A 72089-nucleotide genomic window follows, 5' to 3' on the forward strand; every position below is an offset into this window, starting at 1 on the left:
AAAATTGGGCGTGCAAAATTATTCAGCCCCTTTACTTTCAATGCAGCAAACTCTCTCCAGAAGTTCAGTGAGGATCTCTGAATGATCCAATGTTGACCTAAATGACTAATGAGGATAAATTAAATCCACCTGTGTGTAATCAAGTCTCCGTATAAATGCATCCGCACTGTGATAGTCTCAGAGGTCCGTTTAAAGCGCAGAGAGCATCATGAAGAACAAGGAACACACCAGGCAGGTCCGAGATACTGTTGTGGAGAAGTTCAAAGCCAGATTTGGATACAAAAAGATTTTCCAAGCTTTAAACATCCCAAGGAGCACTGTGCAAGTGATAATATTGAAATGGAAGGAGTATCAGACCATTGCAAATCTACCAAGACCTGGCCGTCTCTCTAAACTTTCAGCTCATACAAGGAGAAGACTGATCAGAGATGCAGCCAAGAGGCCCATGATCGCTCTGGATGAACTGCAGAGATCTACAGCTGAGGTGGGAGACTCGGTCCATAGGACAACAATCAGTCGTACACTGCACAAATCTGGCCTTTATGGAAAAGTGGCAAGAAGAAAGCCATTTCTTAAAGATATTCATAAAAAGTGTTGTTTAAAGTTTGCCACAAGCCACCTGGGAGACACACTGTTAGAAAGGATTCCTATTTAGTTGTAATTCCATGCAGATATACAGTTTACCAAGCAATGACAAGCTATCTGTGACATCACAGTACACCACCAAGAGTATAAAAGACCAAAACTCGGAGCTGCTGCATGCATTCTGCATCACGCAACCTACTGAACAGCAGCCAGCAGAAGATAGCAAGAATCACCTCATATACAATTAATTCTATACCCAGTAAAGTAGAGTGTTCTGAATCCTGTATCGTGTTTTTACTGACGCCCTGGGGCGAGTACAATCCACTGATCAGTGTATACCAGATAGTGAGAATCCTTATATGGTCCTTCGAGCTAGAGAGAAAACTTCTCAATATTGGTCCTTCGAGCCGGATAGGAAAAACTTCTTAACAATTGGTCCTTCGAGCCAGATAAGTGTGCTTACCACAGAAGAAGGATGTCAGAACAACCCTCCAGCGAGTTTTCGCGCCCACGACGCAGAACTCAGCCCCCATCCCACCTTAAAGACTATGAGGTGCAATACTCTACACAGCATTTACGTGAACAAGAGGAGGAAACGCAGCAAAACACAACGAGAGATGAATCTCCTGTTTTAACCCCAGATGATAGTGATTCTCCTCCCTCTAGTTCATATGCTAATGACATTGACACAATTACGGGAGCTACTAGCGCTCACCATTCAGATGTTAACACACAGCCTTTTGAAAGTGATGAAGAGGAGAAGCCTTTGTTACAACCAGACGAGGCTGCACCCTCATCCGTCAGGCATAATCCAAAGTTTCAAGACCTGGAGAAGATAGTTAGGCAACTGTATGAAAATCAAGTGGCCTTTCAGGGGGAACTCCGAGAACTTAAGGTCCTTGTCAAGGACATACGAAATCTATCCATGAATCCGCAGTCGGCTCAGCTGGTTCCCCGACCACAGCCATGGAGACTCCAGTCCCTTTGCCCAGAACTATCTTTAAATCACCCGAGGCAGCGGTGCCAGAGCCTTATATTCCACAACCTAGTCCCCGCATATCCCAAGTGCCCCCTAGTAAGAGACCCTTAAAGTCAGAAGTAATAACATATGCCCATCTACCTAATTCACAATATCCTCCCTTGATGGAGCGGCTTCAGAGCGCCACATCTCTGGACATGTCTTATAGGGGCCCACATCCAACAATTCCAGATTTCACCAGTCCAGACCCCAGAGAATTCACTCATATAAAGTTAGCCCTTGATAATATCCTCCCTCCAGATGCAAATGAACTCTTTAAGTATCAGATTCTCTTAGGACACCTCAAATTTAAAGAGGCTCGCCTAATAGCAGACTCATTCCTAAATTCCCCTCAGCCAAACACAGACACTATGACTATGCTTAATAGCCAATACGGACTACCTTTCCAGTTAGCCCTAGCTAAGATAGCAGAAGTCATGGATGCCCCTAATGTACAGACAGGAGATACGACTAGTTTCAAACTGTTTGCCCTCGAAATTCAGGCCCTTGTGGGTCTCCTGAACTCATTAGGTCCAAAGGGAGAAAGCGAACTAAGTTGCGCCTCACATGCAGCCCGCTTACTCACTAAGTTACCCCCGAATTTGCGTGCCACATTCAAACGACACCTGCCCCATCAAGATTCCTAAACTCTACCGGATCTGGCAGAGTGGCTCAGGATTGAATCCCGGTGTCAAGACTCTGCGCAATCGAATCAGGGAAAAGATCAGATAAGTAGAATGTCGCGGTAAAAACCAGGCCCAGTGGTGAAGCATAAACATGCTTCTGTCCTGCATGGAGCTGACCGACCCCCAGAAACGACCACTCGAGTGCCGACGCCCTCGCATCAGTCCAAGCAAGCACGGGGATCTGAACAGAGCAGACCTCTGTGCCCATATTGAAACAGTACCGAACATTATTTAAGCCAGTGTACCACTGTTACGTTCCCACCTTGGCTAGGCCTAGGGGAGTGTGGAACAATAACCAGTTAGATGTTACGGGCCGTTTGAACAAAAAGCAGGACCAGAGTTTAGAGTAGTCAGTGTTTAATGGTCACGTGCAGTAAGGTAAGAATCAAATCCCAAGCGTGCTTTACAGAGTCAAGAAGACTAGACTCACACTGGCAAAAGAACATGGACAGTGCCAAAGAAATGAACTCAACAAAAGGGTCTACTCTAGGCTGTATTTTTGGAAGCTTAACCTAACTATTAGACAGGAACAGACTAGCTGACTACTCTAGGCTAAGCTACAAAAAGAATACAGTGGGTGGCACCTGCCCTCTAACTAGAGTGTCTAAACAATAGAAAAACCTACGTGGTGGAATGTAGGTGCGCGCACATTCTTACCTGTTCCCAAACCAGGTGAGCTAGGATAACCAAAACAACTAGCAAACAACTAGCAAACAACTAGCAAACAACTAGCAAACAACAGGCTCTCTCCTTCTTTCCTCCCCCACTCGGGGACTTCCGGAGCTGCTTTTAAATGGAGGGCTCCGCCTCCTCTGGTCAGCTCTGGCTCATCATTGGTCCTTTTTCTCCTCCATTCCAATTACCCGGTAGCTCCACCTATAGCCGGTAAAGTGCTGAAGAAAAAGGGGGGAGGGCGAGAGCAGTAGAAAAAAAAATAGCAGACACGTAACACGCCCACCCTAAAGAGCAAACTTGTTTGCGAAAATAACAAACAGTATACAATACAATGTTTAAACTTGTGACAGAGCATCAGCAACAACATTTTCCGAACCCTTTTGTGTTTAATCTCAATGTTGTAGTTCTGGGCTAACAATGACCATCTCATGAGCCTTTGATTCTGATTGTACATACGGGACAAAAAGACTAGAGGGCTGTGATTGGTATATACAATAATTGGTAGAGGTGCAGAACCAACATATACCTCAAAAAACTGTAAAGCGAGTAACAATGCTAGAGCTTCTTGTTCTATTGTAGAGTATTTTGCCTGATGTTTGTTAAATTTACGTGAAAAGTAACATACAGGATGCTCAATTCCACAGGCATTCCACAGTCAATTCCACAGGCATCCTCCTGTAACAGCACAGCTCCGGCCCCTATGACACTTGCATCCACTTCAAGCTTAAAAGGTTTAGAAAAATCTGGAGCTGCAAGTACATGTGAATCACATAACATAGCCTTTACACTGTCAAAAGCATGTTGGCAATCTGTAGTCCAAACAAAGGGTTTGGAGGCACTAAGCAAGGATGTAAGGGATGCAACAACAGTAGAAACATTTTTACAAAAACTACGATAGTATCCTGCCATACCAAGAAATCTCCATAACTCTTGACGCGTTGAAGGCGCAGGAAAATTTAATATGGCAGTCACTTTAGCATCTACTGGATGGACCTGTCCATGGCCTACTTGCTTGCCAAGGTATGTAACAGTTGCTTGGGCAAACTCACATTTGGCCAAGTTTAATGTTAATGATGCTTGTTCCAGTCTTTTGAAAACCATTTCCAGAACATCTAAGTGTGTGGCCCAGTCCCTGGTATATATAACAAGGTCATCTAGATAAGCTGAGCAGTGAGGAACACAATATTAAAAAGACGCTGGAACGTAGCTGGAGCATTTGAAGTCCAAAGGGCATAACTGTATACTGCAGAAAACTGTCAGGGGTGACAAAAGCAGAAATTTCTGAGGCACGGGGAGTCAGTGGTACTTGCCAATAACCCTTAAGCAAGTCCAATTTTGACACAAAATGAGCTGAACCTACATTGTCAATACAGTCATCTATCCTTGGCAAGGGATAAGAATCGGGACTGTAACAGCACGTCTATAATCGGTACACAGCCAGTATAAATGATCAGGTTTGAATTAATAAGCAAGGTGAACTCCAAGGGCTACAACTCTGTTTGGCCAACTTATGTTCCAATAAGTACTTAACTTCCCCTTTCATAACTTCTCTTAGTTGCATTGATTCGATAGGCATGTTGTTTAATGGGTGCAGTGGTGGTAACTTGTATATCATGTTGTAAGACTGTTGTTTGAGAAGGAACATCTTGAAAAATTCTTGGAAACAAACTAATGAGGTTTTCAATATTGGCTTTTTGGGGGTCAGGCAAATGACCTAGGAAGGAAGAGAGGGTGGATAAAATACCGGAATTTAAAAGTCGACAAATGGTTTGTGGTGCATGTACAACCAACCCATCTGAATCTGAATCAGCAGTAGGCTCCTCACTACTATGTGTTACATTTACCAAGCCAGCGGAAACTGCCTTATCACCACACAAGTCCTCAGAACTAGAGACACCTTCACGGGCGTGATACTCTTTCAGCATGTTAATATGACAAACCCGTGTCTTGCATTTTCGGTCAGGGGTGCAGAGAACATAGTCAGTGTCACTGAGTTTTTCCTTAACCGAGTATGGACCAGAAAACTTGGCAGACAAGGATGAACCAGGAATAGGAAGTAAAACCATTACTTTGTCACCAGGTTGAAACTTCCGGAGACTGCCTTCTTGTCATACCACTGCTTCATACGACCTTGCGACAACCCTAGGGTTTCACGGGCTAGGGTACAAGCTTTGTGCAGACGCTCACGAAATTTGCTTACATAGTCTAAAATATTGTGTTTTCTACCACTATCTACTAGAAACTTCTCCTTAAGGGTTTTCAGAGGACCTCTAACTGAATGACCAAAAACAAGGTCTGCAGGACTAAATCCAAGAGATTCTTGAACAGCTTCTCTTACTGCAAACAGCAGAAGAGGCACTCCTTCATCCCAGTCTTTCTCAGTGTCTAAACAGTATTTCCTTAACATAGATTTCAAGGTCTGGTGAAACCTTTCTAATGCACCTTGGGACTCAGGGTGATAAGGACTGGACACGTGATGAGTTATGTTTAGTGTTTTCATAACCTGTGAAAACAGCTTGGACAAGAAGTTAGTTCCTTGATCCGTTTGAACTACCTTGGGCAGCCCAAAAGTGGTGAAAAATTTTACAAGGGTTTTGACCACCACTGAAGAGGTAATTCTACGTAAGGGAATCGCTTCTGGAAACCGAGTAGCAGCACACAATATTGTTAACAAATACTGATTCTCAGACTTAGTTCTAGGCAGAGGACCAACGCAGTCAACAAGAACATGGTCAAATGGCTCCCCAAGTACTGGTATAGGGTAAAGAGGAGCTGGTGGAATAACCTGATTTGGCTTCCCAGTACACTGACAAATATGACAAGACCGACAAAACTGCACAACAGCTTTCCTGAGTGCAGGCCAAAAGAAATGTTTGAGAACGCAAATACGTTTTGTAATGCCTAAGTGTCCTGACCAAGGATGATCATGGGCTACCTGAAGTACACCTTGCCTATAAACTGAAGGTACCACAATCTGAAAGACACTGTCAAAAGGCGAATCAACACGAGACCATTTCCACATTTAGAGATTGTTCTCTACAAAATATGCTACTTGTCGTTTTGCCAACTCTTCCTGACTACACACAGTTGAAAAATACTTCTCTAGGCTAGGATCAGCCTTTTGAGCCTCAAGAAGTTGTAAATCGACTGATAGGTAACTCACCAAGCTGAACATCTGTGCTCTGAATTTTCATTGAAGTCACTGGGTCTAAAGAACAAGTCATGGAGGAGTCAACACAGCAGACTCTGCATCATCTTTAGCGAGAAACGAGTCTGATAAGTCAACCACATCTTCTAACAAACGAGCTTTAGCACGAGTCACAGCACATACAGGGAACACTGTGGGGTGTTCATGTGACAGTTCATCTGGTAAGAGATCGTCAGCAGGACTCTCCAGAACTTCTAGGACCGGAAGGACTTTACCTCCAGCTATGTCATTCCCTAAAATGAAAGTAACACCTTCCACAGGTAAAGACTGACATACTGCCACTTTATAGATCCCTGTAGCTAGACTTGAGCTCAAGTGCACATAGTGAAGAGGAACTTTAATGTACTGCATAGTAATCCCCTTACAAAAGGCATGTGTTCCACAGAAGGACTTGTCTGAAAAAGATAACACATCAGCTAATATAAAGGACTGAGTTGCGCCAGTATCCCGAAGAATTTTAACAGGTACTGGGGGTTGATCTTTCCCAACTAAAGAACATCTACCATCTGTTACAAATGGCTGATAACATAAATTAACAGATTCTTTAACATTCGGTCCGACAAAATCTGAAGCAGGACTAACGGTTTTTGCTAGTGCAATTCATTTGGGTAGGACTAGGAGTTTGTTTCGGCCTGTCTTGCCTTGCTTTAAACTTGCAGTCTGCAATTACATGGCCGGGCTTATGACAGTAAAAGCATCTAGTAGAGCTAGGAGGAGAATTCGACTGACTAGACCGAGTCGTCTTTAACTGCTGATTAGTGGTTACTGACGGTTCTACCTTAGTCTGCTTGAAGACGTTCTTATGAGTCAGCACAAACTCATCTGCGAGGACAGCAGCATCTGAAACAGAGGAAACCTTCCTCTCATTTAGGTAGACCACAACACGGTCAGGTAGACAATTCTTAAATTCCTCAAGCAACACAAGCTCCCCAAGGAGTCAAAATCATTTACTTTGCTAGAAGCACACCACTTATCCAACAAGGTTTCTTTCTCTCGGCCAAACTCAACAAAGGTCTGTAAGGGAAGTTTTCTAAGATTCCTGAACCTTTGCCTGTAGGCTTCAGGGACCAACTCATAGGCACGGAGTATAGTCGTTTTAACTACCTCATACTGTAAACTATCCTACAGGGACAACGAAGAACACACTTCCTGAGCTTTTCCAATAAGCTTACACTGGAGCAAGAAAGACCACACATCTTTAGGCCAGTTTAAGGCTATAGCGATACGCTCAAAAACACCGAAATAAGTATCTACCTCACTTTCTCTGAACGTAGGAACCAACACAATGTTTTTGCTAACATCAAAAGCAGGGGTGGCTGGGACAGAGTAAGCAGACCGAGGCATAGGGACAGGCCTTACAGGAGGTGCAGGCGGAGAGGACAGTGGCGGAGGAGGGGAAGACAGGTTATCCGAGTGGGCCGTAGACATTGAAGAGATCTTCATCGCTTCTAACTCCACTTGCCTTAATCGAACTTCTCAATCTACTTCGAGTTCCATCTTACGCACAGCTATCCTAAACTCCATCTCTGCTTTACGTGCCTCTGCTTTCTCTTGAGCCTCCAATTGGAGACGTGCAATGCGCACTTTGGCACGGGCCTCATCCCTTGATCCTGCAGACAAAGTAGGAGAAAATGGGTCGAAGCGGGGTAAGGTAGCTCTGGCTTCAACCATCGGCTCAACCATCTCTGCACCTAAAGTCCCAGAATCAACACCAGTGGATTCCACACCACTAGCCTCAGTTGTATCAACATGTGGTGAGAGTTTAAGAACCCTAATTCACAAAGCTTAGCAAGAACCTTACTCTTGATCTCTTTCTTCACCAGACTCCGAGAAACTGGTACACTATAGTAAGCAGCGAGTTCTAATAGGTCATCCTTCCGACACCTTTCAAAAATATCCGGACTTGGAGAAGCAACAAACAGCTGGAGATCAAAGGTTGCCATGACTATAGACCAGTCATCCAGTACACACGATAAACCATAAAATCAATACCCAACTCGTCTATCCCTATTGAAACAGATCCCGGACGAGCCCTCACTTGTTACTTTCCCACCTTGGCTAGGCCTAGGGGAGTGTGGAACAATAACCAGTTAGATGTTATGGGCCGTTTGAACAAAAAGCAGGACCAGAGTTTAGAGTAGTCAGTGTTTAATGGTCACGTGCAGTAAAGTAAGAAACAAATCCCAAGCGTGTTTCACAGAGTCAAGAAGACTAGACTCACACTGGCAAAAGAACATGGACAGTGCCAAAGAAATGAACTCAACAAAATGGTCTACTCTAGGCTGTATTTTGGGAAGCTTAACCTAACTGACAGGAACAGACTAGCTGACTACTCTAGGCTAAGCTACAAAAAAATACAGTGGGTGGCACCTGCCCTCTAACTAGGGTGTCTAAACAATAGAAAAACCTACGTGGTGGAATGTAGGTGCGCGCACATTCTTACCTGTTCCTAAACCAGGTGAGCTAGGATAACCAAAACAACTAGCAAACAACTAGCAAACAACTAGCAAACAACTAGCAAACAACTAGCAAACAACAGGCTCTCTCCTTCTTTCCTTCTTTCCGGGGACTTCCGGAGCTGATTTAAAATGGAGGGCTCCGCCTCCTCTGGTCAGCTCTGGCTCATCATTGGTCCTTTTTCTCCTCCATTCCAATTACCTGGTAGCTCCACCTATAACCGGTAAAGTGCTGAAGAAAAAGGGGGGAGGGGGAGAGCAGTAGAAAAAAAAAATAGCAGACACGTAACAACCACTTTCCAGGCTTTTAGTACAGAGCAGATGATCAAATGTATCAAAGACAAAAAGCGTTGTTGGAAATGTGGACGATCACACTTGGCCAAAGACTGTACCCTAAAGAAGCCCTGTCGTTTATGCAGTGGGAAACATCTTCAAATCCTTCATGAGGTTAATAGCCAACCTCAAAAGGAGAGTACTTGTTTAGTGAGTTCCACGAACAAAACTCTGTATCTAGACAGGCCACAAGGTTCCATGCGCATCCTGCTGAAAGTGATTCCCGTTGTATTACAACACAACAAACGAGCCCTGAACACTTATGCAGTACTCAATGACAAATCCGAAAGGACTGTTACTTCCAGCTGCAGTAAAGAAACTAGGGTTACAAGTACAGAAGGAAAATTTAACATTAAGAACTATTCGACAAGATATCAAGAAACTAAATGGGGAGGCAGTTTCCTTTAGAATACGTTCTATATCACAGCCCCAACAGAGTTATTGGATCCAGAATGCCTTTACCTCTGAGCACTTAGGTTTAGCTGAACACTCGTATCCCATTGCAACACTCCAGCAGAGATACCAACATCTAAAGGACATTCCTTTACAGCCCATAGATAAAATACAACCCCTTCTTTTAATAGGAGCAGACCATCCCCACCTTATAACACCCGTTGAGCCTATACGCCTAGGGCCCCCAGGAGGTCCAGCAGCTATTAGAACTAGATTAGGCTGAACACTTCATGGTCCAACGCACTTTCTACAGCAGCAGATACAGCCTCAACAATGCTTACATATCTCTATCACTCCCCAAATGGAAGAACTTTCCCGAAACGTAGAGAGACTCTGGCAAAGTGATACTATTCCACACAGAAATGAGAAATTAGTCACGCGATCAAAGCAGGATCAAGTGGCAATAGATTTATTACAAACTAGAACAACTAGAGTAATGGTAGATGGAGTGAAATGTTATGCAACCCCCCTTTTAAGGAAAGCTAATATGCCGCTACTATGTACAACAAAGGACTCAGTCCAGCAAGGAGGTAATTATTCAGATTCTGGCCTACGTGATCGAAAGAACAGTTGAACACTACTCTATTCTTTCCATTATGTTGTACCATATGATGTGGAATGAACCATGACTCTTCTCCGGTGTTTACAGAGTCAGTGGTGAGTTTGACTACATAGCCGCACTTCTCTAGTTTCTTAATCTCTTCATTATATGCTACTGCCTTTTAGGGATCCTTTGCCAACCGCTGCTCTATACTTCTTAAGTTGGGCAGCGGTTGGCAAAGGATCCTGAAAAGGATACCCCAAGCGACTTACAGCTGTAATCGCAGCAAAAGGCGGCGCTACAAAGTATTAACTTAAGGGGGCTGAATAATTTTGCACGCCCAATTTTTCAGTTTTTCATTTGTTAAAAAAGTTTAAAATATCCAATAAATTTCGTTCCACTTAATGATTGTGTCCCACTTGTTGTTGATTCTTCACAAAAAAATACAGTTTATATCTTTATGTTTGAAGCGTGAAATGTGGCAAAAGGTCGCAAAGTTCCAGGGGGCCGAATACATTCGCAAGGCACTACTTGAGCCGAAAAAACAAGATGGTTCAAAACACTGACTTTGATGCCATTAGAATCTTCTCCAGGCTTACACAATCTAGGATTGTTGTTGATTTTAACTTTAACAAGAGTATGGGGGATCTGAAGATGTTCAAGGCTGTGTGGTATTGTGGAGAAGCTCTTTGTTTCTTAAAAGAAAAAGAATTATAATTTGCTTTACCAGAGCCCGGCTAAACGATTACACCAACCCCTATCTTTCAACTGTCATTGTATTGTGTTATTGATGTCTATTTAATGTTATTTATTTATTTATTTTATATTAGACTATTCATCTATTTATTTTACTTTTTATTACCTGATGCCATCCAGAACATAACGTAACTTATGCTGAGTCTCTCTCTCTCTCTCTCTCTCTCTCTCTCTCTCTCTCTCTCTCTCTGACTCTTTCTAGTGGAAAGAACACACACAGGATGTGTAATGTGAAAAACTAAGAGAGTGAAGAGTGTGTCATTGTGTATCTGCAGGTTGTTGTGTTGTGGAGTATCAGATGAAGGCTGTGCTGCTCTCGCTTCAGCTCTGAGATCAAACCCCTCACACCTGAGAGATCTGCATCTGTCTGGGAATAAAGTAGGAGACTCAGGAGTGAAGTTTCTCACTGATCTGAAGGATAATAAATATTACAAACTTCAAAAACTAAAGTGAGTAATAATCTGTTTTATATAACTACTGAAACTGATGTAATAATTAGTCTTATTTACAACATTCGTGTTATTTACTACATTAGTGTTATTTACTACATTAGTGTTATTCACTACATCAGTGTTATTTACTACATCAGTGTTATTTACTACATTAGCGTTTTTTACTACATTAGAGTTATTTACTACATTAGTGTTATTTACTACATTAGTGTTATTTACTACATCAGCATTATTTACTACATCAGTGTTATTTACTAACTTAGTGTTATTTACTACATTAGTGTTATTTACTACATCAGTGTTATTTACTACATTAGTGTTATTTACTACATCAGCGATATTTACTACATTAGTGTTATTTACTACATTAGTGTTATTTACTACATTAGAGTTATTTACTACATCAGTGTTATTTACTTCATTAGTGTTATTTACTACATCAGCGTTATTTACTACATCAGCGTTATTTACTACATTAGCGTTATTTACTACATCAGCGATATTTACTATATTAGTGTTATTTACTACATCAGCGATATTTACTACATTAGCGTTATTTACTACATTAGAGTTATTTACTACATCACCTTCTATTTTTCTGTTACTGATTCACTTCTTTCTTTTCTAGATTTTAATGGTGATGAACAATTGTGTGTGAAGACTCCAGTGTTCCTGCATTTCCGTGTCTGCAAACCAAGAACACACTTATCTACAGGATCTGAGGAGTTGATGTAAAAAAGCCCAGAGCAGAAGGAGTCCAAATCACATATATTACTTTGTCCTTTTTTGGAATTTTTGATGGACATCATAACAGTCAGCATACACTTAAAAGTAGATATTAGTCAGTATTTTTTAGTAATCAATGTTGAATCACCTTCAGAGTATAAGACTTAAATAACTTACCTGCTTACCAGGTCAAGACCTTAAACCTAGCTTAAACTAGCTTATTTAGCTTGCTTAAAAATAATCACAACAAGAGACCATTTAGGAAAAGACCACCATGTTTATTCATTGGGCCCAGAGTAACCCATGTGAGTACAGGCACTCAAGGGGAAACAATTGCAGATGGGGAGATAAGAGCCAGAGGACTCAAGAAACCTGTAGGGGAAAGGAGTTTCAAAGGGAGTGATATCAACAGAAGGTGCTCGGTCAGGCTCAATCGTGATGATGCTGGCAGGAGAGGAAGGCCCAGGGGAAGGATGGCGAGGGGTACGTGGAGAAGTAGAGGAATAGGATGGAGAGGCATTCTGGGGGGTGAAGGATGCAGTATCAGTTTCAGAATCTTCATGAGCAGAACCAGCAGAAAAGATCACCACAGGGTCAGTCTGAGTGCCCACATTCATGGAAGAAGGAGAGGCGTGAGAAGAAGAGGAAGGGTCAGAAAGGACAGGGTCATCAATAGGATTGACCAAATAGTTGTCCAAATCATTGAGCAGGCGACTGATCTGGTAGTGGTGAAAGGGAGGAAGACAGACCCTAGGATAAGGGCTCGAGGCTGAAGACCTGCACTTGCGCCCAGTAGTCTAACAACGAGCTACAATGCATGAGGAAAAAGAACAGGGCAAGGGTCAATGGATAGCCTGGTGGCAAATAAGTAGAAAGGAACCAGTTCAGCACAGTAGGTGGTGAACTAGTGCATAGCCAAGCATAAAAGCAAAACAGCAGTATAAACAACTATGATCAGAGTATCAGCAAAAAGCGCATAAGAGCATAAAGATAGAAGGTTTAAGGAAAAATATTTAACCATAGAGAATAAGAATAAAATGAGAAGAGACTTGGGCATAATCAAAGAAGAAGAAAATCAGAAATAATCCAAGAGAACTGAAGAGCAAACCAAAATGATGTTGCTTCAGCGAGCGCTAAGACGAAAATGAGGAAGATAGAGTGAGTTTTAAAAAATAAAGCCCCAAAAAGGCCCGGAAATAATGGGAAATGAAGAAGAAAAATCACGTGGGGGGAGTGACGTCAGGAAAGGGTGGAACCAGGAAGAACCAAAAATAATGGTTCGTTGGATTAAACCACGTTTAGCACATTGGATTAAAACACGTGATGACTAGTAATTAGTGGGAAGGGCCTAAAAATCTGGCAGTATGAAAATAATGGGATTTGAACTAAAATAATGTAAATTAAGAGAGGAGGCGCCTAGAGGCGCCTGCAAATAAATAGGAGGCGATTTCAACAGTCGAGGCAGTTCTTCTTGGAGAGCAGTGCTGTGCAGATCTTCTGGCTACTGGAAAGTACCTTCAAGACCGGTCTGAAGACGTCTATTACAGGATTTTATTTGTTACTTTCATTTTTTGGGTGAGCTCTTTTTTTTTTTAACTACTTACGTCTTTTGGGTGGAAATCACCTTAGGTGATTTACCCATTGGGGTTTCTGGGACTTTCCTTTTGAAGCGCTTGCAAGCATCTATTGTCCTGTGAAGGGGTTTTCTGGTTTTTGTTTTGTTTGGTGATTGATCTTCTTTGCAGAGAAAAGAAATAAACTTGTATTTTGCTGTCCTTCTCATCCAAGCCTCTGGGCCTTTTATTGGGAGTTCTAACCGAGTTTTTGGAAGCTAATTGGTAATAAGGGAAACTTGGAGCACTCTTGAGGTGTTTGGTCTCAGAGGGGATTCGGAGATCTGACACTTTAGTTAGTATTTAATAGTTTTTCTATATTTATGCTACAGGATCAGACCCAATCCATTCTTTATTTTCTCTCTGATCTGATCTCCACACACACACACACACACACACACACACACACACACACAAACTTGGATGTATACAATATAATATGTATATGATGTGTTATATAATATTTCTTTCAAAAACACCCATAAAACTATAATAATTTAATATAAAGTATAGAAGAAAAATAAATAGTTTTATTTACTCTTCTTTTTTTCTTTCTACACCACTTTTTAAAAATTTCCCCACAAATAAAGTTTTATCTTAAAGGATTATTATCTACAGAAGCGCATTGCATTCACAATAAAAAAAAAAAAAATTAAATTAGAATGTAGAAGATATCATATGGTTTAGTGTGATGACTGTATATTAGTTTAATTATCTACTGGACATTTTCTCACTGAGCTGCTCCTCCTGCTAATTCATTTACTTACAGTAAGTCTTGCTTTAGTTTATAGATACGGGGCATTAACTATTAAAATATAATAATAATAATAATAATAATAATAATAATAATAATAATAATAACATTGACTACTAATATGTTACACATTCTGTCTGCCCACTTAATGAAACGAACTTTTATAAAGTGGACAGTCAAAATGTGTAACGTCTCAAGGTTACGAACGTAACCCTAGTTCCCCGAAGGAACGAGACGCTGCATCGAAACACTATGGGAATGCCCCTGCGTGACCATGCTCTGAAATCTAGCCAATAGGCAAGTCGTGACATCATAGACAGGCGACGTCGTGTAAACCAGGAAGCTACAAGATGGCTGTGCGGTGGTAGTAACATTGGCTTCTGCAAAGAGAGAAGGTAAGTGCCGCAGGGATGCAGGGAGTGTGGCACGGAGATGCAGCGTCTCGTTCCTTCGGGGAACTAGGGTTACGTCAGAACCTGAGACGCTCCTTCGAACTCGAGCTGCGTCGAAACGCTATGGGAACGAGTGTCCAATCACGCCACACTGACCAGACCCTGCCAAAAGAGTGAGGGCCTCGGCACCAGTACGCAGGACAGTGGAGCCCGGGGTGGCTCTGAGGTCGAGGCTATAGAACCTGACAAAGGTTAGCGGGGTGGACCAACCTGCAGCGCCACAGACGTCCCTGCACCGACCACATCCAAGGACTCGTCCTGTGGAGTAAGCACCCAGTGCTCGCACTGGACACAGCCGGGTCTCATAACCCCTGGTCGGGGGCTATAAACAGAGGAAGGCAGAATGCCTGTAACACGACACATCATGTGGGAGCACCCAGCCTCATGTAAAGAACACTCTGGCCATGCCAGGGGGCAACTCCAGGTGGGACGAGGCAACTGCCAAGTCCCAGACAGGCACTCCGAGTCGCGTCCCGGGCCACAGCCTCCGGGCGCCGCTGAGGAAACGTGTCACCAATGGGACCTACCCAGCAAACACGGAAACCCTCAGGGTCGAAAGGGTTAACCCTGCGGCAAACTGTACCTGCAAAAACACCAGAACTGAACCGACCGGGCAGTTAACTGGGTCCAAGTCATGGTGCTCACACCGTGACACAGTCGCCATCGTGCGGCGTACGACCTCCTCGTGAAGGGAGCTCTGGAGTGAAGATAGGCCTCTACTACCTCGGTAGAAAGAACAGCTGCTACAAACCGTGCCCAATCAGGGGCCACAGTCTCCACAACACCGGGCGGGGGTGAAGCAGGGTTCCGCCCGCCAACGAGGTGCTACCCGGAGGAGACAGACTCCCTACCGGCGAACCTATTCCAGAACTCCCGAGAGCAGCGCAATCGGGGAAAGGCGTACAGGCGTAGCCTCGGCCAAGACCGTCCCACGGCAGCCACTGTCTCGACAGGGCATCTGCTCAGACATCAAACAAGAGGACCTCCTGCGGCAGTTGCAGCTGCCCCACAGGTGGTTGATGTACGAAACCACCGCAGTATTGCCTGTGCGGATCAACACATATCGATCTCTAAGGACTGGGAGGAAGTGTTGTAACCCCAACAACACTGCCAGCATCTCGCAGCAACCTATGTGCCACAAGAGACATGGGCCGCTCCACAGACCCTGGGAACAGCATTTAAATGCTGAACCGGCAGGTGCTCTAACGAGCCAACATCAACTAATCGTCAATATAATACAGAATGCGGATGCCCTGAAGCTGCAGCGGGGTCAGTGCCGCGTTCACGCACTCTGTAAAGGCACGGGGTGAGGGCGCTAGGCCGCACGGAAGGACCGATATTGGTAAGCTTCGCCCCGAAAGAAACCTCAGGAACCTCCCGTGCGCGCCGAAAGACGGCTGCATGGGAGCATGCAACCACCAGATCTAGCGTATGACAAATCAGTCCCTGGACTTGACCTGAGACACGACCTCTCTAAATGAGAAACCTGAACCCGAGCCTCAAAAGTGAGGGTTCAAGTAGCGGAGATCCAGAATGGGATGCAACCCACCGTCCTTCTTCAGAACAACGAAGCACGGGCTGTAGCAGCCTGACTCTCTGAACAAGGAGGAGGGAACCACCTAGATGGCCCAATTCCTCAGGAGAGCATGCGCCCCCTGTCACAGGACCAGAGCCAACCAGGGCGGGACTCACCCCGTTGAGCCGGGGAGGAGAAGACACGAACTGAATCGCGCAGCCCTTCTCCACAGTACGCAGGACCTCGAGAGACTCCAGGCAGCCCTCCAGACTGACAGAAAGTCTCCACAGGGAGAACCAACCCCTCGGGGCTGGCCCCTGACCCACTCAGAGCGGCTGGAGCGGTGCTCTGCAGCCGACCACACCTCCTGAGAGGCGGCGGAACCCCCCGTCCGCAGCAAACATACGGGCGGAATACGGGGAGCAAACAGCTGGAGAAGTTGCGCCCTGAACACGACCCTTGGCAGGGCTAACAGACAGTCCTCCTGAACCCGAACGGCAGGAGCAGCGTACTGCGGCCGTTAAAGCCCCCTGAGAGGCGGCGGATGACCCCCATCCGCAACGAACTGTCGGGCGGAAATAAGGGAGTTAACCGCTAGATGGAGGCAGCGTCCTGAACACCCTGTGGCAGGGCCGACAGACCGGCCTCCCGGTGGTGCCAGGGAGGGACGAGCACCATAGCATGAGGTGCGCACCGCCCTCCAAGATGCAAGCCATTAGGCCTACGCACCACAGCCTGTTCACTAGAGGCGAGGACGACCCTCAGGCCGTCCAGCCCCTCCTCGGGTCTAGAGAGTCGCCAGGGGCCCCTAGGACCTCCCCGCAGAGTCGGGTGACAACACTCTCTCACCGGGCTATCTCGCTGTGCCTGGACGTACCAGGGCGAGGCTGCCGCCGAGCAGCCCCATCGGAGCAGCGAGGAACTACCACTGAAACGCCACTGCGGTCTCCTAAACCCGCCAGCAATCACCCTCACCCACAGCGTTACCAGGTCAGGCCAGGAGGGGACACCATGGCGCTCAGAAGGAAGCTCGCATCATCCCCCATACGAGGCCAGTAACACACTCATCATGTGGAAGCAACCTGTAGGCTGACCTGCCGCGCAGCGCTACCCACCAGAGCCAAGCGGCTCTTTGTAGGCAAACCGATAGCCGTTACAGCTGCAACACTCGGGGAGAGATAGCTAGCTAGCGTCTCTACCACAAGCGGCATCATCCCGTAGCCGCGCCACTTAGCTCCAATAACATTCGCGCACAGTGAAAGCACTTTGGAAAAGCACGCGCGCTCACGGGCCTCCAAGGACCCAGACACCTCGGTGCGCAGATCAGGGGAGGCGCTGAGGCTGTGACACAGCACAGAAAACGCACAACCAGCTCACTGGGTGCGGGCTGCTTCTGCCACATGACCGGCCAAGCTAAATCCAGCTCGGAACTGGCCTGTGCCACGACTTCAAGGAGCTCCATAGACAGCACAGGCTGTTAGGAGTCCGCAGGCCTGCTAGCATCCACCAGCTCATCCTCCTTGGAGAGAGAGACAAGTAATGCCGCGCTGCCCGCACCGGGAGAAGAAGCAGCCGCCAGGCATGCTTCCCCTAATTTCCCGAAATTTCATCCACCTCGGAGGAAGAAATACGGAGCACCGCGTCACACACACCGGGTACCATCGAGAGCCAAAGCCACAAAGGAGAGGGCTCACCTCGGAGAGCGCTCTCTGAAATTCTCCCAACTCGGAGGAAGAATATGGAGCATCGCGTCACACACACCGGTAGAAGAACCGTTTCCAAACGAGCACAATCCCTGGGGGACGGGAGCTCGGCTAGCAGCCCGGAGCGCATAGCCACACGGCAAAAACGCTAACAACCGATACCCTTGAGAGCCGACTAAGCACTCTCCTAAGCTAAGCAAATAACACATCGGCTGCGTGTCACCCCCCCCGAAATGAATCGGGGCAAGCAGGAGACACGCAGACGGAATTCTGCCTGCATATATGCTCATGCTTGCACAGATAACACACTCAAACCGCTTACCTGAACGAGCAGAAGCTAATGTCGCTACCACCGCACAGCCATCTTGTAGCTTCCTGGTTTACGCGACGTCGCCTGTCTATGACGTCACGGCTTGCCTATTGGCTAGATTTCACACGTGGTTCAGAGCGTGGTCACGCGTTTTGATGCAGCTCCAGTTCCTGAAGGGGAACATATATTAGTAGTCAATGTTAAAATATAATAATAATAGTAATAATAATAATAATAGTGTGAATAGAGACATTATTAAAGACTTATTTTTGCCAAAGTTGAGATGTTTATTTTCAATGTTAATATTTGAATGATTATTTCATTCAGATATGGACACAAAACTATTTTGTTACTCATATTAGCTACATAAGTTCAATCAGTCACACAAAAGTAATGTAAATAAATATAGATTCAGTGTGATTAGGGCGCTATTTTAAAGTATATAAATTAGGGGGAAAATAAACATATTTAAGTAACTTTACTGACGTGGAATTTTCAGGCAGCAGTGGGCATCGAATCGGATGGAACTGTTAAAATCACTACAAAATATTAACTTTTATATTGATTAAATTATGCATATTTTTTTTAGACATAGTAATGTCCTTAACAACCTTTACATTTTACTCCTCTGCAATTTATTAGCGATCATGCAGTAATTCAAGGCTTTCCGTTTCAGGATGTAACGCTGATGTTTATCACTGTTCTTGGGATTTTCACTCTAAAAGAAGCTTTTTAAATTCCATAACCATGTTATAATCCATTATGAACATATATCACTTGTAGATTATGACTGATGATTAAGTGGAAACTAAATTATTAGTGAATGCTGGTGAAATTGGAGAAACCACGTGATCAGCGTGTAGGACACATGGGGAGACCGGGGAAGACCTTTTAAATAGTAGTTAATAAACAAATAAAAGTGCATATTAAGCTGCAAAAAATAATAAATAAAATAACAAAGTCTTTTCACCTTTATGTGAAGAACGTGGTGGTTCGGCTGTGGAGATTTTTGCATGCAGTAGCCGCTGCGGCTGGATGGTCCGGGATGCTGAGAAAATGGTGCTGTCACATCCTTTGATACTGAACACCTCACATCAGCTAACAGCTATTTTTCACAACCTTAACACACAACATATGACAGCACAACGTAGATCTGGTTATGAAACCACACTCTTAAAGACAGAAAACTTCACCATTAAGCCTCTTCTCGGCCTCATTCAGCTGTAGTAGTGCTGTGTGATCTACTAGACTTTATAGATTTAGATGGTTTTGATGACACACATGATTTGCCCTAAACACATTGAACAAGAGACCTCTTGTAGGTCTGATCTTTTAGATACGGCCCTGGAAGAGGGGGATTGCCTATATGTAGATGTTCATATTTAAAACCTTTTGATGATGTGTATTTATGTGGATATGCGGTTTTAAGATTACCTGATGTAATAGTTGAAGCTAAATCATTACCATACACATCTGCACACAGCTGCAGAGTTGGTGGCACTTACAAGAGCATGTCAGTTGTCTAAAGGTAAAGTAGTGACTATATACACTGATTCTAAGTCTGCTTATGGTGTTGTGCATGATTGTGCAAAAACATGGAAGCAAAGAGACTTTAAAACAGCTGATGGAAAGCCTATAGCACATTTTAATCTCATAGACGACCCTTTAAATGCTGTTCAACTCCCTGCCAAGGTGGCCATAGTGAAGGTTAAAGGACATGCCGCAGGTTATTCAGAGGAAATTCAGGGAAACACGTTAGCGGATAAAGTAGCTAAGAAAGCAGCAAAACAACCAGTAGATTTGGACATAATACATACAAACCCTGAGATCTCGATGATGTCGAGATAACCGTGTTTCGAGCCGACAGAAACGCAGCTCTGTGCGGTAAGACTCGCGGTGGTGGCGTGTGTGTTTATATCAACACGGAATGGTGTAAGAACTCTGTGCTCGTTTCATGCTACTGCTCATCGCTAGTGGAGTTTGTGACTGTTAGATGCAGACCTTTTTATTTACCACGGGAATTTACAACTGTTTACATCGTCGGAGTGTACATTCCTCCCAGTGCTAATGCTAAGGAGGCACTGAGTGAACTCTACGGCGCTATTAGCGACCTGCAGAATGCTCACCCCGACGGATTGTTTATTATCACCGGAGATTTCAACCATGTGAATCTCAAGACTGTGCTTCCTAAACTCCATCAGCATGTGGACTTTGCAACGAGAGGAGCGAACACGCTGGATCTTGTTTACACAAACATCCCCGGCGCGTATCGTGCGGAGCCCCGCCCCCATCTCGGATACTCAGACCACTGCTCTGTTATGTTGATTCCAGCATACAGACCGCTCATCAGGCGCTCTAAACCGGTTCTGAAACAGGTGAAAACCTGGCCAGAAGGAGCTACTTCTGCTCTTCAGGACTGTTTTGAGTGCACTGACTGGGACATGTTTAGAGAGGCTGCAACCACGGCGATTCCATCAACTTGGAGGAGTACACATCATCAGTGACCTGCTACATCAGCAAGTGCGTTGAAGATGTGACCATCTCCAAGACCATCACTACACGCTCAACCAGAAGCCGTGGATGACTGCAAATGTGCGTGCGCTGTTAAAACAAAGAGACTCTGCCTTCAGAACAGGGGACAAGGCGGCCTTAAAACAGCAAGGGCCAAACTGTCCCGTGCTATCAGAGAGGCGGCGCGCGAAGAAAATCCACGACCACTTCCAGGACAGTGGAGACACTCGGCGCATGTGGCAGGGCATTCAGGCGATCACGAATTACAAGACCACATCACCTGCTTGTGACCGTGACGCCTCCCTCCCAGATGCGCTGAACGACTTCACGCCCGGTTTGAGGTACAGAACAATGTGGTGGCGAGGAAGACCATCCTCCTCCCACTGACCAGGTGCTCTGTCTAACCACAGCTGAAGTGAGGAAAACTCTATGCAGAGTTAACCCACGGAAGTCTGCTGGACCTGACAGCATTCCTGGCAGAGTGCTCAGGGAATGTGCAGAACAACTAGCAGATGTCTTCACTGACATCTTCAACATCTCCCTGAGCAGTAACATTGTTCCCACGTGCCTCAAGACAACGACCATCGTTCCTGTGCCAAAGAAATCGACTGTCTCCTGCCTCAATGACTATCGTCCCGTCGCGCTCACACCCATTGTGATGAAGTGCTTCGAGAGGCTTGTCATGAGGCACATCAAGACACAGCTTCCACCCTCCCTGGACCCCATGCAGTTTGCGTATCGTCCAAACCGTTCCACGGACGATGCCATCTCCACAACCCTCCACCTGGCCCTCACCCACCTGGACAACAAGGACTCATACGTACGAATGCTGTTCATTGATTTCAGTTCAGCATTCAACACAATCATTCCCCAGCACCTGATCGAGAAGCTGAACCTTCTGGGCCTGAACACCTCTCTCTGCAACTGGATCCTGGATTTCCTGACTGGGAGACCTCAGGCAGTCCGGATCGGGAACAGCATCTCCAGCACCACCACACTGAGCACTGGAGCCCCTCAAGGCTGTGTGCTCAGTCCACTGCTGTTCACTCTGCTGACTCACGACTGTGCACCAACGCACAGCTCGAATCATATCATCAAGTTCGCTGATGACACGACCGTGGTGGGTCTAATCAGCAGGAACGACGAGTCAGCATACAGAGAGGAGGTGCAACGGCTAACAGCCTGGTGTGGAGCAAACAACCTGTCTCTGAATGTGGACAAAACGAAAGAGATGGTTGTGGACTTCAGGAGAGCACAGAGCGACCTATCTCCAGTGATTATCGATGGATCCTCTGTGGAGATTGTCAAGAGCACCAAATTCCTTGGTGTTCATCTGGCAGACAACCTCACCTGGTCACTTAACACCAGCTCCATCACCAAGAAAGCCCAGCAGCGTCTCTACTTCCTGAGAAGGCTGAGGAAAGCCCACCTCCTCCCCCATCCTGTCCATGTTCTACAGAGGGACCATTGAGAGCATCCTGAGCAGCTGCATCACTGCCTGGTTTGGGAATTGCACCGTCTCGGATCGCAAGACCCTACAGAGGATAGTGAGGACAGCTGAGAAGATCATCGAGTCTCTCTCCTCTATCATGGACATTTACACCACACGCTGCATCCGCAAAGCACACAGCATTGTGGACGATCACACACACCCTCACACACATACTTTACCCTCCTACCATCAGGAAAACGGTTCCGAAGCATTCGGGCCGTCACAACAAGACTGTGTAACAGTTTTTTCCACAAGCCATCAGGCTTCTCAACACAAAGAACTGAACAGAACTCACACACACTCACTTACACACGCACACACACACACTCACTGTGTGTTACTGTTACTGAACTGTACAACCTGGACTAAACACAATCATCACTCATCTCAACCCACTCCACCACCATTTATATATTTATTATTATTTATACTATGTTATTTACTATGTTTACATGCTGTTTTTGCACCTTTAATACCAAATAGAATGTTTACATGCGGTCTTTGCACCTCCTTGCTGCTGTTTTTTGCACTACATTGCTCTGTTCTGTTGTACTTTTTCCTGGGTATAGTTTTTACATTTCACCTCATACAGTACTGTATACTTAAGTATACAGTAGGTTTACTAGTCGGCGCTATACTTGGTTTTTGTCTTTTGTCTTGTCTTGTGTTGTCTGTCCGCACTCTGTCTGTCTGTACTGTTCTTTTGTTTGCACTGTTTGCACCAGGCTGCACTCGATGCACTTTATGTTGTTTTGTTGTTTAGTGTAGCACCAGGGTTCTGGAGGAACGTTGTTTCGTTTTTACTGTGTACTGTGTACCACTGTGTATAGTAAAAATGACAATAAAAGCCACTTGACTTGACTTGACTTGACTTGACTTGATGTCACATATCTCCAATATACCAGATATTGACCTAAAAATACTTCAGAGTCAGCCTACTGAGGAGGACATCAAGTATTGGGCTTCTAAACAATGGAAATCAGATTCTGCTGCTATCATTAGAGATGTAAATGGAAAAATTGCTCTGCCTAAACTAGCTTAATAGTGTTAGTGAAGCATTACCATGGGATGTCACACATTAGCATAGCTAAAGTCATACAGGCTATAAACACATTATACTGTATTGCTGATGTAGCTAAAACCAGAGGTGGCAAAAGTACACACATCCTTTACTTAAGTAGAAGTGCAGATACTCATGTTTTAAAATACTCGGGGAAAAGTTGAAGTACTGATTATACTTTTTTACTCAAGTGAAAGTAAAGAAGTTTTGGCTCTGACATGTACTTATTATTTATTACTTCTACCTGTTTTAGTGTCACACTGGTAACTGAACCTCACATCATATTGACATTAGGGCTGTTTATCAAATTAAATATTTAACCACACATTTCTATCTGTTCTAAATATACCATATATTAACACTCCTGTTTTTAAAACTTTAAGCAACATGGACATGGAGAAATATGGATGCAACATAGAGCATGAAGACAAAAAATTATTGTAAATGTTTTAAAGTAATAATGATGGTTTAAATGACGTAAATCATCAGGACACCAATGGAACCTTGCTATGTTTCCACACGGACAGTTAATGAGGTGATACCGGAGAAACTGCACCTCTTCAAGTCAAGAAGCTTTTATCATAATCATACTGATTTATGGTCTGTAATGGTTTTATGGGATTTATGGTATAAATCATAGCGATTACAGAATCAGAGAATATTTTTATTCGATGTGAATGTGGTTTATGTAAAAGATGTTGAGTTTTCTACACATATATTTATTATGTCTGTGAGGTAAATATTCATTGATATTCAGGTTGTTTTAATGAGTTTGTGAAGAGAGATGACATGGCAGAGCGCGCCCCCTGTCGGTTTACTTTATTTTACAAAATCAAAGCATTTTGTTGTTATTATAAGTGAATACAAAAAAAATTTGACATTTTACAGATTTTAATGATGTTTTGTTCTTATCTGTATGATCAATAAAGACAGTAATTTTAGTTTGTTTCTCCATGATAAGGGAAAAACCCACAAAACACAAAATTGTGTGAATCATGGTGGATTTGGTGTTTGATTTGAGACTTGGTGCATAAATAAAACAAATGTTTGCTGATTAAAAATATTTTTGTGTGGTTTATTTATTTATTTTATATCTAATTAAATAAAAAACGTCGTGAATAAATGTATGTTTTGCTGAAGGTTTAAATTTGGCCTCTTTTATATTTATTTATATTTTTTAATAAAACTGATAAAACAGAAATGTGCGCTGTAACATTGTAACTGAGGTTTGAAATGGTTTGACAGTGGATTTTCCATAGTAAGATTAAGTACACTTTAAGTTCACCCACAGAAATCAATCATGAAATTAATAAATGGGACCCAATTCTCACCCACTGTGGTCCCATATCAACCCCATAAAGGGGCCATTTGTGGGTTGACCCATGATTAAGTCATGTCGGCCCCATAAGGGTCCTTTTTGTAGCCCATTTTGGCCCCATTTCTAACACCTATCTGGGACCCAAATGGGCCCATATAAAGAACACCTATACAGGCCCCACTTAGAGCCCACCATGGACCCATCAGTCGCCCTTCTGGGCTAACACACATGGGACCCATGTGGAGCCGATGGACAAATTCTCTGGGCCCCATTTGGGTTGCCCATGCAGGGCCCAAGTGACAGCCCTTAAAAAACCCACATGGGGCCCACATGAAAATGTTGGCTGAGATGGGACATGAACTCCTGCAGTCTCTCTGTGGGGTTTATGTGGGATTGTGTCAAAAAAGAGGAGACTCTCATAAAACACATGCCCTCACCTACAGACTTCTTAAAGAAGGGAGATTATATTGACATTTCATTATATATTTACCAAAAATCTGTGGTATCGTTTTGTTTCCTTTGCAGACTCTTCTGAAGCCCCAAAATTAATAATGGTCATGGTGACAGCATGGCCAAGTGTTTTTTCTCTCTACCTCAGTATTTCAATCATCTGCACTTGTGATTGTTTGTGACCTTTTAGTTATGATCATATTATTATAAACATTGTTTCATTGATCTGGGTTTTAAATAAATTATGTATTTTTTGCTAGGAGCCTCCTGGAGACACCTACAGAGCCATCACCAGCACACTGAAGGCTCTTCTGAAAGAAAAAAGTCTGACTTTCCAGAAGAGCAGTTGGTATGGTGATGATCTCCGTCCTGCTGCCTGGGACTACGTATTCAGCCTGGACCTTCTCTGTGCACAACTGGGCTGGATTTGGACCTTCTCCCATGTTATACGGTACTGAATGTGAAACTTGCAAATTTTCCATTCTTGTTGCATAAAGGTACAATTAATGGTATTCTATTACTCCCACAAAAACACTTATGTCCAATTTTTTATTTATCAGAAAAAGTGTGTGGCTCATCGTGAATACTTGGCTGAAACAAACACAAACAGAGGAAACAAAGTTTAGAAATGTCTCTGTAGCAGCAATTTTCAGGCTACTTGGTAAGTTTCCTGTAAATCCTGTTTTAGAGCATTATCTCACATTATTTCTGGAGTCTTCTGTTTTTCACTCAGGTTCTTTATCTCAAACAGGGCGACTTGGCCAACATGGCCTTGAGGAGAACGTTGCAGCATCAGTGGAGGATCTGGTGAAAAGCATAACTGAGTTCAGGGGATAAAAAGGTATCACTAAAAGGTTCAATTAAACAAGTCCTTTATCAATCTTTATCTTTATTTTCTGATGTTTAGTTCTCTATCAGAAAAGTGCTTCAGCAAGTCCTAATTTTATGATGGATTTTGTGTGCAGATTTGCCGTGGGAGCTGCAGCTCGCAGTGGTTTATGCCACTCATGATCTGGCACCCAGCAGCCCCAAAGTCGCTCTGAACGCTTTAGAATCGTGGAAGAAAGACCTCACAAAGCCCGTTCCTCCAGCCGTCTCCAAGTGCCTGAAGCAGATCAGCTTTCTTTGTTCTCACCTAAAGTCAAGAAAAATTCTTACATAAAATAATGTTTAATAGATTTTTTATTTTATTTATTTTGTACATAAATAAATAAAATACATAATAGATCTGCACAGTGTTATTGATTGTCTCTTTACAGTTCCGGGTTGTGCGTTTCACACCCAATCATCTGCCTTCAGTCCCAATCATCCTCTTAAGAACATCAATATGATGCCACAGCTGTAGAAACCATCATTATTATACACATATAATACATGCAGTATAACAGAGCGCATACAGATTACTGTGCATTTTCCCTGCTTTACAGTTTTCCTGGTGTTTTGAAATTAAGTCAAATTGTGTGTTTTTGTACAGATTCTACAAAGAAAATGCAAAAGTATAAATGGTTTAAGTAAAAACTTCACTGTTTCTTCATTTTTATTAAAAATTTAAAAACCTTTAACGCAACACATTTATTCAAAACGTCCATTCCTTTACTCAAATAGTTATATTTTTATCATGCCCAACAAACAATTAAATCTTGGAGAGGTTTTCCATAAGAACTACGATGCCCATGGGGTCTTTTTCTGATCAGGGAAGAATCACACAGCACACAGAATGATGCATATGTTCTTATTCAGTTTAATGCAGATAACAGACAAGTATATATACACACACTGGAAATAACCTGACCTAAAACTGTTCCTGATTGGGTAAGAAGACATAGTAACCAGAGATATGTGAACCCACACAAAGACATGCCATGTACCTTACATACTCACATCATAAAGATCCTATAGACACTGAACAGACAACATAAGAATGTGTTTAGAGAACTATTTAAGAGATTTCTTGATTGCTAACAGGTGTGGCAGTAATCAGGCCTGGGTGTGGTGAGAGAAATTGAAGTATTTCACACAGGGCCATGTTGTTTTGGGTTTTGTTTTCCCTCAATAATAAAAAAAATAAAAAAAAAAAAATTTCAAAAACTGCATGTTGTGTTTATTTGTGTATCGTTTACTAATATTTAAATTAGTTTGATGATCTGAAACATTAAAGTGTGACAAACATGCAAAAAAATAAGAAATCATGAAGGGGCAAACCTTCTCCTTAGCCTTTCTTTTTTCCTCCTTTGCCTTCTCCAATGCTTCCATGCTTCTACCAACATACACACACACACACACACACACCAATATCTAAAAAACCCAAAGGTGAATGAGAGAGATCTCAAAGTGACCTACCTAGTAGCTCAACTCGTAGCCTAAACAAAAAAAGCCCCACACTGTGGCAGAGACATTAATGCCCCCCCGCCTGCAAAGCCGCTGTCAACAAGATGCTCGGCCCTGACGCAGTTAAAGAAATAGTTAAAGTTCCTCTCAGATTACACAATTACCAGACATATTGATGAAACTGAAAACAGAGAGACACTGAGAGCTGCTGAGCGAAAGCTTTATAAGTGTGTGTTGAGTACATGTGTATTATCTAGCAAATCTAAGTTCCTTACCATCTCTCTCTCTCTCTCTCTCTCTCTCTCTCTCTCTCTCTCAGGATACCCAGAAGGACAAATGAAATGGGAGATGCTCCCAGAATAAACAGAATTGATGTTGATGCCATCAGGCACAATAATATTATTGGACCTCTGCAGAATCCAAACTGAAGTAAGTTTCTCTTTAAAGCGGATGCTGTTACAGAACCACTGTGAACGAGTGTGTGAACGAGTGTGTGAGCGAGTGTGTGAGCGAGTGTGTGAGCGAGTGTGTGAATGAACGTGTTAGAGATCACACAGTATGTTCCTTATCTTCCTTTGTAGTTATTGTTGTTCCTGTCAGGATCATTGGGAACAGACTTTAGAGTCCAGACACATGTACTGTAAGTATCTCCTCAAAAGCACATGCTGTTACAGAACCTCACTGTGAACGAGTGTGTGAACGAGTGTGTTAGATCTCATTCAGCTAATGAACATGTAATCGTGTATCATTTCATCACGTGTGAATTTGTACGTTTGATTCTTTCGTGTGAAATGCTGCTTTTGTGTAAGTTACAGATGTTACATGTTTGTTTCACATGAAAATACAGTGATCTGATATGTGAATAATGATGTGGCTGCATTCTGAACACTTGCTGCTTCTTGTTCCTGCTGTTAAAATGTGTGACGTATTTCTTGTTGTTTTTTAGATTCTTTATATGAGGTGTATGTTTCAACCACCTCCAAACCTTCACCATCGCCTAAAGATGAAATGACACAAAATAATTTCTCACATTTTTTAATCAGATTTTAAAACAATAATAACAACAAACATGAACAAAAAAATAAACCCTGTGTCTCTGTTTGTATTATTCCTCATTCTACTGGACCCACTGCATGGAGTTTACTGGGTGGCACCTGGAACTTCAGATCCCGGAAAATGCACAGGATAAAACTCAGACAGACAGACTTGTGAATTATTCTGTTAACCCGCATCATCTTCTGTGTTTCCTGTCCAGAGTAAAAACAACCCTATGTATTCACAATTCAAGTTTCAGTGACACGTCACATAACGTCACAGTTAAATTATGTTTGAACCAATGATATTTGCATGGGAGGATCATGGGAATATCTTTTGGGTTATTGAAAACAAAGATGACTATTGTTAGAGCTATTGGTTGGTCAAAATTAACACCATAAAGCAGGGGTCACCAACATGGTACCCGCGGGCACCAGGTCACCCGCAAGGACCACATGAGTCGCCTGCGGGCCTTTTCTAAAAATAGCTGTTTCCTACCTTGTTAAATCATTGTTGATAATTATTGTGAGAAATCATTAAGATGATCAGTGTCTTCACATAGATCAGGGGTGTTAAACTCAGGCACGCGGGACAAATCCAACCCGACGTACAATTATATCTGGCCCGCGAGATGATTTTATAAAAAGCTATTATTATTGTTATTAATGTCACGGCGATATGAAGCGCTGATAACACAAACTTCAGCTGCCTTACTGAACGCTGGACTACCTGCGAACATTCCAGCGTCAATCAAGTCGAGCTTCTGTTGATGTTTTTAACTCTATAGTAAAGTTATTGCGAAACAGCGCCTCACAGTGGTGAAGAGAAAAGTGGATTCTGAAAACAGAGCCTTTTCAAACCGATGTGATTCTGAGTAGATGTTTACTGACACTGGCGGTAAACACGTGTGTCTTATATGTGGAGCGAATGTGGCTGTAATTGAAGAATTGAATCTAAGACGCACTACGAGAAAAAATCAGGAGAAGCTGAAAAACCTGAATGCAGAGCAGAAGATACAGAAAGTAGAAGAGTTAAAGAAGAATCTGACATTTCAGCAGACGTTTTTCACCAGAGCAAAATCACAAAGTGAAGCTGGTGTGAAAACAGAGGAGAAATCAGAGGCACATCAGCAGGTTATTTACTGAGGGAGAGTTTCTGAAGAGCTGCATGATGAAGCTGTGACACGTCTGGTGTTTGACTGTTTAAGTTATTTAAAGTTTAAGATAATTTTTTATAAAATGGCATAAGAGCAAAGAAATCTGATTGTTTTGATTTGTTGTGATATTAACATTGACTTAGAAGCACAATTTTATTGATTTGTTCAGGGTTTTTTGCAGCATGTTTATATTTCTAACTTGTATCATTTTTACAGGAGAGATTTTATTGGAGAGCTATTTATTAAACATTTAAGTTAATTTATTCTGGAATAATATTCCTGTCTGTATTTATTCATATTTATGTTAAAAAAAAACGTTGTTTTAGTGTGTTCAATAAATGTTTCTCCTGTTTGGCCCGCCACCTAAAGTGTGTTTTGAGTTTTGGTAGCTCTCAGTGTCAAAAAGGTCGGTGACCCCTGTTGTAGTTGATTGCAAAAATGTAGAGACATCCACTAGATTTAGGGCTTAAGAATTTGTTTTTGTTGCCTGAGGGCAACACTGTGCAGTAGAGGGTTAAAATAAACCATCCAAAAATCATTCAGCACCAGATTCATCTTATTTATTGTGCTGAATCTTTGACTGGGTTTCATTCATTCTCCATCACACAGAACTGTGTCTATCAGCTCACACTTACACAACAGAGACCCCCAAACTCCCACCCACACTGCTCTTATAATATTCTTTCATTTCTCCTCAAGATACTCCACAGCATCCTGTTCTTATGAAGCATCCTGTTCTTAGGTCACATCCATCCAGAATTGTATGAACCAGAGAAGATCTTTGAAGATAGCGAGATTTTAAGGCGTACTATGGAAGCTTTCCCAGGGCCATTCAAATGTTCCTCTCAAAACACCTTTCTCCTACTTCCTGGAACTGGTCAGTGAAACAGAATCAGTTAGAATAATAAAATGACTTTTATTTCCCTCGATATTTCACTGATGTCTTTTCCCTCAGACCACAACATTGTACGGCTCAACCGATGCAGCTGCAGTGGTGCATAAGCAGATATTTCCTGATTTATTGGATAATTGTCACAAATCAGGTGGTCAATATCCTCTGATTCCCACCGTCATGTGCATCTGTGAGAGTGGCAGGTGTGGATACTATGGAGTGTCTCTGTCCTGTGGAAGTCACATCGCCAACAAGATCATGACTGCTGTTTCCTGTCTTCATGTCTGCCATCCCAAAGTGGCCTTTGTTGTGATGTCAGTGTTTCCAGATGACTCTAGAGATCCAGAACTTCCGAGTGGTGTTAGCTGTAGAGCGTACAAATTGAAGAACCTGAGCAAGGTGAAACCACCACCATGTTTCACCTGCAGTCAGCTGTTTTCTCCACCTGAACACACACAAAATAAAAATACTTCTGGTAACTGTGCTGGGACTGAAGCCAGAAGTAAATACTTGATTGCTACAAATAATATGGCCACAATTTCCAACAGCCACTAGTTAAAACATTTAGTACAAAAATGACAGATTACTTTGATGGATTGATAAAAGAATGTATGGAAAAAAGATCTGAGGAAAACAGAAGTCGCTACAGCATCAAACAAGTTTATGATAATGATACTATAAAAGCATTCAGTGTAAATTCACAGTGATCAGTGTTCTAGTTGTTTGGTTATTTGTTTGTTATTGTTAGTTGTTTGTTATTTATTTGTTATTAATTTGGTTATTTGTAAATACATTTATCTAATCGCTCTATACTTTTTGTTTGTTCATATAGTGTATTTCAATGTGGATAACGAGGATTTTGTGCTCAACAAGACATGCACAACATGAAATAAACATTTGATCACAGTGTTCTAGTCTTGTACTTATTTGTTTGGTATTGTTATTTGTTATTTATTTCTTCTTCTTCCTTCGGCTGCTCCCATTAGGGGTCGCCACAGCGGATCATCCGTCTCCATACCCCCTGTCCTCTACATCTGCCTGTTTCATACCAACTACCGCCATGACTTCCTCACCAGATCCATAAACCTCCTCCTTGGTCTTCCTCTTTCCTCCTTCCTGGTGTCTCCATCCTCAGCATTATCCTACTGATATGCCCCATGTCCCTCCTCTGCACATGTCCAAACCATCTCAATCTCACCTCCCTCACCTTGTCTCCAAAACGTCCTACATGCACTGTCCCTCTAATAAACTCATTTCTAATCCTGTCCATCGTCGTCACTCCCAACGAACATCTCAACATCTTCAGCTCTGCTACCTCCAGCTCCACCTCCTGTCTTTTACTCAATGTCACTGTCTCTAAAACATACATACCCCCTTATCACTTCTGCAGTAGTTCCACGATCATCCAACACCTTTTCACCACCACCGAGCTCCCGTGTGACCTCTTCCCTGTATCTCACACTTCACTCTTTCAGTGTCCACCATCTTATTCTTCTTATAGTCTTTACTCTCCTCGTCTTTTTCTTCACCTCCAAAACCATCCTACAGACCACCATCCGATGCTGTCTGGCTACACTGTCCCCTGCCATCACCTTACAGTCTCCAATCTCCTTCTGGGTGCATCTCCTCCATAGAACATCGTCCACCTGTGTGCACCTTCCTCCACTCTTATACATCACCCTATGATCCTCCTTCTTCTTAAAATATGTGTTCACCACTGCCATTTAGCAAAATCCATCCTTTTAGCAAAATCCACCACCATCTCCCCTTCCACATTCCTCTCCTTAAAGCCATGTTTTACACTGGATGTCCTTCATAACACAAACCTCCACAATTATCCGGACTTGAGACCGACACTAAGAGTGAGCTGACTTGTGCAACACTAATGACTGTGTTTTTCATTAAACACTGTAACTTCCACTCTGTAAGTCTATAATGTATTTAAATACTAAAGTTATAATATTTCTGTGTGATTTATCAGAAGTATTTAGTGTTTGATTTTAATCTCACTTACTCAAAATATCAAAAAAAAAATAAAAAGATAATATTAATTATAAATAAGTGTTATTTATAAATGAATAATGCATAATTCTCTTTATTGTTCCTAATATTATGCTAAATGATGTTCTGTATCACTAGATGATATTGTGTAAAAGGTTTGTGAAGATCGATGATCTCTGATCATGTAAAGGTTGTATATGAGAGATTGAAAATCAGGAAGCTCTTGAAGCTGGAATTAAACTTAGAAACACTGAAGTCCATCTCACCATGTCCTCAAAGCTTTGACCTCGAATGTACTCTTTGGTTCCTGGTAACTGAAGGCCATGTTCAAAGGTTCCTTAAGGTTGTTATTGGTGAGATGGAGCCTGTTACCTTCATTAGCAAACACTTTTCCATCCTCATACCCTATCAGCACCAGTTCATCTTCGAGGGAGTCACAGGTGAACTCCTTAAAAACACCAATCACCTACACGTACATGGGAGGTAGAACTCCTGCCACTCCTCTAATATCTCAGGTTCATTTCTGTATGATGTTTCTGCCAAGGATCCAATGAGTGTGATAGTCAGTGATAAATGTGTGATGATCAGTGATGAGTGTGATGATCAGTGTATTTCCAGTAGATTAACACCTGAAAATACTGTCTGGAGCTGAAGAACCTACAGCTTCTTTTACTCCACATTCAGATTTCAAAGATTTCACTTTACATGTTTCTCCTTTTCTCTCTATTGTTTAGTGATGCGAGTGTGATGGTCAGTGATGAGTGTGATGGTCATGTGATGGTCATGTGATGATCAGTGATGTGAATGAGATGGTCAGTGATGAGTGTGATGGTCAGTGATGAGTGTGATAGGTCAGTGATGTGTGTAATGATCAGTGATGAGTGTGATGATCAGTGATGTGAATGTGATTGTCAGTGGTGAGTGTGATGGTCAGTGATGAGTGTGATGGTCAGTGATGAGTGTGATGGTCAGTGATGTGTGTAATGACCAGTGATTAGTGTGATGGTCAGTGATGTGAGTGTGATGGTCAGTGATGTGAGTGTAATGGTCAGTAATATGAGTGTAATGGTCAGTGATGTGAGTGTGTTGGTCAGTGATGAGTGATGGTCAGTGATGGTCAGTGGTGAGTGTGATGGTCAGTAATGAGTGTGTAATGGTCCGTGATGTGAGTGTGATGGTCAGTGATGTGAGCGTGATGATCAGTGATGAGTGTGATGGTCAGTGATTAGTGTGATGGTCAGTGATTAGTGTGATGGTCAGTAATGTGAATGTGATGGTCAGTAATGTGAGTGTGATGATCAGTGATGAGTGTGATGATCAGTGATGAGTGTGATGATCAGTGATGAGTGATGATCAGTGATGTGAATGTGATGGTCAGTGATGAGTGTGATGGTCAGTGATGTGAGTGTGATGATCAGTGATGTAATTGTGATGGTCAGTGATGAGTGTGATGGTCAGTGGTGAGTGTGATGGTCATGTGATGGTCAGTAATGTGAGTGTGATGGTCATGTGATGGTCAGTGATGTGTGTTGATCAGTGATGTGATTGTGATGGTCAGTAATGTGAGTTTAATGGTCAGTGATGAGTGTGATGGTCGGTGATGAGTGTGTGATAATCAGTGATGTGTAAAGATCAGTAATGGGAGTGATGGTCAGTGATGTAGTCAGCAGGATTCGAACCTGCGGGAGACCCCAATGGATTTCAAGTCCATCGCCTTAACCACTGGCCATGACTACAACACAAGTCACGGTCATCCACTACTTAAACTGGAAGCCTATTAACACAACAACTGTAAACTTAATGAATCAGGGTAATTCATAGAAATGTAAACAGAAAGTGAATCAGTCAGCAGGATTCAAACCTGCACAGGAGACCCCAATGGATTTCAAGTCCATCGCCTTAACCACTGGCCATGACTACAACACAAGTCACTGTCATCCCCTACTTAAACTGGAAGCCTATTAACACAAGAAAACACATCTTTATAATTAACCCAAAATGTGAACAGAAAGTGAATCGTAGTCAGCAGTATTCAAACCTGCACAGGAGACCCCAATGATTTCTAGTCCATCGCTTAACCACTCGGCCATGTGTACTGCACAGTTAACAGTCACCCCTACTTAAACTGGAAGCCTATTAACACAAGAAAACACATCTTTATAATTACCCCAAAATGTGAACAGAAAATTAGTCGTAGTCAGCAGGATTCAAACCTGCGCAGGAGGACACCAAAGGATTTCAAGTCCATCGCCTTAACCACTCGGCCACAACTACTACACAAGTCTCTATCATCCCTACTTAAACTGGAAGCCTATTAACACAACAACTGTAAACTTAATGAATCAGGGTAATTCATAGGAAATGTAAAAGAAAGTGAATCGTAGTCAGCAGGATTCGAACCTGCGGGAGACCCCAATGGATTTCAAGTCCATCACCTTAACCACTCGGCCACAACTACTACACAATTCTCTATCATCCCTACTTAAACTGGAAGCAATATTAACACAACAACCTGTAAACTTACTGGATCGGGTAATTCATAGGAAATGTAAACAGAAAGTGAATCGTAGTCAGCAGGATTCGAACCTGCGGGAGACCCCAATGGATTTCAAGTCCATCGCCTTAACCACTCGGCCATGTGTACTGCACAGTTAACAGTCACCCCTACTTAAACTGGAAGCCTATTAACACAAGAAAACACAAGTGAACTACATCTTTATAATTACCCCAAAATGTGAACAGAAAATTAGTCGTAGTCAGCAGGATTCAAACCTGCGGGGAGACCCCAATGATTTCTAGTCCATCGCCTTAACCACTGCCACAACTACTACACAATTCTCTATCATCCCTACTTAAACTGGAAGCCTATTAACACAACAACCTGTAAACTTACTGAATCGGGTAATTCATAGGAAATGTAAAAGAAAGTGAATCGTAGTCAGCAGGATTCAAACCTGCGGGGAGACCCCAATGATTTCTAGTCCATCGCCTTAACCACTGGCCACGACTACAACACAAGTCACTGTCATCCCTACTTAAACTGGAACCCTATTAACGCAAGAAAACACATCATCATAATTACCCCAAAGTGTGAACAGAAAATAAATCGTAGTGGGCAGGATTCGAATCTCCGCGGAGACCCCAATGGATTTCTAGGGCATCGCTTTAAACACTCGGCCACAACTACTACACAACTCTCTATCATCCACTACTTAAACTGGAAGCCCTATTAACACAACAACCTGTAAACTTAATGAATCGGGGTATTTCATAGGAAATGTAAACAGAAAATGAATCGTAGTCAGCAGGATTCAACCTGCAGGGAGACCCCAATGGATTTCAAGTCCATCGCCTTAACCACTCGGCCACGACTACTACACAAGTCACTGTCATCCCTACTTAAACTGGAAGCCCTATTAACACAAGAAAACACATCTTTATAATTAACACGAAATGTGAACAGAAAACAAATCGCAGTCGGCAGGATTCGAACCCGCATGGGGAGACCCCAATGGATTTCTAGTCCATCGCCTTAACCACTCAGCCACAACTACTACACAATTCTCTATCATCCCCTATTTAAACTGGAAGCCCTATTAACACAACAACCTGTAAAGTTACTGGATCAGGGTAATTCAAAGGAAATGTAAACAGAAAGTGAATCGTCAGCAGGATTCAAACCTGCTGGGAGACCCCAATGGATTTCTATAGTCCATCGCCTTAACCACTCGCCCACTACTACAATGCAAGTCACTGTCATCCCCTACTTAAACTGGAAGCCCTATTAACACAACAACCTGTAAAGTTACTGGATCAGGGTAATTCATAGGAAATGTAAACAGAAAGTGAATCGTAGTCAGCAGGAAACACCTTTATAATTAACCCAAAATGTAAACAGAAAATTAATCAAAGTCAGCATGATTCAAACCTGCGTGGGGAGACCCCAATAGATTTCAAGTCCATCGCCTTAACCACTCGGCCACGACTACTACACAAGTCTCTATCATCCCTACTTAAACTGGAAGCCCTATTAACACAACAACCTGTAAAGTTACTGGATCGGGTAATTCATAGGAAATGTAACAGAAAGTGAATCGTAGTCAGCAGGATTCAAACCTGCGGAGACCCCAATGGATTTCTAGTCCATTGCCTTAACCACTCGGCCATGACTACAACACAAGTCACTGTCATCCCTACTTAAACTGGAAGCCCTATTAACACAACAACCTGTAAACTTACTGGATCAGGGTAATTCGTAGGAAATGTAAAAAGAAAGTGAATCGTAGTCAGCAGGATTCAAACCTGCACGGGGAGACCCCAATGGATTTCTAGCCCATTGCCTTAACCACTCGGCCACGACTACAACACAAGTCACGGTCATCCACTACTTAAACTGGAAGCCCTATTAACACAACAACCTGTAAACTTAATGAATCAGGGTAATTCATAGGAAATGTAAACAGAAAGTGAATCGTAGTCAGCAGGATTCGAACCTGCGCGGGGAGACCCCAATGGATTTCAAGTCCATCGCCTTAACCACTCGGCCATGACTACAACGCAAGGCGCTGTGATCCCCTACTTAAACTGGAAGCCCTATTAACACAACAACCTGTAAAGTTACTGGATCAGGGTAATTCATAGGAAATGTAAACAGAAAGTGAATCGTAGTCAGCAGGATTCGAACCTGCGGGAGACCCCAATGGATTTCAAGTCCATCGCCTTAACCACTGGCCATGACTACAACACAAGTCTCTGTGATCCCTACTTAAACTGGAAGCCCTATTAACACAACAAACTGTAAACTTAATGAATCGGGGTAATTCATAGAAATGTAAACAGAAAGTGAATCGTAGTCAGCAGGATTCGAACCTGCACAGGGAGACCCCAATGTATTTCTAGTCCATCGCCTTAACCACTCGGCCATGTGTACTGCACAGTTAACAGTCACCCCTATTTGAACTGGAACCCCTATTAACACAAGAAAACACATCTTTATAATTAACCCAAAATGTGAACAGAAAATTAATCATAGTCAGCAGGATTCAAACCTACGCGGGGAGAACCCAATAGAGTTCAAGTCCATCGCATTAACCACTCGGCCACAACTACTACAAAATTCTCTATCATCCCCTACTTAAACTGGAAGCAATATTAACACAACAACCTGTAAACTTAATGAATCAGGGTAATTCATAGGAAATGTAAACAGAAAGTGAATCGTAGTCAGCAGGATTCGAACCTGCGCGGGGAGACCCCAATGGATTTCAAGTCCATCGCCTTAACCACTCGGCCACGACTACAACACAAGTCACGGTCATCCACTACTTAAACTGGAAGCCCTATTAACACAACAACCTGTAAAGTTACTGGATCGGGGTAATTCATAGGAAATGTAAACAGAAAGTGAATCGTAGTCAGCAGGATTCAAACCTGCCCGGGGAGACGCCAATGGATTTCAAGTCCATCGCCTTAACCACTCGGCCATGACTACAACACAAGTCTCTGTGATCCCCTACTTAAACTGGAAGCCCTATTAACACAACAACCTGTAAAGTTACTGGATTGGGGTAATTCATAGGAAATATAAACAGAAAGTGAATCGTAGTCAGCAGGATTCGAACCTGCACAGGAGACCCCAATGGATTTCAAGTCCATCGCCTTAACCACTCAGCCATGACTACAACACAAGTCACTGTCATCCCTACTTAAACTGGAAGCCCTATTAACACAACAACCTGTAAAGTTACTGGATCGGGTAATTCATAGAAATGTAAACAGAAAGTGAATCGTAGTCAGCAGGATTCGAACCTGCACAGGAGACCCCAATGGATTTCAAGTCCATCGCCTTAACCACTCAGCCACAACTACTGCACAGTTAACAGTCACCCTACTTCAACTGGAACCCCTATTAACACAAGAAAACACAAGCAAACCACATCTTTATAATTAACCCAAAATGTAAACAGAAAGTGAATCATAGTCAGCAGGATTCAAACCTGCACAGGAGACCCCAATGGATTTCTAGTCCAGCGCCTTAACCACTCGGCCACGACTACAATACAAGGCACTGTCATCCCTACTTAAACTGGAAGCCTATTAACACAAGAAAACACAAGCAAACCACATCTTTATAATTAACCTGAAATGTGAACAGAAAATAAATCGTAGTGGGCAGGATTCGAATCTCCGCGGAGACCCCAATGGATTTCTAGTCCATCGCCTTAACCACTCGGCCACGACTACAATACAAAGCGCTGTCATCCCCTGCTTAAACTGGAAGCCCTATTAACACAACAACCTGTAAACTTAATGAATCGGGGTAATTCATAGGAAATGTAAACAGAAAGTGAATCGTAGTCAGCAGGATTCGAACCTGCGCAGGGGGACCCCAATGGATTTCAAGTGCATCGCCTTAACCACTCGGCCACAACTACTGCACAGTTAGCAGTCACCCCTATTTCTATTTCAACTGGAACCCCTATTAACACAAGAAAACACAAGCAAACCACATCTTTATAATTAACCTGAAATGTAAACAGAAAGTGAATCGTAGTCAGCAGGATTCAAACCTGCACGGGAGACCCCAATGGATTTCAAGTCCATCGCCTTAACCACTCGGCCATGACTACAACACAAGTCACTGTCATCCCCTACTTAAACTGGAAGCCCTATTAACACAACAACCTGTAAACTTACTGGATCGGTGTAATTCATAGGAAATGTAAACAGAAAGTGAATCGTAGTCAGCAGGATTCGAACCTGCACAGGAGACCCCAATGGATTTCAAGTGCATCGCCTTAACCACTCGGCCTCAACTACTGCACAGGTAGCAGTCACCCCTATTTTAACTAGAAACACTATTAACACAAGAAAACACAAGTAAAACACATCATTATAATTAACCCAAAAATTAAACAAAGTGAATCGTAGTCAGCAGGATTCGAACCTGCGCAGGGAGACCCCAATGGATTTCAAGTCCATCGCCTTAACCACTCGGCCATGACTACAACACAAGTCACTGTCATCCCCTACTTAAACTGGAAGCCCTATTAACACAACAACCTGTAAAATTACTGGATCGGGGTAATTCATAGTAAATGTAAACAGAAAGTGAATCGTAGTTAGCAGGATTCGAACCTGCGTGGGGAGACCCCAATGGATTTCAAGTCCATCACCTTAACCACTCGGCCATGACTACTACACGATTCTCTATCATCCCCTACTTAAACTGGAAGCAATAATTACACAACAACCTGTAAAGTTACTGAATCGGGGTAATTCATAGGAAATGTAAACAGAAAGTGAATCGTAGTCAGCAGGATTCAAACCTGCGGGAGACCCCAATGGATTTCAAGTCCATCACCTTAACCACTGGCCATGACTACTACACGATTCTCTATCATCCCCTACTTAAACTGGAAGCAATAATTACACAACAACCTGTAAAGTTACTGAATCGGGGTAATTCATAGGAAATGTAAACAGAAAGTGAATCGTAGTCAGCAGGATTCGAACCTGCGCGGGGAGACCCCAAAGGATTTCAAGTCAATCGCCTTAAAAGACCAGAGAAGAAAGAGATTAGGTGGTAGCTGTGGGAGTTGAGGGAGCTCAGGCTTGTGAGGTGGAGGACCTAACCTACATACTTGATTATACACCATGAAGTTAAAAATCCTGAATCGCATTGACCTGGATGCTTCAGCAATAATGTAATACATTCTCAATAACTAATATGTTTAGTTTTTTTTGCAGTTTTTTTTTTTTTGTTACTTAAACAGCAAATACACGATGTTGTGATTGCAGCTTAAGAAACTCCATGCCATTGGATACAAGGCTGTTCTGCTTCTTGGCAAGGAGACAAAAAGAATGAATTCAAGTTTAAAATATTAACCCCTCTCTGCCCACTCTACACCTATGCCCAGGACTACCTTTAGAAGATGGGGTTCACTTTATGAATACCTTTGATAAGGTAAGATGCAGCACTGCATTTTTAAAGCCACGGTTGACACCTTGTGTTAAGTATGGCAAAGATTTGCAACAACGTTTAAATCTTAAAGGGACGGCTCCCCCCTAAAACTTGAATTCATCGCCTTAAACTCCTAACCTCCTTGACAGTGGAAACTTAGCAGAGGTTTTCATATTTATATAACCAACACAGTGTGTTATCACAATACTGGGTCTTTTAATACAATTCAACTTTTTAAATATTAATTTAGCTTTAGACACGGCCAAACAGCACTTCCTCAAACCATTTTCTAATATTTGGCAAACTACAACATGTCTCCAAAATATATTTTTTACCTGTCCACTGTCACAGTTTTATCTGCATAGTATTGTGAGGATTGAAAGTAATTAAACAAAATTTGCGGATGAAGAACTTTGACGGTTTGTCCTTTATTTTTATATTTATCAGTCATTGATGACTGAAATGTAGTTTTAGAGTAAACCATCTCTTAAACTATTTTCTTATTCAGTCCCCAAAAGAGAGCAAGCTTTTGGGAATGTTGGGAAGAGCACAACACATGCATGTCAAGTCCCAGCTCACCACATTTGCATTTGCAATTTTAAAACTAAGGTGTAATTCTTTTTTTAAGAGTTTGCTTTTCTTAATTTGTGTGAAAAGATCTTAAAACCAGAGCTATTAAACAAGACAACTCTTCTTAATTTAGAATTTGTCATAAGGTAATCTGTCTTAAAATGAGTAATTTAAATTTAAAACAAGGTTATATAAACTAAAATCAAGACCATGCATTCAGAGTCAAAAATTATTTATTCAAATGAAAAGCTGTCTTCTTACACGGAATAGTTACCATGCAAAAAACAAAGCTTACTTTACTGCTTCTCAAAATACTTCAACTTACTGTAACATAAAACAGTACGTGTTGCCATTGCTGAACACGGAATCAGAATCAACATGAGAATCTGACACTGTAATTAAACTACAAAACAACTTGTAACAGAGATGCCAAAGAAAAAGAAAGAAAAACATACAAGTCTTCTGTATAAACACCCCCACACACACACACACACCAAGAGTTAAACTCACTGAATTTACTTTAACATTTACCCCTACTACTTCCCAGTAATCACCGATATATCTCTTCCCAATAAAGTCTTTCCACTCTGTCATGGCTTTTTTATATGAAGCGTGTACTTGTTGCTAGTGTAACAAAGGTCATAAGAACCGTATCAAAACCTAAAAAGGAGAAGAATTATACAAATGCACAATCATTTAAAATCATATTTTAAATATATTATTTTAAGGTTTTGGGAATCAAATATTGCTAAAAGAAATGAGTAAATGTCCCAAACCAGAAATATTTATGAGATTAAATAATTAAGAGTAGCTCTGCCTTAATGATTGTTCTTCGTCATCATTGGTGCTGATCAGAGGGGGAGGAGCCTTGAACAGAAAAAAAGATGCATGCCATTAGCAGTACTAAGAAGGAAAAATAAAACTAAATGAAAACCCAAGCTGATGACTTTGTGAAAGCGATTTCCCTTAGTTCATCTGGTATTATTAAATACCATGCAGTCTCATGCTCTGATATCAGCTATAGGCTAAGTGAATGCTTGCAGGTAAATTAAGCAATTATTTAGATAAAAGAAGCAATTTATTGTTAAAAAATTAATTGTGTCAGTAAATGTGTTGATGCATTTTGAACATTATTACATTCAAAATTATAATTCGAAATATTAATTTGTGTAAATGGGAATTTACTGCAATAAATTATTTTCCTGCCTTGTCTTCTCATGGTTGTTTTTTTTTATTTTATTTTGTATTTATTTATTTTTCCCTCCCCTTGTTCCTTCTTCCCAATTTGTTTGACATCTCTCTTTGCTGGATGAGGAAAAGGGTTCCTACTTTTACATCCTTCATATTGGAAATAGAGAACAACATACCTATACAGTACAGTACAGTACAGTAGTGACACTGGGCACCAGTTCTTCAGCTGGGTCAGGTCTCCCTTCTTTGCAGCAGGTGCTTTTCTTCTAAACAGTTGTAGCTGCTAATTCCAGGTCTTTCTGAAGCTCTCCACATGTGGTCCTTGGCTCTTGGACAACTCTTCTGATATTCTTTTTACTCCTCTGTCTGAAATTTTGTGAGGAGCACCTGGTCATGGCTGTTTCATGGTGAAATGATGTTCTTTCCACTTCTGGATTATGATCCTAACAGTTCTCGCTGGAACATTCAGAAGTTAAGAAAACCTTCTGTAAACAATGCCATTAGTATGTTTTGCAACAATAAGGATGTGAAGGTCTTGAGAGAGCTCTTCACTTTTACCCATCATGAGATGTTTCTTGTGTGACACCTTGGTAATGAGATCTTTATACAGGCCATTAGTTGGGACTGAAGCAGCTGATATTGATTTTCACTGACACGGGGCAGGACTGCTTTCTAATTACTGATTGATTTCAGCTGGTGTCTCGACTTCCATGCCTTTTTTCACCTGCCTTTCTTCATGTGTTCAACACTTTTACACCAGATGGATTTGTATGATCATAATCATGGATGCTGCACAAAAATGTGATTCCTTGTTTTTCCTTAAAACCAGCTGATTGTTTAAAAGGAATGAATAAATGTACTATTATTAGAGTAAATCATGACACCTTCACAAGTAGAATTTATATTAAATGATTTCCACCTGCTTGAGCCTAAGCTCTTCAAGGCCCATTTGTTTTTGTGTTGCTTTTAATCTTTCTGTGGCAGCAGTGCTTCTGTTGACATATTCAACAACATTCTTCACTTTGGCAACTGTCTCTTAAATGTGTTTCAAGCTTTCCCTTCCAATAAGGTTTAAAGTATGGGCAAAGCATGGCAAGTGCCTCCATTCAGCTTCTTAAATAGCTGCTTTTATGTTGCTGCCATTGTCAGAAACACAAACAACAACTTTGCTTGTGATTTTCCACAAGTTCAGCTGCTAGGTTGTCAGCAGTGTGTCTGTCTGTAAATAAGAAGCAGTCCAGCAAAGTTGATTAAAGTGTAAAATCTTTATCAATAAAATGACAAGTGACTGCCATAAAACTGGTTGTTGTTCGTGATGTCCAGCAATCAGTGGTCAGACACACAGCAGCGGCATTGCTGATTTTTACCATCAGCTCTTCTTTCATTTTGTTGTAAAGCTGTGGTCTTTGTTTGGTAAAACATATGATGGATCAAGTGCCTTCACAAATCTTCTAAATCCTGTGTCGCTAACAATTGAGAAAGGTTGTAAATCTGCTGTAATCATTTTTACTAGTTCCTCATCCAATTTGTTTTGTCTGATAGGGCGCATTGGTGTTCTCACAAAGCTTGTAATTTGACTTTGTCTTGTTAATTGGACACTGGTGCCAGTTCCAGATGTGGATGCTGTAGAGCCAGTATTAGAGGAGACTGCGGTCACAGAGGCACTACTTCCTGAGGCTGGTGTAGATTTCATAGGATCCTCTTGTCTCACTTGCATAAGCAATGCAGTTGGATGCTTTACTTGGAGGTGTCGTCTATAATTTGATGTTGTTCCTCCTTGGCCTGACAAAATATTGTTGCAAAACTTGCATTTTGACTAATTAGGTCCAGCCTCCTCAAAATGAAGCCAAATATTACTTCTTTTCTGGAGGTCATGTTTAAAATTGGGTGCTGCGACCTGTTCTATCAGCCTTGGTTGTTATAAGGGTTATTAGAGGAAATACTTAACTGAAATACTTGCAAAGGGAAATGTGAAGAGAAATATAAATCAATTTACTATCTTCTGGTTATTAAATCTCCTGCAAGTCTCTATCCTGTTGACTGTAACCTCAAAAGTCAAAAGGCATGAACTTCCTATTCTCTCATTTAGTTGTACACTGTACAGAACTGAGGCACCGCCACCTACAGGCCCAACTCTTTTTGAAATCTCTATTGTAAGGTAAAACCAAAACGTTAAATACAAAAAAAGTTTATAAAATACAAATAAATAGCATAATAGCATCAAAAATAGCATCACAAAGTAAAAGCTGCACATGCAACATAAACACAAATAATTGAACGAGGACTGAACAGTCTAAGATTTAGAAATATTTGTACAAATGTATTCAATCTTTATTGTAATTTTAAAGAATTACCAAATTTAAAAAGTTTACAGTTGTGTGCTCATGTTCATTTAAAGGTACAAATTAAATTGGGTTGTAAAATTGTCAAACAAAGCATTTATTTGATTAACCAATCATTTGATCACATTAATATACACACACACACACACACACACACACACACACACACACACACACAAACACACTCACACTTTTGGACTTGAATCAGATGCGTTCGACATAATGTAAAGGCTGGTGCTGCGCAGCTGATATTGATTTTCACTGACACGGGCAGGACTGCTTTCTAATTACTGATTGATTTCAGCTGGTGTCTCGACTTCCATGCCTTTTTCACCTGCCTTTCTTCATGTGTTCAACACTTTTACACCAGATGGATTTGTATGATCATAATCATGGATGCTGCACAAAATGTGATTCCTTGTTTTTCCTTAAAACCAGCTGATTGTTTAAAAGGAATGAATAAATGTACTATTATTAGAGTAAATCATGACACCTTCACAAGTAGAATTTATATTAAATGATTTCCACCTGCTTGAGCCTAAGCTCTTCAAGGCCCATTTGTTTTTGTGTTGCTTTTAATCTTTCTGTGGCAGCAGTGCTTCTGTTGACATATTCAACAACATTCTTCACTTTGGCAACTGTCTCTTAAATGTGTTTCAAGCTTTCCCTTCCAATAAGGTTTAAAGTATGGGCAAAGCATGGCAAGTGCCTCCATTCAGCTTCTTAAATAGCTGCTTTTATGTTGCTGCCATTGTCAGAAACACAAACAACAACTTTGCTTGTGATTTTCCACAAGTTCAGCTGCTAGGTTGTCAGCAGTGTGTCTGTCTGTAAATAAGAAGCAGTCCAGCAAAGTTGATTAAAGTGTAAAATCTTTATCAATAAAATGACAAGTGACTGCCATAAAACTGGTTGTTGTTCGTGATGTCCAGCAATCAGTGGTCAGACACACAGCAGCGGCATTGCTGATTTTTACCATCAGCTCTTCTTTCATTTTGTTGTAAAGCTGTGGTCTTTGTTTGGTAAAACATATGATGGATCAAGTGCCTTCACAAATCTTCTAAATCCTGTGTCGCTAACAATTGAGAAAGGTTGTAAATCTGCTGTAATCATTTTTACTAGTTCCTCATCCAATTTGTTTTGTCTGATAGGGCGCATTGGTGTTCTCACAAAGCTTGTAATTTGACTTTGTCTTGTTAATTGGACACTGGTGCCAGTTCCAGATGTGGATGCTGTAGAGCCAGTATTAGAGGAGACTGCGGTCACAGAGGCACTACTTCCTGAGGCTGGTGTAGATTTCATAGGATCCTCTTGTCTCACTTGCATAAGCAATGCAGTTAGATGCTTTACTTGGAGATGCCGTCTATAATTTGATGTTCCTCCCTTGGCCTGACAAAATATTGTTGCAAAACTTGCATTTTGACTAATTAGGTCCAGCCTCCTCAAAATGAAGCCAAATATTACTTCTTTTTCTGGAGGTCATGTTTAAAATTGGGTGCTGCGACCTGTTCTATCAGCCTTGGTTGTTATAAGGGTTATTAGAGGAAATACTTAACTGAAATACTTGCAAAGGGAAATGTGAAGAGAAATATAAATCAATTTACTATCTTCTGGTTATTAAATCTCCTGCAAGTCTCTATCCTGTTGACTGTAACCTCAAAAGTCAAAAGGCATGAACTTCCTATTCTCTCATTTAGTTGTACACTGTACAGAACTGAGGGCACCGCCACCTACAGGCCCAACTCTTTTTGAAATCTCTATTGTAAGGTAAAACCAAAACGTTAAATACAAAAAAAGTTTATAAAATACAAATAAATAGCATAATAGCATCAAAAATAGCATCACAAAGTAAAAGCTGCACATGCAACATAAACACAAATAATTGAACGAGGACTGAACAGTCTAAGATTTAGAAATATTTGTACAAATGTATTCAATCTTTATTGTAATTTTAAAGAATTACCAAATTTAAAAAAGTTTACAGTTGTGTGCTCATGTTCATTTAAAGGTACAAATTAAATTGGGTTGTAAAATTGTCAAACAAAGCATTTATTTGATTAACCAATCATTTGATCACATTAATATACACACACACACAAACACACTCACACTTTTTGGACTTCGAATCAGATGCGTTCGACATAATGTAAAGGCTGGTGCTGCGCTGCTGATATATGAGCACAGGTGAACTGAGGACTTAAATAAAAAGTATGCTTATTTACTAACATCTTAAAACATCAACGTTTTGCACATCAGTGCCTGTATTGGGTGATTTAGTGCAAAACGTAAATGTAAGGAACATTTCTAAGATGATGATGATTTAATTTAAACAGATAAGCTATATGCCCTCATGCAATAGGCATGATTTTATTCAAAGGCCTTCTTTCAAAACACAGTTAAAATTTTACATATAGCTAAATATTTAACAGCAATTGGATGACGTGATAACAGGTGTGCCTAAAGAGATGACAATTATATTAATATCAAGTTTGTAATCTGGCGTACCAGTGTAGATTTATTTATTGCTAGAGACTCAAAGCACTTTTGGACATTGCTCTGAATAAGGGCGTCTGCTAAATGCCGCAAATGTAAATTCTATAAATTAGGGAAACAAGGTTAGGCTTTAGGGTTGGTATAGGGTCATAACCCATACATGGATGAGGTGGGGTAGGGGTATACATTATGGTTACAGAATTAGGGGTAGGGTTATAAATTAGGGTTACAGGGTTAGGGTTATGCATTTTTAATGCCCCTTCTATCACAGGCAGACAGACATAAACAGCACATGTTTATGACTGCTAGAGCGCTGATAGATTCTGTGTCTCATGGATAATGCTTTGGTTTTTATTATTTATCCATCCATGGGGTTACAGAAAAAAGTAGCAAAGTGGGAGGGAGCAATTAGATCGAGCAGCTTATACCCATATGGTCATATTTCTCCTCACTTCTTGACAATAATCGATGATTCTACCGTGGGCCAGAATGAGTTAGAGTACTGCTTTGAAGCTGATTTTATAATTTTTTTATTTCAGGTGCCTTGTTTGACATTAAACAGATTCAATTGTCATTATTTCTAATAATTTTGGTTAAAATTGTAGGCTTGCCAGAAGCAGCCAGCTGCGGGTCGATCAGTCCTCTGCTTGTATATAATGACTAATTGGAATGGGTTTATTTATTTATTAACCAATTTTTTATATAATTTATTCCATGCAAGCGTGTGAATAATCAATGATTTGTATCCCTTCCTATAGTTTCTATAATAAAACTGATTAGTGAACAGTGCTTGGTGTAATATCGCTATAAACACTGTGTGCCTCAGGGGTGGATCCTGTGGCAAGTGCTATTATGAATTGGGGAGGACAGAAAAGAAGAGGAAAGATGAAAAAAGAAGAATAATGAGGGTTGATGCGGTAAATGGTGCAGCTTCAACTACTGTTGAACTCTATACTTTAGGAAGGGTGTTTTATGGCTGAAAAGAGATGTTGAATCTTGTAATTCTCTGTCTATTCTGTGGATTCATGGTTAGGTTTCTACAGTTCAGGATCAAATAGTTCAGTAGAAGTGCTTTAAAGAGGATTAATATCAAAACATTATTCTGATGATGATCAGAATTCCCTCACACACACACACACACAGAATTTTTTTTTTTATGTACATTGACATTGTATGAAAGCTTTGTAATTTGCACCAGAATTGCTTTCCGTTACAAGTACGATTGCCACCCACAAGCTACAATGAGAATGTCATGACACAGGAAACCACAAACCACAAACAGGAGTCATTGCCGCCTACAAACATGGCTGCCGTGGACTACATTCCCCAGACCTCAGCTACAGGTCCATGTTCACAGTCACCCAGTTCCTGATTGATTACACCTGCACGCAATTTAGTGGTAGAATTTAAAAGGACTCACAAAGCTTATGCTCATGAAATGTCATTTGAGAGCACAGATATGACAAAGCATGAGTATGGAAACAGCTTTAAAGAAAACAGGCCATATGATATGAGGGTAATCATAAGTTTTAAGAACTGCACCGAGGGTACACAGCAACACCAATGGAGTCAAAAGGGACACCAGTTAAAGTTATGAGAAATGCAAGGGAGAAAGCAGGACAAAAGGAAACACTAAAATAGAGGATGTTCACTCACCAATGGTGGGAAAGAACATTGAGGTGAAATGAAGGTGTGGGAAAAATGAGGCAAAGTTATTAATCTATGTGGCATATGAACGTTAAGCATTAAATTGCACTTATGATCATCTGAAAATACAGAAGTTTATAATGTGTGATTTGAGGAAAAACTATGGTTCCTATGAATATTAGGAGTTCCGTGACCAACCGTACATGCAGAACGCCATGGTATCTCATTAAGGAAAGAAACAGGACTTTTGGCCATGAAGCACAGTGGAACAGCAGCACTGCTTAGAGAGATGTTTCATTAAGAATATCTGACAGCTGGTCTGCACATTCTCTCAGCACTCAAACATTTTATAACGGCTGTTCCTAAGTTGCTGCTTACAGCATGTTCATCTACAACAGCAGTAACCACTACAAAGTCCTCACCATTTATCTCATCTTCAGGGTCATTTAAAGCAGAGTTTTTCTTCATGTCTTGTTCTCCGTATACACAAAATGACTTCAAAAATCTTATCTGTTGTCTGTAGTCTTTCAAACATTGTTCTATACGACAAATTAAGAATGTCAAGTGTGTGGGGCTTTTGTGCAGCCTGCATGCTAGTCTACTGAGAACCTTTCCAGACTGTTAGGATCAACCCAGTGCCCAGTGATGCCGATTTAACCTCTTCTCCTTGATCTCCAACAATCTTTGTTCACTGCTATGAAATCGATCCATGACTTTTTTTTCTTTTCTTTTATAATAGTCTTCATCCTAAGTACCACCTCATTCATCTTATGTCACAAAGTGGTCCTCAACATGAGTGTGGTGTTAGGCTGAAGATCATACAAAAAACATTTTAAATGATTGCTGTTCTACCACACCTAAGGGTTGGAGACTCTGAGTCACAAACTTCAACACTGCATGATCAACTTTGTTAATATCTTAGTTTCTCCCAGCTTAAGCTGTCTGGAGGTTGAAGGAGCCTCCTTTCTCTCAGTTTCCCTACTCCTTGGTGCTGTTAGGGCATTATATCTCTGCATATGGCTACCATGCTTTCTGTGCAAAAAGGAAACATTCAAAACTACATATCCAGAGATCAGCCTTCCTCTCTTTGACAAATAAATGAACAGTCATGTGCATTTAGCATGTCAGATGTGAGCTACGGAGTCAAGTTTATTTCTATAGCACTTTTCACAACAGACATTGTCTCAAAGCAGCTTTACAGAAATCAACAGGTGAACGGTTCACATTTATCCCTGATGAGCAGCAGTGGCATCTGTCACGAGGGAAAAACTCCCTTAGATGTTATGAGGAAGAAACCTTGAGAGGAACCAGACTCAAAAGGAGAACCCATCCTCATTTGGGTGACCTTTAAGAGTGTGATTATAAATCTTTCAACAATACAGAGCATTGGAGAGTGAGAACTAACATGAGCACTGGAGTGTAATGTTCTTTCTACAGGCTTATACAGTCATTATAGTTATAAAACTAGGAGCTACTGAGCAACTCCTAAAATAGCTCAACATTTGTGATCATCACAGATCCAACACCAGCTTCTCCAAGCCAGAGCCTTTAAACACTCCAGGAGGTCTAATGTCAAAACTCCACACATGAAGTGGGATCCAGCTGTCTCTGGGTGGTACGGAAAGTTTGCGAGTTCCGCATCTATTTCTTTAAAGGTCCATAATCTTCATGAGGTGGGACGGAACTGGAGCTGGCCAAACCTGGGGAGAGAGAGAGAATCAGTGGAGAGAAATTAGCGTGGCTGCTGTTTGATCTTAACAGCACAAGTTGATAATGTGCATGTAATCAGATGTTCTGGAGCACAAGGTTATGATGTGAGACATATGTTATGTGTAGCCTTTGCTAAAAAGATGCGTCTTTAATCTGCACTTAAACTGGGAGAGTGTGTCTGGAACGGTCTTCCTGACAGTGTTTGGGGCTCAAAGTTTAGGAGCTAAATGTGAGCCTTTAGTGGACTTTGCTATTCTAGAAACAACTAGAAGTCCAAGTTTTAAGATCTGAAGGAGTGTGACGGATTGTAGCATGTTGGAAGAATGAAGAGATACATTGGAGCTCAACCATTTAATGTTTTATAAGTAAGAAGCAGTAGTTTGTAGTCTATTCGACTTAACAGGAAGCCAGTGTAGGGACGATAAGATTGGGGTTATATGATCATATTTTCTTGACCTTGTAAGAACTCTGGCTGCTGCATTCTGGACTAACTGAAGCTTGTTTATTAATGATGCAGGACATCCACCTAGTAATGCATTACAGTAGTCTATTCTGGAGGTCATGAACACATGGAGCTTCTCTGCATCAGATATAGATAACGTTTCTTAGCTTAGAAATATTTCTAAGGTGAAAGAAGGCTGTTTTTTGTAACTTGGTTGATGTGATTTTTGAAAGAGAAGTTGCTCTAAAATAACTCCCAGGTCTTTTACCGTTGAACTAGTGGTTACAGAACATCCATCTAAATGCAGGTTGAAATGCTGGAGCTTCTGTGTACTGTGGGGTTTTTTTTTTTTTGGACTGATTTATCAAAATCTCAGTCTTTTTATTTATAGAATTTAATAGTAAAAAGTTATGGGTCATGCAGTCTTAATTCTTCAACACACATTTAGCAGGGGTCCTAGAAGGACATTTTCCACCGAGTCATGGTTACCTTGCCCTTTGTCACAGAGATTAACAAGTAATATTAAAATGCTCCTTATTGCTTGGAGTAAAAATCTGTCTACTCAGAATTCTGTTATAGTGAAACAGTCTGGAAATATTAAGACCTGATATTCTACAGCACTGTAAGGACGGGGTGGAATCACGCTTGTTCAACTTGTTTTCTTTTTCTATGCCCATATTGGATTCAAACATTTAATAACAAATGTTTGGCCCTGGTCTGGAGACATTTCAGAAAATGTGTTTTTAGTATGAGCTATAACAATTGTGAAGGGAGTCAAAAGCATTTTAGAAGAGAAGGGTCCCAGGTGAAATATGGAGATTGTTTTTCTTTTTTTATTTATAAATTTAAAAAACAAAAGGATATTAGACTATTTAAGTCACAAATATGTATGTATAGAGTATGAATGGCCACCTAAGTTTAGCAGGTGGCTCTCAAACAGGGGGAGGGAGAAAATGATCAGACATAGTCTCAGATAAATGTTTGTAGGAATCTCATATTTCATGATTTCTCCATTTAATTTAAAATATAAACTAATAAGACGTCTGGCTTTTAAACCATTACCTTTATGGATTGCTCCAGGACTGATTTCATGCATATATACAGGGAGTGCAGAATTATTAGGCAAATGAGTATTTTGACCACATCATCCTCGTTATGCATGTTGTCTTACTCCAAGCTGTATAGGCTGGAAAGCCTACTACCAATTAAGCATATTAGGTGATGTGCATCTCTGTAATGAGAAGGGGTGTGGTCTAATGACATCAACACCCTATATCAGGTGTGCATAATTATTAGGCAACTTCCTTTCCTTTGGCAAAATGGGTCAAAAGAAGGACTTGACAGGCTCAGAAAAGTCAAAAATAGTGAGATATATTGCAGAGGATGCAGCAGTCTTAAAATAGCCAAGCTTCTGAAGCGTGATCATCGAACAATCAAGCGTTTCATTCAAAATAGTCAACAGGGTCGCAAGAAGCGTGTGGAAAAACCAAGGCGCAAAATAACTGCCCGTGAACTGAGAAAAGTCAAGCGTGCAGCTGCCAAGATGCCACTTGCCACCAGTTTGGCCATATTTCAGAGCTGCAACATCACTGGAGTGCCCAAAAGCACAAGGTGTGCAATACTCAGAGACATGGCCAAGGTAAGAAAGGCAGAAAGTCGACCACCACTGAACAAGACACACAAGCTGAAACGTCAAGACTGGGCCTAGAAATATCTCAAGACTGATTTTTCTAAGGTTTTATGGACTGATGAAATGAGAGTGAGTCTTGATGGGCCAGATGGATGGGCCCGTGGCTGGATTGGTAAAGGGCAGAGAGCTCCAGTCCGACTCAGACGCCAGCAAGGTGGAGGTGGAGTACTGGTTTGGGCTGGTATCATCAAAGATGAGCTTGTGGGGCCTTTTCGGGTTGAGGATGGAGTCAAGCTGAACTCCCAGTCCTACTGCCAGTTTCTGGAAGACACCTTCTTCAAGCAGTGGTACAGGAAGAAGTCTGCATCCTTCAAGAAAAACATGATTTTCATGCAGGACAATGCTCCATCACACACGTCCAAGTACTCCACAGCGTGGCTGGCAAGAAAGGGTATAAAGAAGAAAATCTAATGATATGGCCTCCTTGTTCACCTGATCTGAACCCCATTGAGAACCTGTGGTCCATCATCAAATGTGCGATTTACAAGGAGGAAAACAGTACACCTCTCTGAACAGTGTCTGGGAGGCTGTGGTTGCTGCTGCACGCAATGTTGATGGTGAACAGATCAAAACACTGACAGAATCCATGGATGGCAGGCTTTTGAGTGTCCTTGCAAAGAAAGGTGGCTATATTGGTCACTGATTTGTTTTTGTTTGGTTTTTGAATGTCAGAAATGTATATTTGTGAATGTTGAGATGTTATATTGGTTTCACTGGTAAAAATAAATAATTGAAATGGGTATAAATTTGTTTTTTGTTAAGTTGCCTAATAATTATGCACAGTAATAGTCACCTGCACACACAGATATCCCCCTAAAATAGCTAAAACTAAAAACTACTTCCAAAAATATTCAGCTTTGATATTAATGAGTTTTTTGTGTTCATTGAGAACATGGTTGTTGTTCAAATTAAATCCTCAAATAAAATTAATCCTCAAAAATACAACTTGCCTAATAATTCTGCACTCCCTGTATATGAAGAAATAAAACATCAATTCAACTCATAAAATAGCTCAACTCAAACATTTGCAATCATCAACCAACACCAGCTTTAAACACCTTTTAAACACTCAAAAGGTCCATTGTCCAAAGTCTACATGAAGTGAAATCCAAAATGCGCTGGTACATCTCTAGATGGTTCGGGATGTTTGCGGGGTCGGCATTTCTTTAAAGTTTTATAATCTTCATGAGACATTGACAGTATTTCAAATAGCATGGAAGGAGAATCTCCTGAGTCCTTTGGAGGTATTCAAAGTGAATTAAGACGGTATGGTACATTTCATGATAAAATGTACCATTATTTTAAAAATAAAGGAACAGATAGTTTTGCGGTCATTTGGATACTAAACATGAAAGGGAATGACAGTATAGGGCAGAGGTACATTAACTTAAAGAGATCAGTAATTAACTGATGTTAATACAATGTTGTATTTTGATAAATAAAATGCACCCTTGTCAGGAATGTAAAGAACAGACAATTCTAAGTCAATCAAGCCTTAAGAAGAGAAGAGACAACATTTAACACAGAGTTACATTTAAGGTTTAAATATTACTGATGTAGAGTTAAACACTTGTTTTATTTATAGTAGAAGATACAAACAAGATGTATGTTTGTATCATGTGAAGTGGGACTTTCTATTTATTATTTAATGAAAGAATGCTCCCTTTTGGGGTGTGTGTGTGTGTGTGTGTGTGTGTGTGTGTGTGTGTGTGGCGTCACAAACAGACGTACTGGGGCTGAGTTCCGAGAGTGAATTGTTTTATGGTCTGAGGGTCGCTGTGAATTTAACCAGAGAGGTTACCTGGTTTTTGGGGTGTGTGTGTGTGTGTGTGTGTGTGTGTGTGTGTGGGGGTATAGAGACTGGCTTGTGTTGTCAGTCTTCCGGGGAGTGTGACACTTTACTTATACACCACCCCAATAAAAGTTTTACCTTTGATTGAGATGTAGATGTCATAGGGTAAAATGACCTGTGCCAGATGCTACACTACTATCACAAATCACTCTTCTCCACCCACTCCACCCTGCCTGCACTCTTTTCTTCACTTCTCTAATACACTCTCCATTAATTTGCACTGTTGACCCCAGGTACCTAAACTCCTCCACTTGTTCTCCCTGCAACCGCATCACTCCACTGCCCTCCCTCTCATTCACACACATGTATTGTCCTACTCCTACTGACTTTCATTCCCCTTCTCTCCAGCGCATATCTCAACCTCTCCAGGCTCTTCTCAACCTGCTCCCTACTCTCACCACAAATCACAATATCATCCGCAAACATAATAGTCCAGGGAGACTCCTGTCTGACCTCGTCCTGTCTGGCCTCTTACCCTAACCCCTAACCCTACATTTTAACCTTACCCCAGCCCTGTAACTCTAACTCATACTCCTACCCCTAACCCAGTTACCCTATCTTAACCCTACCCCTAACCATGCAACCCTAATTTATTACCCTACCCCTAATTTATAACCATACAAGCCTAAATTTTAACCCTACCCTAACCCTAAATTAGAACCCTAACCCTGTAACCCTAATTTACAACCCTACCAAACCCTCTTACCCTAACTCATAACCCTCCCCTAACACTGTAACCCTAATTTATTACCCTACCCCTTTACCCTGTAACCATAATTTATAACCCTACTTCTAACCCTGTAACCCTAATTTATGACCCTACACCTAACCCTGTCACCCCAAATTATAACCTTACCCCAACCATGTTACCCTAAATTATAACCCCTTTCCATAACCTTCTAACCCTAATTTATAATCCTACCGCATCCCTAACCTCCTAACTGTTATGCCCTACACCTAGTCTATTAGCTGAACATTTTCGCCAACCACTAAAACCAAACCCATCACACTGTGCACTACACTTCTCTTTCACTGTGCACCTCTCTCATCTTTTATGTAGAATATTCAATCAAAAATTTTTAACAATGCACAGTAATGCAAAAAAAAAAAACTATCAAGCTATTAATAAGGGCTTCTGTAAATATTTTAGTTGGAAATGCTTGTATTTCCACAGCCTACAATGTGAATGTCATGGAACAGGAACAAAAAACTGCAATTCCCAGCATACACTGCAGCCTACAAACATGGCTGCTGTGGACTACACCGCCCAGACCTCAGCTAAAGTTCCATGTTCACGGTCACCCATTTCCTGATTGATTACACCTGCAATCAATTCCACCCAGACCCCTATTGTAGAGTTTTAAAGGACTCACAAAGCCTAAGCTCAGATTTCTCTGGACAAACTCAACTTGGTTATTTTATCAACTTCTTTAATTGTAGAATTGCTATTTGCACAGCATCTGGTTCTGCTTTACTTAAAAAAAAAAGAACAGACTTTGCATTCATTTTATTATTAGTTTCTGTTTTCAAGTCAAGTCCTCCTTCGGCCCTCAGAGCATCCTACTCATCATAGGATCATCACCCCATGAACACCGGTTATTGCTCCATCCCATTTGGCATTTTTACCATGCAGGTTTCTCTCAAAAATCTTTTTGGTATGTAAAATCTTGTCCGTCATTGGGTCATCTCTTTAGGCAGACCTGTTATCGCGTCATCCAATTGTTATTAAATATTTGCCTATATGTAAAATTTTAACTGTGTTTGGAAAGTAGGCCTTCAAGAACCATCCCGACCGATAGAGACATTCTACCTTGAACATTGAATCATATGCAATCTGACATCTTAACATAGAACTAACACAAGAGAACATAATACATAAAAATAGGAAAATTACATACACAAACAGTAAAGTTTTAATAATGAACAAAAAACAATCAAACGATAGGATTGTCCTATAGTGATCATAGAATTGTCTGAAATCTGACACCCTACAGGTAACACATCCAATGTCTCTAGGTTAACTATGTAAAACTAGAGACTAGGTAGTATGGCTCGAGACGCAGCATCTCGTTTCCCTCAGGGAACTAGGGTTACATAAGTAACCTAGAGACGTTCCCTTTCAGGAACTTGAGCTGCGTCAAAACACTTTGGGAATGAGTATTCCATCATGCTATACTGACCACTCCCTGCCTAGTTTGTCTGGGCACATTCACTATCCATCTGCTGAAAACTTTTCTATAAGGGCCATAGCATACAAACAGCTGCTCCGACTTCCTCTAAGGACGGGTCCTGTGGAGGTACATATCCAGTGCTTGCACTGTACACAGTTGTTTCTGCTTCTCCTGGTCTGGAGCTAGGAAGAAGTCAGAATGCCTGCAACAAGACAGGTCGTAAGAGAGCCGTAGGGATCTTAGGTACATACCCCGCTCTAGGATAGAGAAAAGCACTGGCCACAGACAGGGCCTGTAGGTCCCCGATCCTTGTAAGGGAGGATATCGCCAATAGGAAGGTGGTTTTAAACAACAGGTACCTAAGGGACACCTCGGCCAAAGGCTCAAATGTAGAGCTGCCAACACGACGGCCAAATCCCACACCGGCACTCTGGATCGTATCCTGGGGCTCCGCCTCCAGGTGCCATGCAGGAAATGTGTCACAAGAGTGACGGCCATACCGGCGGGGTACAATGAGCCACGATAGCGTCCAACCTTCAAGGTGGATCTATACATATATCTAAGGCTCGAAGAGCTCACCTTGAATCTCTGATAGTACAGAGTGGGCTGCCCCCTCGGGAGAATCCTCTGTCTCTGAGCAAAGTGGAATCACGTTCCAGCAGCCTCTGGAACTGCCTTACAGTAAGGGGTTGGCCTTCTCTCACTCTCCCGACTGCTGTGAGAATGGCCGCGATCCGGGTGGGAGACGATTCTGCCCGCAGCACGGTCGAGTCCCATACCACACCCAAGAAGGTGGTTCTCTGCAACGGAGAAAGCACAGCTTCACACATCATGCACTTTGTGAAGGTGCAGGGCAAGAGCGCTAGGCCAAAGGGAAGGACCAGATGTTGGTAAGCTTCGCCCCCGAAAGCAAACCTCAGGAACCTCCTGTAAGCAGGAAGGACGACAAAGTAACTATTTGGGCAATTAGCAGAAAAGCCCTGTCCATATTGGGAATCTCCAACAAAGTGAGCAGCCACAGATGTCTCTCTGTGGTCACTAAGGCTGTCATGAACCTACCCATGGCCCACGTCCTTGGTGACCCTAAGGGTTAAGTCAGCCATGCGACGTAACTCCTTAACATAGTCAGCCCCAGAGCTGAATCTCTCGTCCAACTCTCGCAGCAGAGTATGTATATCCTGGTATGCCTGCAATACAAAGTGTGGAGGCATCCCATGGCCTGGCCTACTGCCGCCATATAAGCCTTACCCCACAAATGGCCGAAGTGGCTTTCAACAGCCTAGTCTGCAATACCGGAGCCTTTAGTGATGCAACACCTGGGGAGAGAGAGCCAGTTAGCATCTCCTCGACCCTGGGCACCTCCCCATAGTCACACTCCTTAAACCCAACTATGTTTGTGTACAGCAAATTTTGCGGGAACCAAGACCTGGACACTAGGCCCCAGTGAGGAGGGTGTGCTTCGCCTCAGCAAAAGCGCCACCTGAGCCGCGAGGAAGAGCTCTATCCTCAAAGAGTGATCTCCGGGAGCGGAGAGTGCAAATAGCCATACGGCTACAGCACGGACAATCATCTCTCGCCAGCCGAGCATGCTCCACTCCCAGAGAAACAATGCACAGCTCATGTCTCCCCATAATAAAACGGGGGCAAGGAGGGACACACATGAGCGTGTTTATTTGTCTAGCCATGCTGCACAGATTTACACACAAAGTGCTTATCTGAACAACAGAAGCTAATGTCGCTACTATTGCGCAGCCATTTTGTTGCTTCCTGGTTTAGGTAACGCCGCCCATCGATGACGTCATGACTTGCCTATTGGCCCAGATTTTACATGTGATTCAGAGCATGGACAATGCTGGGCATTCCCAAAGCGAAATTTTGACACAGCGTCTCGTTTCTGAAAGGGAATAGAACATAATAACTGATGATCAAAAAATTGAGAATTACATGCACAGACAAAGTCCTTCCACAGCCAATGGTGATCACAGAATTGTTCGCAATCTGACTTCTTAACATGGAACTAATATATCATAATACTGACAACTAATGAGAAAAATACATACACAAACAGCAATTTTAAATAATATTTACCAAATTACACCAAAATAGGCAATAGCCAAATCTCCATCATGAATCCATCATTCGTTTAGTTAAAACATTGTTTTTTTTTTTTTCCAGACCTTGTTGAGCTTTCAGAATGTGGTTATCTTTCCTTTGCATAAAATACATAATTGTTCAATTCTGGTACTTCAAAGTACAACTCTGGTATATCTTCCACAAAGCCTAGTTGATCTTCTGGATTTGAAGACATTGTCTGTTTGTTTGATTACATTTACATATGGAAAATAGTACGTTCCTATGGACCAGGTTTATTTTGGTATTATGCAAAACAAGGTCACATTCATTGGGCAATAAGTTTGGTTATCATTACCAAAAACACAGAAATGGTCTAGGGTTTTTCTGTAATATTCCCAAGTTGTCCACCTTTGGGATCCTTTTAAACACTTGTTCTTTCTGAAAAACTGGAACAGAAACAGTCAAAAGCAAAGCATGCATTTGTCTCATAAAACACCCGAACCTGTCAAAACTATTCCCGGCAGAGCAAACCCAGGAAGTGTCCTTAGGTTTATTGATCAGTCTCATTCCACCACCTAAAGATCTTTATAGGTGGAGCTCTGTTGGTGGATTTCAAAGGTTCGCCCTCCTCCTGAGAGAAAGGCAAGTGAACGCCTTCCAGCAAAGGACCATAGTCTAGGGGTCTGTAAAACCCAGCAGGAAGAGGATGAGAAGAAACCTTTGCCATTTGCACAATGAAGCTGTATGAAATGGGCAATTAGCACTTACCCAATCTATCCATAAAGTCCTTTAAATCAGCTGATGTGGTATTAAAACAGTCTTTCATTCCAAACCATTTTATAAGGACCTCTTCAGTAAAAAGAGTTGATGGAACCTTTCCAGATAATACTTCCTCCAGTATGTGGGTGATTTCTTGATGCTTGACAGAGGAAAACTGTGCACAGTATAATTGTTTTTTCATATTGGTAAAGTTTTATAGTCTGTTGTATAATGATAGAGAGAGCAGATGCGATTGTGTGAATATTTTGAATGGTTTAATTTTCTTCACTCAGGCTTTCTTGCATATATACATCTATACATCTATATAATATACATTTGCATAACCTGTTGTCCAACAAGAGCTTTTAGTTTGAGCTCATGCAATCTAAGTTCTTGAGCACTGATCCAATTGGATATGCCTAACCCTGTGCCAGTGGCCCAAAGGATGCTATTAACAAATCCTAACAGTTTTTGTCCAGACAAGATACCTCTTTTTTGGTCTTGTAGAGATTCATCTGATAGCTGATCAGTGGGTGAGCTGGTAGCTACCACTTCATGGTACCTCAAGAATGCTGTTGTCAAGAGATGTTTATACATTTTGTCACACTCTCTCCACTGCTTTGCTCGTCCATGTCTGAAAACCAGGCTGTTAGATTGACTAGAACTGGAACATGGATCCACTGGATGTTGTTGATCAGCACTCCTTGGTATGTCTTTGTCAAGTCAAGTCAAGTTTATTTGTATAGCGCTTTTCACAACAGACATTGTCTCAAAGCAGCTTTACACAAATCAACAGTGATGGTGAATGGTGTGAATTTGTCCCTGATGAGCAAGCCGTGGTGACTGTGGCAAGGAAAAACTCCCTTAGATGTTATGAGGAAGAAACCTTGAGAGGAACCAGACTCAAAAGGGGAACCCATCCTCATTTGGGTGACATCAAGAGTTTGATCATAAATCTTTCAACAATACAGAACACTGGACAGTGAGAACTAACATGATTACTGGAGTATAAGATTATAAGTGATGTTCTTTCTGCAGTCTTATACAGTCTATATGGTTAGTAGCTCCTAGTTTTATAAGTTTCAGCATTTGTGATCACCACAGATCCAGCATCAGCTTCTCCATGCCAGAGCCTTTAAACACTCCAGGAGGTCCAATGTCAAAACTCCACATGTAGCAGGATCCAAATGGCACTGGTACATCTCTAGATGGTTCGGGATGTTTTTGAGTTCGGCATCTACTTCTTCAAAGGTCCGTAATCATCACGAGGTGGGAGGTGACTGGAGCTGGCCAAACCTCAGGGTGTCTCGGGATGGGGAGAGAAAGAGAAGCAGTGGAGAGGAATTAGCGTAGCTGCTGTTCATGATATTAACAGCACAAGTTGATAATGTGCATGTGATCAGATGTTCTGGAGCACAAGGTTATGATATGTGATGTGTGTTATGTGTAGGCTTTGCTAAAAGATATGTTTTAATCTACACTTAAACTGGGAGAGTGTGTCTGAGCCCCGAACACCGTCAGGAAGACTATTCCAGAGTTTAGGAGCTAAATGTGAAAATGCTCTACCACCTTTAGTGGACTTTGCTATTCTAGGAACTACTAGAAGCCCAGAGTTTTGAGATCTCAGGGGCGTGGCGGATTGTAGCGTGTTAAAAGACTGGATAGATACATGGGAGCCAAACCATTTAGTGCTTTATAAGTGAGAAGTAATAGTTTGTAGTCTATTCGAAACTTAACAGGAAGCCAATGTAGGGACGATAAGATCGGGGTTATGTGATCATATTTTTTTGACCTTGTAAGAACTCTGGCTGCTGCATTCTGGACTAACTGAAGCTTGTTTATTAATGATGCAGGACATCCACCTAGTAACGCATTACAGTAGTCTATTCTGGAGGTCATGACCGCATGGACGAGCTTCTCTGCATCGGATATGGACAACATATTTCTTAGCTTAGAAATATTTCTAAGGTGAAAGAAGGCTGTTTTTGTAACTTGATTGATGTGATTTTTGAAAGACAAGTCGCTGTCTAAAATAACTCCCAGGTCTTTTACCGTTGAACTAGTGGTTACAGAACATCCGTCTAAATGCAGGTTGAGATGCTGGAGCGTCTGTATACTAGTTTTTGGGCCGATGAGCAAAATCTCAGTCTTATCAGAATTTAAAAGTAGAAAGTTATGGGTCATCCAATCTCTTAGTTCCTTAACACACTCAGTTATCCGGGTTAATTGAGCTGTATCGCCTGGTTTAGATGAGATATATAGCTGAGTATCATCAGCATAACAATGGAAGCTAATTCCATGCCTTCTAATAATATTTCCTAACGGAAGCATGTATATTGTGAAGAGCAGGGGTCCTAGAACTGAACCCTGTGGCACGCCATAATTTACTTGCATTAGCCTGGATAGCTCTCCATTTAAATCTACGAAATGGTAACGATCGGACAGGTAGGATTTAAACCAGCTTAATGCCTGTCCCTGAATGCCGATGTAATTTTGTAAGCGATCTAGGAGGAGATCATGGTCTATAGTGTCGAATGCAGCACTAAGATCTAGTAAAACCAACAGCGAAATGAAGCCTTGGTCTGAAGCTAAAACAGGTCATTAGTTATTTTAACTAGAGCAGTTTCTATGCTATGATGGGGCCTAAAACCTGACTGAAATTCTTCAAAGATATTGTTCTCTTGCAGGTGGGAACATAACTGTGCAGCGACAATCTTTTCTAAAATCTTAGACATAAATGGGAGATTTGAAATTGGTCTGTAATTTGATAACGTGTTTGGATCCAGATTAGGTTTTTTAATGAGGGGCTTAATAACTGCTAACTTGAGGGATTTAGGGACGTGACCTAAAGATAGTGAGGAGTTAATAATATTTAGAAGAGGTTCACCAGTAACACTTCCTTCAGTAAATTAGTAGGAATTGGATCTAACTGACGTGTTGTCGATTTAGCTTTGGCAATAACATTATACAGCTCTTCCTGTCCTATACATGTAAAACAGTGGAGTTGTGGAGTTGAAGGTAACACTGTCTCAGGAGATGCTGTCAGAGGTTGAACTGCCACAATTGTTTTTCTAATGTTATCTATTTTTTCAGTGAAGAAAATCATAAAGTCCTCACTACTAAACTGTGATGGAACACAATTTTCAGAGCCCTGATTTGTAGTTAGTTTAGCTACAGTACTGAAAAGGAACCTGGGATTGTTTTTGTTGTTTTCTATAAGTTTGCTCAGGTGTTCAGCTCTAGCAGCTTTTAGCGCCGTCTGTAGCTGAGCATACTGTCTTTATACGCGATTCTAAATACCTCCAATTTAGTTTTCCTCCATTTTCTCTCCAGATTACGTGCTGTTCTCTTGAGGGCATGCGTATGACTATTATACCAAGGTGCAGGTGCTTGTTCTCTAACCTTTTTTAACCGGATAGGGGCAACGGTGTCTAATGTGCTAGTGAGGATATGGTCTATGTTCTTAGTTATCTCATCAAGATTATTAGTAGTTATGGGTTTAGTGAGAAATTGAGATAAATCAGGCAGGTTATTTATGAATCTGTCCTTAGTGGTTGGAACAATAGTCCTACCAAGTCGATAACGTGGTGCAACACGGCTAATCTGCTCTACCGGTAGTGTGTACAGTATGAGGTAATGGTCTGTGATGTCATCACTCTGAGGTAAAATATCTATATCAGTGACGTCTGCTCCGTGGGATATTATTAAGTCTAGTGTGTGGTTAAAGCGATGAGTTGGTCTGGTGACGTTTTGTTTAACCCCAAAAGAGTTTAATAAGTCAACAAATGATAATCCTAGAGCATCGTTTACATCATCTACATGAATATTAAAATCTCCTACAAGCAGCACTTTATCAAAATTGATCAAGAGATCTGATAGAAAACAAGCAAACTCTTGAAGAAAATCAGCGTAGGGCCCTGGGGGTCTGTACACGGTGACCAGAGCGAGTTTTCTATGTATGTCTGAAAGTACAACTTTAAGAACGAGCACTTTAAATGATTTAAAGCTGAATCCTAATATCTGACTGACATTAAGAGAGGCAGTATAAATGGTTCCTACACCCCCCCCACGACCAGTCTGACGGGGCTCATGCTTATAAACATATCCTGATGGTGTCGACTCGTTTAGACCCATATAATCACCTGGTTTAATCCAGGTCTCAGTGAGACAGAGTGCATCGAGATTATTATCCGTGATCATCTCATTTATAATCAGTGCTTTGCAAGTGATCTTATGTTTAAAAGACCAAACTTTAGAACTTTTTGGTGTTTGTTTATCTGCCATTTTTCAGTTTTAACTTCAATGAGATTGTTTCTGGATCTTGTGTATTTACTTCTTGGTTTTGCTACACGAGGAATAGATACAGTTTCTATAAACTGGACTGTGTGTGAACTTGTAACTATTTGGTCTGTTGTATGCGTGTTCTCATTGTCGAAGATTTCCTGATGTCTTACCAGTCAGATGGTGTGAAGTATCCTAGAGATGTTATCTGATAGCACTGCTGTTTCAACTCTGCTGGGGTGAGAGAAGTTTATGTTCTCGACACCATGACTGTATCCATTCATTTAGAGCTAAAAGTCTACTAAACTTCTCAGCCCCTCGCTGGTAAGTGGGAAGAGGTCCTGACACTATGATCCTTGTTGTGGGCGATGTGCTGTGTACCGTCTCCACCAGGATCCTGAAATCCCTCTTTAATATCTCCGTTTGTCTCAGCCTGGTGTCGTTCATTCCGGCATGAAGAACAACCGCTCCGAAGTTCTCCTTCAGGATCGCGGGTACCTGCGCAGCGACATCAAGAACTTTGTCAGCACGCCTGGTAAAGGGGCTGGTTGAGGTTCGGAACACTTTTGCGTCAGAAGCATCTTGCTAGAAACTGTATATGGGCCATCTGAGTAGATATTTAAGTCTGAGTCTGGGATGACCTCTAATGTCTTTAGCATTGCTGTGATCTCTGCTTTTTGAGCTGAAAAATTAGACTGACATTTATTCAGAAAAATCCAGCGAAAAAAATTAGCGAAACCTGTATAATATTGGCCCTCTTGACAGTATCTAGGATCATCAACATGCACATCCACAGCTCCTTCAATCGCTGTTACCTAAAAGACACTTTCAGGGTGACTAGTGTGTTCGGCTTCACGTGTGTGGGATACCTTCATATAGTAGGGTTCGGGACTGCACAGAGTTGGGTTTGTACACTGTTCTGATTTTTAGAGCCTAAATCTTACGTCCATCTGGCTAATCTAGTGCTAGATACACCCTTTTATTTTCTACTTTGTGTGGGTCAGGTGTACGGCCCCCTTTACTTATCTTAATGCCCAGATAAGTGACTTCTGACTTTTTGCTGAGCTTTTTTTGGATTTAACTTGAGACCTGCTGCTTTCAGGAATTGAAGTAATTTATCAACAAAGTAAGATGTTCCTCTCTGGTGGTGGCAGCAACAACAAATCATCCACATACTGAATCCAACATTCAGGTTTAGAGAACCTGTCCATTATTCCAGGTGTACTGGGTGTTTTTAAACTTAAAAGTAAATTTGTATGGACATTCTGGATGTAATGGCATAGACGAAAAACCATTAGACACATTGAGAGCTGAATAATAACTTGCCTCGGGTAAAAAGGATGCTAATACATTTGGGGTGGAGGCCAATACAAGTGCACAAGTTTGAGTGCATTTGTTAAGTTCCCTATAGTCTATGCATAATCTCCAAGAATCATCTGGTTTTAGAACAGGCCAGATTGGCGGGAGGGCGGATCATGTCCTTGAATTTTCACCTTCATCATGCAGGTATCAACTTCACCACAATCATGTTTTGATCTAGCAAAAACACCTGTTGTGATATAACAGATATGATCATTCAGAATCTTCTACTGATGATAATGCACATCAGAAATCTCCACCACTTTTTCTTTACTCTGAGGGTTACTCCAAATACAATTGTTGCCATAGTCGAGAACAAAGTCCAGTGTAGTCATATTATCTGATCCTAACATACTACGACCTTCACCAGTTTTACTGAACCAGGCTTTGCTTTTAAATTCTTTGTGACCAACTTGAAAATATTTTATTTTCAGTTTGTGTTATGCCAGTGAAACTGTTCCGTCAAAACCCTCCAATGTTACTGTATTCTTACAGATGTGTGAGGAGTTGTTCTGAATGTTTAATGAAGCACCAGAATCTACTAACCAATCATTGCATCAGCCTCCAACAGCAATATTTATGATTGGTCTACCATGACTACCCTGTGACAAAGGTGCTACATGTGTTAGGGAGGCCTGAGATACCTATTCAGAAAAAGACTTAGTGTGAGAGGTCTGTCCCTCTTTTTGAGAATGCAGACCTCATCCTCTTTGCTTAGTCTGCTTATTGTGGCCTGTAAGTGATTGAAGAAGTTCCCTGAGCCTGTCTTCCTGTCAGACAATTTGCACTCTCTGGAAATATGTCCTGCTTTGCCATGTGAATAAAAAACAGGGAGATTATCTGGGTTATAAGGAGGTGGTCTCTCCTCTCTATCTCCACTAGCCCGACCCTCTCTTTTCGAGGATACTCTGCGATTGTTGTTTTGATAGGCCTTTCTTACACCTATTACTGACACAGGATGAGACCTTTTTAGTTTTAAAATTACTTTTGGCAATAATGTCATGAAATTCTGATAGTTGTGTTACATGCATTGCTACAGCCAAACGGGTGAGCGAATCACATTTATTAAGTAAGGTAGATTTAAAACTGACATCATTCGAAGTAATGTCTGGATTGCCACTAAAAGTTTTGAATGCCTCCAGTAATCGCTCTGAAAAGGTCACTGGGTGCTCCCCTTTCCTCATGTGCATATCACATATTTTATTCCAGTTAACTGACATCATACCCAAGACCTCAAGCAGTGCCTATTTCCTCTCTAACCTATTGGCAATTTTATCCTTGACCTTCTGAGAGAGAGCTCCCGAGAGAGTATCCGTTTAGCACATACTTAACAAAACACATTCATCGCCATCTGTAAATTTGTAAATGTGGTACAGAAAATCTAAAGGATCTTGTTTTTCAGGATCAAATTTACCAATATTCTTAATTACGACTTGTAGCTCATTAGGGCTAAACCTGACCAGAGTAGAGACCATTGGTAAGTGATTGATACTCTTCCCAACCCACATCACTGTACTTCTGTAAGTCTGAAGTGGCTGGAACTCGATTATACGATGTGACATCCATCAACCTTTTACTGGGATTTCCCTGAGTTGTGATATTTTTTATCATGAAATGGCAGGCAGCCTTAGCTTCCTCCAAATCACTAAACACCTTTCAACAGATTATTTAAGCATACCGTTGTTCATTTTCAGAAATGCGATCTCTTTCTGCATTCTGATTTTTTTCTTCTTTCCATATTGTTTCACTGACTTGGTCATTTTTAGTAGAAATGTCTCCGTCTAGAGTCTAGAATGAAGCCGCTTATTTTCAGCCTGTAGCTCATCCAGCCTCCTTCTAGTGTTTTTACTCCTGGGCATTTTGGGATAACTCTCAAATTAGAAACAGTCCACTCATCCGGCTTATCACCAACCTTCTGAATTCTGTCAAACATCCCCTGTGAGCAGTGTTTAGCAATGTACTTAAATCAGCTCTTCCATTTCCAAAATACTAACTTACAAATACATGTTATGTAGTTACTTTAAGATAACTGTCTATTTATTCGCTGTAACAATACTTCTAGTGCAAAATGTAGTTATGTAGTTGTTTAAAATAGCCTAATAAAATCTCTACAATAATACAAACAAACTGTTTAAAATATTCCGCTGTCACAATACCGCGTTATAAAACAGTGTCACAGTCCGTCGGACAAACCACAGTACTTTGGGTTACTGTTTTAAACTTTACAGAGCCGCTGTGCATCACGCTCTTTATATTAGTTTCACTTACGTTAGAAACTATAATAGTTCCCCCATAGAAAGTTTAATTGACTTTAGAAACTTAAGCACTTTGCTTCAGCTACTTTAGAAAGGATACAATTCCAATACAACTCTGCCACCACACTACGTCGGGCTGATATCTTTCCACAATATATATTTTTTTGGAAATCCCTTGTTGGGTGGCTCGTCAATGTAGGTAGAAGTCATAAGGACAACGATGATCGTAATGAAGTTTACATGTAATTACTATTTTTGTTCAGTTAAATTTGAGTGGGCAAAGGGTGAGTCAAAACTTAGGGTTGGAGTTAAATTCAGGGTTAGTCTTTTAAGTAAAAGGGTGGGATTTGCATGTCTGTACTAAAATTTTAAAGCTCTTCAATTTTCTGCTTAGGAATTGCTGGCTGACTTGTGAAGCACCATCTTTGCTAAATTCCATTAGAGCTTCAAATGGCCAATAATTCAGCTCATTGTGTGGAACCAGAGCTGTGATGTGAATTTCATCTAGTTTGACAGCAACTGTTAGCTGTAAAGCAGGGTCAAATAATGTCTGGAAGTGTTCTGAATGGGGATTTGCAGCACAAATCTCTATTGGCTCTTAATGCAGTCAAATGCAGATGCTACAGCAGTTAATAGTCTTTACTGATCCAGCAATAAGAGCTGGACGCCACAAAGTAGAGACAAATCTGTGAAATATTTCCATTGACCAAACAAGGCAATACAGGTCACTTCAGAATGGTAACCTGAAGCTTCATGCAACAACCTGAGCTCTTGTGTAGGACAAACATAACTACCCTTTAATGCTGTGCATGTAGAAGCAATTGCTTTTTGGCATTTTCTATGGCTTTTAGAGGATTGTGTTTGATTCTGTCTACATTTTCATTTAAAGTACTTTCAAATTATTTTGTACATCTACGTGAAAGGAGACTCCAAGAATTCAATTTTTCACATTAAATCAGTCCTGGAGCAAGCCAAAAAGTAATGGGTTAAAAGCCACATGACTCATGAGTTTATATTTTAAATTGAATGAATTGTTTTTTTTTTAGTGTGTGGTCTCATTTGTTTTGTAACACTATATTCTACCAGCCATGTTTGTTTTTACCAAGCTGCACTCCTTAGATTCATATGCCAAGGAGATGGCTTCCACAAGCCAATGAGAGAGGGATTGCTTAGAGATGGGATTCCCTGTTTTCGAGAGGGCCCAAGAAATGAAGAGCTGGTTGCTCCTTCTAAAGGGGCTAGTCATGTCAATGTAACCCCACAGGGCATAAAGCCTTTAGCCTCTGGTCCTCCACAGAGGAAAAAGAAGGAGGGTGAAAAGCATTTAGGCATAAAGGCCAGGTTAGGCCTGAGCAAAACCTTATCCCCCTTGAGCGAGAATTTGGTGCATGAGGAATGAACCGAGAGTGCATGCAAATCACTGACACGTTTGGCAGAAGCCAAGACCAGAAGCAGAGCTGTCTTTAAGGACGGAAGTTTAAGGGAGATATCCCCAAGGGGCTCAAAAGGCCGTTGAGACAGCACCTCCTGCACCATGGAGAGGTACCATTCTGGGATTACACTTCTGGTGACTGGTAAGGAGCGGTGAGCAACCTTCATAAATCTATGGATAAGGGGGTTTTACCCCACCGTAGTGCCACCAAACCCGGCATGACATGCAGCGACAGCCGCTATATAGACTTTATTCATAGAAAAGGATCTTCCACGATCGATAAGGACCTGCAGGAAAGCCCAAAATTCAATGACTGAGCACAGATATGATATGAGCTGGTGCCGCTCGCACCTCTCTATAAACCACTTGCAATCCTAGAGGGAACGTGTGGAATTTAATGGACTTTAATGTCACAAAGTAGTCAAAGTGTTAGATTTCAAAAATAAAATCTATCCTTTGCAAAAGTGGGACTTGAACCCATAGTAATGGGGGGAGCTGTTGATCGGTAAACCAACACCTTACCGACTGAGCTATTACTTTTGATTTGTGCAAGCAGTCAATAAGCCTAATGAACCAAACTAGCTTCTTTTCCATACTTCAACACTATGTAACACATCAAAAGAAGGCCAAACAAGCCTTTAAAAAAAAACAAAGAAATAAATCAATCTTTTCATTAGGTCTCTTTAATTAACAAATAGATTTACCGTTTATTGTCACAAAGTAGACAAACTATTAGATTTCAAAAGAAACAAAAATATTTATCTTTTGCAATGGTGGGACTTGAACCCACAAACTTGTGGGGAGCTGATGATCAGTAAACTAACACCTTACCCACTAAGTTTTCACTTCTGACTTGTGCTAGCAGTCAATAAGCCTAATGAACACCAATTAGACAAACTATGAGATTTTAAAAGAAAAATAAAAAACATCATTTGCGATGGCAGGGCTTGAACCTACAACCTTGTGGGGAGCTGCTGATCAGTAAACCAACAGCTTACCCACTGAACTATCACCTCTGACTTACGCATGCAGTCAATAAACCTAGTGAACCAAAATAAATAATTTTCCATGCTTCAACACCATGTAACTAATATTAAAAGAAGGCCAAACAAGTCTTTCAAAAAAGATAAAGAAATAAATAAATCTTTTCAACAGGTCTCTTTAATTAACAAATAGATTTACACTTTAATATCACAAAGTAGACAAACTATTAGATTTCAAAAGAAAAATCTATCCTTTGCAAAAGTTGGACTTGAACCCACTCCCCTGGGGGAAGCTGCTGATCGGTAAACCAAATCCCTTCCGACTGAGCTATCACTTCTGACTTGTGCAAGCAGTCAATAAGCCTAATGACCCAATCAAGCTTCTTTTCCATACTTCAACACCATGTAACTCATATTAAAAGAAGGCCAAAAAAGTCTTTCAAAAAAGACAAAGAAATAAATCAATCTTCTCAACAGGTCTCTTTAATTAACAAATAGATTTACACTTTAATATCACAAAGTAGTCAAACTATTAGATTTAAAAAGAAATAGAAAAGTGTATCTTTAGCAATGGTGGAGCTTAAACCCACAACCTTGTGGGGAACTGCTGATTGGTAAACCAACACTTTACCCACTGAGCTATTACTTCTGACTTCTACAAGCAGTCAATAAGCCTAATGAACCAAACTAGCTTCTTTGCCATATGTCAACACCATGTAACTCATTAAAAGTAGACCAAACAAGTCTTTCAAAAAAGACAAAGAAATAAATCAATATTTTCAACAGGTCTCTTTAATTTTACAATTAGATTTACAGTTTAATGTCACAAAGTAGACAAACTATTAGATTTCAAAAGAAACAGAAAAACCTATCCTTTGTAATGGAGGGGTTGAACCCACAACCTTGTGGAGAGCTGTGACCAGTAGACCAACACTTTACCCACAGAGGTATCACTTCTGATTTGTGCGAGCAGTTAATTAGCCTAATGAACCAAACAAGCTTCTGCCCATTACTTCAACACCATGTAACTCATATTAAAAGAAGGCCAAACAAGTCTTTCAAAAAAGATGAAGAAATAAATCAATCTTTTCAACAGGTCTTGTTGAGAAGTTTTCCTGTCTAGCTCGAAGGACCAATGTTAGAGGGGTTTTCTTATTTTACTCGAAGGACCATATAAAGATTCTCACTAACTGGTATGCGCTGATCAGTGGATTGTACTCGCCCCAGCGCGTCAGTAAAAACACGATACAGGATTCAGAACACTTTACTTTACTGGGTATAGAATTGATTGTATATGAGGTGACTCTTGCTGTCTTCTGCTAGCTGCTGTTCAGTAGGTTGCGTGATGCAGAATGCATGCAGCAGCTCCGTGTTCTGGTCTTTTATACTCTTGGTGGAGGACGGTGTGCTGTGATGTCACAGATAGCTTGTCGTTGCTTGGTAAACTGTATATCTGCCTCTAGTGGTGAAGCATGGAATTACAACTAAATAAGAATCCTTTCTAACACTGCCGCCCCCAAATATGCATAGCATATTTGCTTCTAAATCTTAGCTAAAAGTCTGTCGATTTGATCTTGGTGTCATCTTCAACTGCTAACTCTGGTAGATTAATGAGTCGGGTAGCTGGCCGTGTGTATAATCGACCTTTAACGTTGACCTCTGCAGACCTAACTTGTCCGTCTGCTCCAGGAAATGTCTTTGACACTCTCCCGATCAATCAAAGGGCTCGTGGTAACTGGGGATCAACAATCATGACGACAGACCCAACTGTCCGAGTTTTAGTTTCTGCATACCATTTGTGGTGTAGCTGGAGATTGGGTAAGTAGTGTCTCACAAAGCTTGACCAAAAGTGATCAGTGAGAACTTGACTTTGTCTCCATCTACGTCGTCCTATGAATTCATCGGCAGGGTATATTACTTGAGGTAAAGAGCTGTCTAGCCGCCCCATGAGCAGAAGATTTGGGGTGATTGGGTCTAAATCTGCTACATTGGAGGAGACATAACCTAAAGGTTTACTATTAAGGATTCCTTCAATTTCGATAAGTACTGTTTGAAGAACTTCTTCTGTTACTGTTTGCGTGCCTACTACTGTACGGAGGGCATTTTTAAGAGATCGGATCTCCCTTTCCCAGCTGCCACCAAAGTGAGGGGCATTAGGTGGGTTGAACCGAAATTCGATCTTCTGTATGGCAAGATGCCGTTGAAGTTCTTGGCTGCAATTCTTTAAAGCATCTTTTAACTCTCTCTCTCCACCCTGGAAGTTAGTGCCTTGGTCAGATATCAGTTCTGAGGGGGTGCCTCTACGTGCTATAAATCTCCTCAGAGCCATGAGGAAAGAATCTGTGTCTATAGCTGTGAGAAGCTCAATGTGTACACATCGAGTTGTAAGACACTTA

General features: G+C 41.4%; 1 protein-coding gene and 7 non-coding genes across 8 annotated transcripts; 1 reads left to right on the forward strand and 7 right to left on the reverse strand.

The window, feature by feature from the left end:
* The first annotated feature begins 900 nt into the window (after window positions 1–900).
* On the forward strand, window positions 901–3923 carry LOC124376826. Its single transcript, XM_046836116.1, has 2 exons — window positions 901–1660; window positions 3609–3923. The coding sequence occupies exons 1-2, from the start codon at window positions 1061–1063 to the stop codon at window positions 3666–3668; spliced, it is 660 nt and encodes a 219-aa protein (XP_046692072.1). The 5' UTR covers window positions 901–1060; the 3' UTR covers window positions 3669–3923.
* Window positions 3924–36952: 33029 nt separating this feature from the next.
* trnas-uga lies at window positions 36953–37034 on the reverse strand. The gene has a single exon. It is a non-coding gene; the product is annotated as a tRNA-Ser (tRNA).
* A 664-nt stretch (window positions 37035–37698) lies between these two features.
* On the reverse strand, window positions 37699–37780 carry trnas-uga. The gene has a single exon. It is a non-coding gene; the product is annotated as a tRNA-Ser (tRNA).
* A 109-nt stretch (window positions 37781–37889) lies between these two features.
* On the reverse strand, window positions 37890–37971 carry trnas-uga. The gene has a single exon. It is a non-coding gene; the product is annotated as a tRNA-Ser (tRNA).
* A 109-nt stretch (window positions 37972–38080) lies between these two features.
* trnas-uga lies at window positions 38081–38161 on the reverse strand. Its single transcript has one exon. It is a non-coding gene; the product is annotated as a tRNA-Ser (tRNA).
* Window positions 38162–39028: 867 nt separating this feature from the next.
* trnas-uga lies at window positions 39029–39109 on the reverse strand. The gene has a single exon. It is a non-coding gene; the product is annotated as a tRNA-Ser (tRNA).
* Window positions 39110–39405: 296 nt separating this feature from the next.
* Window positions 39406–39487, reverse strand: trnas-uga. Its single transcript has one exon. It is a non-coding gene; the product is annotated as a tRNA-Ser (tRNA).
* A 109-nt stretch (window positions 39488–39596) lies between these two features.
* Window positions 39597–39678, reverse strand: trnas-uga. Its single transcript has one exon. It is a non-coding gene; the product is annotated as a tRNA-Ser (tRNA).
* Between the last annotated feature and the right edge of the window lie 32411 nt (window positions 39679–72089).

This window comes from Silurus meridionalis, chromosome 23 (assembly GCF_014805685.1).
Source record: "Silurus meridionalis isolate SWU-2019-XX chromosome 23, ASM1480568v1, whole genome shotgun sequence".
Lineage (NCBI taxonomy): Eukaryota > Metazoa > Chordata > Actinopteri > Siluriformes > Siluridae > Silurus > Silurus meridionalis.

What these genes read in the sequence shown, in the direction of transcription:
- LOC124376826 (XM_046836116.1), top strand. Translation starts at nt 1,061, where the DNA reads ATGTCAGAACAACCCTCCAGCGAGTTTTCGCGCCCACGACGCAGAACT. An exon ending in CATATCCCAAGTGCCCCCTA is followed by an intron (nt 1,661 to 3,608) that starts GTAAGAGACCCT and finishes TCAATTCCACAG; the next exon opens with GCATTCCACAGTCAATTCCA.